The 62,960-nt window shown below is 38.3% G+C and overlaps 2 protein-coding genes across 2 annotated transcripts in view; one reads left to right on the top strand and one right to left on the bottom strand.

Annotated features, from left to right (window-relative positions):
• Positions 1-3,898: 3,898 nt before the first annotated feature.
• LOC139716780 (cystathionine gamma-lyase-like) lies at positions 3,899-34,950 on the bottom strand. The gene is made up of 9 exons (XM_071628313.1): positions 34,611-34,950; positions 24,577-24,658; positions 22,371-22,576; positions 19,287-19,418; positions 15,991-16,126; positions 12,698-12,850; positions 10,603-10,777; positions 9,406-9,544; positions 3,899-4,091 (listed from the first exon to the last, which is right to left on the bottom strand). Exons 1-9 carry the CDS (start codon positions 34,803-34,805, stop codon positions 4,080-4,082), a joined length of 1,230 nt encoding a protein of 409 aa, XP_071484414.1. The 5' UTR covers positions 34,806-34,950; the 3' UTR covers positions 3,899-4,079.
• A 19,217-nt stretch (positions 34,951-54,167) lies between these two features.
• The window catches only part of LOC139716819 (uncharacterized), an 18,510-nt gene continuing 9,717 nt past the window's right edge, over positions 54,168-62,960 (top strand). The window contains exons 1-7 of the mRNA XM_071628351.1: positions 54,168-54,177; positions 55,981-56,204; positions 58,173-58,280; positions 59,410-59,661; positions 61,028-61,114; positions 61,564-61,662; positions 62,263-62,367. Coding sequence (XP_071484452.1) covers positions 54,168-54,177; positions 55,981-56,204; positions 58,173-58,280; positions 59,410-59,661; positions 61,028-61,114; positions 61,564-61,662; positions 62,263-62,367 — 885 coding nt within the window. The remainder of the gene's footprint in view (positions 54,178-55,980; positions 56,205-58,172; positions 58,281-59,409; positions 59,662-61,027; positions 61,115-61,563; positions 61,663-62,262; positions 62,368-62,960) is intronic.

Here is a 62,960-nt window from a genome sequence, read left to right as displayed (position 1 = left end):
ACAAAATAAAAATGGTGTCAGAAGGTTTAATTTGATAGAATGAACTAAAATGCCATTTAGATAAATATAATGAGGGAAATGATGCAGACAAACATTATCAACGGTACTCTTGAAATTTTACATTGGTTTATAATAATTGTACGGACAAGCACAAATGATTGATGCACAGGACAGAGTGGATTGGTGAGAATTGGATGTGTGAGTTTATAAACTGGCACATCAAATCATAAGAGATCCATGGAATGGCCTGTGCATCATTCCTTCTATGAAATGGGCCTGTGAATTCATGAAATGCAACATTTTTCCCATCGTGCGTCCAGTACACCTACAACACCGTGCAAGGCATGAGCCATGCGTTCAGATTTTACCGGACTCATGGCTCAGTGTGGATCAGTAAAAACCAAACTTGATAATTGACCAATCAGATTGCAGAGATTCTATAAAGCCCATTTTATAATAGTATTTGACCACATCTTTCATCACACAGTGACAAAGGGATGTGGTGGATCACTGCAAATGTGTTCATATGTAAAAACACATCATCTATACAGATATACAGTATCTTTGCATGATATTCATAGACTCACTGAAATTTGTACAAACTCTGAGATAAGATTTCAAGGTATGATAAACTCTTCATAGAAGGCGAATCTCTGCAGTTATCAATGATAAGATTGTCGTAGTATAGCTTTTGAGAGATAAATTAACCTAACACCTTGTGTTCCTTGACTGCATTATACTTGCATTGTACACTCAACATCCTTGGAACATGAAAAGCTATAAGTTACAATGTACAGTGAGTACCACACACAAAGACTTTAATAGAATTAAAGTACAGGTGGATTGGGGTTCCTCTCATCTGCATGTATCAGGCACAGAAGCAGTGCACATTTGTCACCAATATATTTAAAGAAAAGCTGCTCTCTACAGGCAAACTATTGCCAGTATTCCAGCCACACTCGATCTTGGTACAGCTCTTGACTTCAACAAAGTACACGTACTAAACCAAATGGTAGATCACACACCCCTGTCAGGGCATTGCAGCTTGTGTGTGTGTGTGTGTCTGTGTGTATGCGTTTGTTTGTTTATATTTTATCACAGTCTGACCAGAATTATCCAGCCATCTCTTCTTTGGATTTCTCCATATCCGGACATATTCATGCAGTAAAGAAGGGGGGAGGTGTGTGTGTGTGTGTGTGTGTGTGGGGGGGGGGGGGGGGGGGGGAGTGATTTCAAACTCAATTCAAACTCTGACAAAACTCACACAATTTCTGTAATTTTCCCTATAGATATATATTATGAATTTTACACTAAAATGTTTCAATTTCTGTAAAAAACAGACTGTAAGTTTAGATAGGCTAGATATTGCATAAGATTAATACCACTGTTGTAGTCAGTGTGGTTGTGGTGTATGCTACCTACCTAGCTACATGTACCACTGGGTTGGCAGCTACGTGTACATAAACATTGTTTCTCCCAATTCCAGCCAAATTATCTGGATCGGTGCCGGTCCCGACGTGGCCGGATAACAGAAGTCAGACAGCATTTCCACGATATCCTTCCTTTGCCCCAAGTCATCCACACCTCTGAGAAAAAAGCATCTCTCAGATTGTAAATAAGATTGGCCAACTGCATGATAAATATCCTGAAAGACTGCTATACAAGAACGATGAAGCTTGATCAATAAATATGAGCAGTTTCTGTTCCACTTAGAGTATTGGTGACCATGAAATTTGAAAACATTCCTTTAAAATTTCTTGACACTGATAAAGAATGGTTCAAACACATTTATACTGACATGGATAGAATAAAACCGTTACTAAGTAAACATAGCCAGCAGTCATTATGCAATTACAAACAGAAAAGCTTGCACAAATGCAAGTAAATGAAGCAATGTGTTATAATCACATATTTCCCCATTTACAAAAATGTGTTATTTCAGATACTCGACAATTACAGCACTCTAATTTCCGTCTAAAACACTAATTTCGTAATTACGGTATGTGTTTTATCACAATATCTCGACAAAGATTGGGAAATGCAAATAGAAACGGTTGTAATGGGAGACTGCTTCTCACCCCAAAATAATAGCCTTCAACCAAAGTAGCAGCCCCTGCTTCAGACATAAGATTGGCTCTCCAGTATCTTCATTTCATTATGAATTTCATCCCCATCCCACATTATACATGTGCCAAAATGGATTAAAATACTTAGATAAACTACAATAAAACCTGACAAAACAATACCTAAAGAACTAAACTGACGGTACCAGCATAATTGTGCAATTCAATGAAATCTATCAAAGTGCATACTACTATGTAATGTACTGGAATGCATATAACACTCTAATTTTCTTCTTGCACACACTGCATATTATTTCATAACATTACAGCAAAGTATTTCTCATTGAGCTCATTGTGCAAGGAGAGTCAGTATAAGTTTCCAACCAACTGACAAGATTGGAAATAGTCTCAAATTCTTCCCAAAAGTCTTTCAGTTTGATATCCATTATCTCTTCTAAAATCAGTTTTCATTAGACTTCTCATAGCTGATCTCAATAGATTTAGCAGCTGACTGGTCAATTAATGGATCACTATTTAAAACTGAATGGCCCTCTTAAAACATCACATGTTTAATCCCCCCCCCCCCAGTTTCCACAAAGAAAAAACAAACACACAAAAAAGGTTCCCCCTCCCCAAGAAAAAAACAACAACACACATAATAAATGTCTACAAAGAGGTTGATACCTTAGATTGTGATGTCACTTCAACCCAGAGAAGCCAGAGATTGGTTACCATTACCTAAGAAAGTCATGCCCTAGCGATTGATATTGGTCTCTTTCAGTCTATAGAGGGAATGCCACCTTAAAATGATTATCCTGAATATATCACTTCCCTCTGTATGACAAAGAGACTGAAGGCTGAATGTGTTAGTCTTAATACAAATAAGTTTAGTTTTTTTTTTTAGGTTTAGTTTCAGTTTATTCAAACCAAATCAAACATAACAAAAGTACAAGACATATAACTGCAATTCAATAGAGCATCTCTTGGATATATGGCAGTTGACTTTTACATGGTAGAGATAATAACAAATCGAAAGTTTGTGTAGGGCCTACCCATCCAAAAGACATTCTCTGACCCAAGAATGCTGTGGTGGCATTAAAGGGTAAATGGGACAAGAAAATTCCAATATTTTTCCCTGATGAAGTATCAAATTTCCATGATAATTATTTCAACTCTTTTCCAGTTTCACATCCACTTTTCATATATCAGAGTCTTTAATACTGACTACTTTCGATTTTTGGGCCAATCAAAATTCCCTGACTTTTCCCTGATTTGAGGCATTTTTATCAAATTCCCGGACTTTTTTCTGACTGGAAAAACAGTACAATAATTTTCCCTGATTTCCCTGATATCCCTGATGGGCTGGGAACCCTGAACAGGGTGCTTTGGAGTATTTCCAGACCTATTGGGATTTATGTGGGAAAATTGCACAGCTCCTAATAAGATCTCAAAATACTGCACATACTCTTTGAAATACAACTGTATAAATTCTCTTTATATTTTTGCCCTTTGATTCTAATGTACTGTGTTCATTCCAAGTCCACTCTAATTCTTCACAATTTTGAATATGATCATTCACACCTAGGTATATCAAAGCTCAAAACATGTGTAGTACCATGTGAATTCACAGTTCTATGCAGAGTCTATAACCCCTCCCCATCATCATAGATTACCAGATACAGTACATTGTATCTCATACATTAGAAATGCAGATCTTGAAAAGACCAACAAGATAATGTGTTCAAAATTGGAGATAGAGAGAAGAAATCGAACAATATTAAAGATCAGTATGTGTAATGCTTTAAAGAAAAGTACTTCAAGCTTTATTTCTTTTCAAATTTAAGAGTCATGTCTGTACTATGAAACAAGGGTTATTTTAATAGAAATTTATTACACTCCTTTTAATTCTATGTTGAAAATGAAACAGAAGAAGACTCAATCAGCACGGCATCTGTAGGCATCTTCTAGGCGAGACCACATCCTCACAGCTCGTGGTTTTGATCTGATATCCATCTCCTATTCGGGGACCTGTGGTTTAAAGGAATTAGAGGTAGTAAGGTAGAGCAGATGGAATCAACAACTCAACTAATAACACTGGGAGAATCCATAAAGAAAATATTATGAAAAACACAAGCGCAAGTTTTCTGAACACTGAGTTCATTCTGGAGGTTAAAGTATATAAAAAAGCACAGAAGGTGAAAAAGGGTTTGAAGAATGTTCCTCTTTCCTCAGATCCCTCTTTGGACAATCAAAAAAAAAATAGAGAAGTACTCTGAGAGCGCAGACCTCCACCAAGCATGCAGCTCATTTCCACCACTAATCTTGTTCTTCAGGTGTGCTGAAAGTTGCCCGATTTCCCCAATATAGAAGCCTTTTGAGAGGTCATAAACTTCCAGCTGCACGGCGCACCTCGCCATAGCAGAAACTAGGGAGTTATTCTTTCAGTTCTTCATTTACTCAGTTAAGATTGACTCCTCACTCTTTCCACTTGCAACTAGTGCACTCCTCATGTTACCAGTCACGCAGGATGGAATTTTCTTCAGGTACGCTGCGCTGTAATCCTCTCTGCTCAGCAGGTCGAAATTGTCCCAGTCGATGGCCTCGGGGTTGCGCTTGACAAATACAACGGAAGACTTGCTGCGTGATCCACTGCGAATCGACGTCACCTCCCCGACGTCCTTCAGGTCCGACAGCGCCCTGCAGAACTCGACAGTGCTTACGCTCCTCATGGACTTGATGCACGTAGATTTGAAGGAACGGTAGGTTAGCACGCTCCCCGGTGTTCTCGCAACAGCGGCAGCCACGGTGGTTGGTGTTGGTTGCTCTTTTGCCGGAGTGGCAATCGAATCTTGAAGTTCCTGTAAACATTAAAATAAAGTTGAGAAAAAGAATCATTAGATGTATTAGATAATTACCTGCTTTAATTGAACTGGAAACAGTACTATCAGTGATTTACTTCTATTAAATTGAAAAAATAAATAAATTTAAGAAAAAAATAATTAGATTTAAGAAATAATCACCTGCTATATAGACATAGTACTACATGTATTTAGTGATTGACAGCAATGTAACTTGAAAAATTATTTTACAATCAACTTGCAATAATGTATTTCGATTATTAATATTTTGTCCATTTCTCAAATCCATACATGTAGTATATTAAAAATAATAAATGTGAAAATCATGAATGAATTTAATCAAAAATGTTAACATTTCCATATCTTTAACCCTAATCAGGCTGGGGGGGGGCGGAATCCGCCCCCCCTCGATGTTTCGCGCAATATCTTCGCAACGCGATAAGCTCCCGCCGCGATATTTCATGACTTTTTTCTTTCAAGTATCGCGCAACTTTTGAGACCCAAATTGTTGCAACCCGCGCGTACCGTTTTGACGCGACGCCCATTCGAAAAAAAATTTGTCAACCCCAAAATTGCTCCAAAACGTGATTTTGTGTACAAATCCAATGCAAATTGTGTTTTTTCAATAATTCACATAAAAATTCATATCTTCACTTAGAATGGCCGAAATTAATTTATTTTAGCATAATAATGCTTCGAAAAATGTCTGGTGACAAATTTTGGCCAAAAAACAAATAAAATCAAAAGGTCAAAAAACAACGAAATACATAAGAAAATTCAAAAAACAATAAAATAAACAAGAAATTAATTTCGATACAGATTTTTTTTTATCCTATGTCTCAGAAGAATGATACAAGAAACATTTTTAAAAAGAAATTAATTGGAGCATTAATAAGTGATTTAGAGCCCAAAACTGATTTTATGCATAAATTACAATAATTAATTAATATAAAATATAAGAAAAATTTTTCGGAAAAAGCAACCATACATTTTGATAGAATATGTCGCAGCGTCGTGTGTGCTGATTTTCGGCGCGATCGCGCATTCCATAGGCGAGATCTGAAGGGGGGGGGGGGGGGGGGGAGGGGGGCGGAATCCCCCCCGATATAGCATAGCCAAAAAAGCCCAGCCTGATTAGGGTTAAAAGTACGTATAAGTTTTAAAAATTGCATGATATCTGCAATATAATTACATAATGGTTTAGGTTTAGATATATTACTAACCGTTAGAAAAGTCTCTTTCTGTCCCTCGACGTACTCGACAAACTTCTGAGCTGCCACGAGGCTTTCCATGCCGATCACGTAGTCCGGTGAAGCAGGCATAACTCCATTGAGCAGGTCCTCGATCACTGATGTCAGGACATGGATTGGTGCAACCAGCCGGACGATGAGGTCAAACTTCTTGGTCTGTGGCGGCGTCAGTCCTTCAACAATGGCCTGGTTGATTGATTCTATGTACTGTTCGTTCAGCTTGTCCAGTTCCTCTTCACATTCCTGTGTGAAAGAGTACTTCACTCCTTTCTCATGAAGGTTCTCCACGATCTGCAGAACATGTGTAATTGCTGGCGATCCACAGTTGAGGAGACGACGGCGTGCTTCTCAGTAGGTGGTCAGTAGGTGGGCTGCTGGTCCTGGTTGCGTTGCACCCAAGATGGAGAATGCACGTCCAGCTTCTATTTCTCGCTTGCTTTGAGTTGCGTATGTGGTCGAGACTTTCTCACCACTGAACAAGTGGCACAGCCTGGCAATATCCCTGGTCGCATTGTCTCCGTCATTCTTGGCCATCTTCAGGAGAACGTCATGTATTTCGTTGGACACCATCACACCATTCCCCTGCACCAGACGCATGAACAGTCCAGCTGACGTAGCCTTCCCAATGATGAGGGAGTTCGCGTCATTCCGTGCACTTGCCACTGCATGGAGAGGGTCCGTGGTTCCCACTTGAATGGCCTGGGACTTCCCAGTCGAGGGAGGCCCTACGAAGACAATGTACATGCTGGTGTTCGTCGACATCCCGCTGTATTTGATCGTTGATCTTTCCGAGATGAGGTACACTGTTGTGGCCAAGATGCTGTCAACTAAGTACCCCTCACAGGTACTAATTGCCAGTGCGTGATCTCTGAAGTAGCCCCTTACGCCGATGGGAAACATACTACCGTAGTCAAAAGGTGATGCTCGTAGTCTTGAATGAAGGTTAGCCCACGTCTTACAATTCTGAGTGGCCACCACGGTCATGCGAGACATGATGGTACACTTAGAAGAGAAATTTCACGAAAATATCAAGATTAAACTGTGCCCAACTATGAAACAAATGATTACACCTATCCTCATTACTCCTATTTATACCCTTACTTCTAAGAAGTTCAATGAAAAGTTGTATAGCTCTGATCTCACGGTCAACAACGTGGCCTTTTGTTCGAGGATTACTGTAGAACGGTAAGCAAAGGTAAATTACCAAATAACCAATGTCTTCTGTACTTCAAGACTACCACGCGACTTATAATGGCGATTCGCCATCATGTCATGTAACACATAAAGCTTTTGTTTCTTTTTGTATCTTTAGTACATCAGAAAGTGTCAGAAGTTACCGGCAAGTGAAAATACTTGCACAAATCACTGTCAATCAAAACTACGGTGTGCTCTACGTAAATCAAGAGCGCAATTTTTGTTCACGAATTTTGTTTCGAACTGTCCCGAATGTCCATTTACTTAAAAGGTAGATGTGTATGATTTGTATACAATGTACTATCTTTGCTATCTGTTTGAATACATTGTATCAGTTCTGTATCTACATGTTACCCTGCAAGAAACACCTTTTATAGCATTTTTTTCAGTCTGTGTCCTGGGTTTGTTGTTAGCCTAGTACATCTTTTTTGGTCGAAATTTGATAATAGTACTAATAATTGAAATGAGAATTCATTATATTAACCTAAATTTCAGTGATGCCCACAGAGATTGTTTCTCTATAACTGTGAAAACAGTATACCTATTACAGGAATGTTATTGAGGTTTGTTGAAAAAATCTGAAATCAAAATCTACAGGTGATTTTGATACATGGAAAAAGCAAAATGTGCATAGACTTGAGGGAAAAAAAATCTGAAATCAGATTTAAATCTACAGAATATCATGCCTGCTATTAGTGTATGGTCATAATTCAAAACCTGGAAACGATTCTGTATAGCAAAAAGAAGACGCGCGTCATTTAGATATATGATCTCTATGGAGACTCCAGTTAACACCCCCCCCCATGCATGCATATACATAAAATTATAAATAGGAGTAGAAATCATATCACTTTTGCTTTGTAATAAGTTCAGCAGGTGTTGCTGATGCCATTCAATCCTTTCCAGTTCACATCGTAGGTCGTTGGCTCGTTGATAGCTATTTAGGGGGCAGGCAGTGACGTCATGCTATGCGTCCTTGGACATCGTTGGTTCGTTGGACATCGTTGTATACAATATATTATACATCGTTGGCTCGTTGGCAGCTAACTCAATCATTTCCAGCTCACATCGTAGGTTGTTGGCTTGTGGGCAGCTAATTAGGGGGCAGGCAGTGATGTCATAGATGCGTCCTTGGTCATCGTTGGTTCGTTGGTTCATTGGACATCATTGGTTCGTTGGTTCATTGGCAGCTAACTCAATCCTTTCCAGCTCACTTCGTAGGTCGTTGGCACGCGGGCAGATATCTTGGGGCAGTGATGTCATAGATGCGTCCTTGGACATTGTTGGTTCGTTGGCAGATAATCATTCCTTTCCAGTTCACATCATAGGTCGTTGGCTCCTGGGCAGCTATTTACGGGGCAGACAGTGAAGTCATAGATGCATCGTTGGACATCGTTGGTTCGTTGGCAGCTATTCAATCCTTTCCACTTCACATCGTAGGTCGTTGGCTCACTTTTATAACATGCTCTCGTCGTGCCTGGTATTCTGCAGTTGTTCCCAATTTAGTATGAATCATGCAGAGTTGGCATAGCAGCATGTGGCATTATTCTCTTTATATGTGTGTGTGTGGTGGACAATTTCACTACATTGGCCCATATACCTTGCAAGGAGTGAAGTGGGAGGTGGATCTCTCTTGAATGTGGGGCCTCTACTGTATGTCTTTAACAAAAAATAAAGTGATTTGACTCTGTATAGTACTAAAGGGAATGGAATGATTACTCAAAATACTGCTCAGTTGTGATTGCTAGGAAATCTGCTTTAGTACTTTATGGGGCTGATTAAAGCTAAAAGAAAGAAAAAAATGTCAAAAAAGAGGAAGGAAAAAACAAAGAACACATTTTCAAGCAGTGAACGGAGGTCACTGAACATCACACGACAAGGAAATTAAGTTTGCTTTAAAAGAAAAAATTATTATCTATCTGTTTACATAATATATACGAAGACATACTCTGTATCATGTACCAATGGGCTAACAGTGTATTTCACTGGCTACTGGTTATTGGACTCTACCAGGTCGGTATCAGGTGCCTTTATACTCACCGCAAGCTTGAGAGCCTGTTCCAAGTCCTGGATGAGATCCTCGACGTCCTCCAAACCCACAGAGAGTCGGATGAGACTGTTGTCGATGCCCAGCTCCTTGCGCTGCTCAGGAGGCACAGATGCATGCGTCATGACACCACTGTGAATGACATGGGAACACCACGGAAACATGCTTGATAAACCTCATTGTTGGAAAAATCAGAGATGTACATCAATAGTATTTCTTGCTATAAAATCAGAAACACTTTCATCATGAAACTTTTGCAAATTGTCGTCTAAGACAAAAAATTATGAGTACGGGTATATTACAGGGATTTTTGTTAATTTTTCACATACATCTTAATATCAGCGCCTCACAAAATTTGCATTTACGTAAGCGTCATGTACCTGATAATTTTTTATTCTACAGTATTTTTTTCTTATAATTTAAACTGACTGCTGTAAAATCCAATAGGCAGACTGCAGAGAGTGCAGTTTACCAGTGTTGTCACGTGTGAGTCTTCTATGTGCATGAAATTACAAGTTAACTACTTACTACAAAAACAGGAACACCTGTGTAATAATGCATTTCCTGGTGGTGATAACAAACAGCAACAATGAAGCTAAACAAGTAGAAAAATATATAACAATTTGCTCCTAAAAAACCCAGAAAATTAGCTAACAACCTAAAGGGTGAAAACTTTGTGGAACTTGTAAACCACTACACTCAGCAGACTTTATGCAGTAAACTTCATGCACTTTCTAAAGCTATGATGAGTTTTATCCTATTGTTTCCTGAAGAGAAGTTTCTTTTCCATTTCATTTCATTTCAATCATTTATTGTCCATATCATGGATATTTGTTTTGTTGACATGCTTTTTACAAAAAAAAAATATACAATACAATTTCATAAACAACATTTATGGCATATAAGACATGAAAATGCATCTTTTTGCCAACATTTTAAACATATTCAGTGCATGTCAGTCTTAAGCCTAGCAGTTACTGGGACGACGTGTTATGGATGGCTCTGCGTATGGCAAGCCAAATATCTCATAAATTGAAAAACTCAGTTCAACCACTGATAAACTTATCTTTTTCAGCAACAAACTAAAGTTTATTGGTTGATAAACAAAGTTTTTGATTTTGGGGACATCTGGCTTGCCATATACCAGGAGTTTGGAGATAACGCCGACACGCCTCTCACGCTATACTTACGGCAGCTCGGCCAGACTCTCATAACCCCCGAGGCTCTCAGCCAATGTGAAGACTTTAAGGCTCTTGAGGAAGACCTTGGAGTTTTCGAGGTCGCCCTTGAGGTAGAACGTCACCATGCCTCCAAAGCCCTTCATTTGCCTCTTAAAGACCTCATACTGTGGATGACTGGGAAGACCTGGGGATGGGTCGAAGGTCCAGATGGACAATTTTGTCTTAAAGCCATTATTTACCATTTGCAGATGAAACAAAAACCCAGCTTTAGTGCTTCAAAATAGTTCTAAAATGTGAGTTAGGGATAAAAACAATCAATGTTAAAATTTGAATCAGTACACAAATGTTTAGTATAATTGTTAAATATACAAAATGTGAACAATAGTTACAATAAAAGTGTTTCTAGACTAAAATGTCTACAGTTATGGTTCATTAGTGATATCTCTTTATATTTTAGGCTTTATTGCAAAAATTTTATATGTTAGGATGTTTTGTGATATAACTGACCTACACATATTAATAAAATGTGATATCTCAAACATTTTTAAAATCACTGCTCCCAATGGTTAACAGTACCTTGAAACTTCCAGAAAAAAAAAGAATCTACAAATCTGAAGCAAACTGCATCCAGACTGACTGGAATATAATTGAGAATGGTCATAACAAATTTTTATGACCTACCAGTGATCAATCTTAAATGTGTACAAAAGAACATAGTCAAACTTCTAGCAATGAGCAATGTGGGTTACGTCAACACAGCTTTTAAAATGGACAACCTTTTTTCTTCGTTTTTAATTCAGTGCATATTGTCAGGTAAAGTTAACATTTATCCTCGAAAGTGATAAAAAGACAAAGATCAGATTAGTAAATGGAATTGACAGCATCCAACTTTATAATTATTCTTTGAGACTGATTGTCAAACCAATGGGACTAATTGGGCACTCTGTGAGTGTTGGACACGATTGGCCTGTTGTGCCAAGTTTATAATCGACCAACCTCAACATTATGTGACCATTATTTTCAACACATGAGATAAGATCTTATCTCAACGTAACATGACTATTACATTCAACATGTGACATGAAGTCTTTCTACAATTCTACAATTGATGTCCAAGCACAGACATCACATCTCCCCCAAGTTTGCTTTTTAACCTGTTGAGGACGAGTCCCCGAGTGTACTCGGGCAAGGGTCTATGGGAAATACGCGTTGTAGCAAAATCAGCCCGTCCTCAAGTTTTGTTTACTTGACCGACTGAAAGTACACGTGTAGCACCACATCTTAGAGATTTCTAAAAGCAAGTCCAATCATCAGTAGAAATAACATCGATTGGTGGAAATAAGCATTGCTTTGCAATATAGGATTGCATTTAGGCAAGTGCCAAATATCCATGTTTTGATAAGCACATGTTGGTCATTGCAAACCAACACATAACTGTCTATAAGGCCCAGAAATGTGGTACATGTATCAATATGTGCAGAAATGTCAAAGAAAAAAATAATGAAAGATTACTGGCAACAACAACAAAAAAAAGGCACAGCCATTGCAAGGTAGAGGAAGACATTCCCAAACAGCGGAAGGGCCTGCCCTTATAGAGTTAACCAAATGAGGATGAACTGATTTCGCAACAAAAAAAAAACAACACATTTCCCATAGGCACCTGCCCCAATATACTCGGAACTAACTGTAAAAGTGGATATATTCATGTGAGTAATTTTCAGCGCTGGGCCAGGCAAGATGAATTTCAAATGTTTTTAATTCCACAGAATCAAGACATATAATAGTGGTAGGTATAGCAAGCAAAAGTATTTGCATGATTTTATTTTTGCACTAGCTTCTGGTACCACGAAATGTGTGAAAATTTCAGCACTGCAAAAATATTTACTTCTACAGTAAGTCTTTAATGGGTTAATATCAATAATGGTATTACCCATTGTCTGATGACTTTGAGGATGACTTTGAGTCCACAGGAAGCAACACCAAGTTCACATCTAACCAGATATCTTTTGTATATTGAAGGAAGGATTGGTCTCGCAACATCTCAGGAAATTGCTGGTGAGAACACCCAATCCTGTCTGAAACCCATTCTGCTGATTAGACCCACCTGGATATATGACCTTTCTGACCCGAGGATTGCTCTCCAGGGCCTTTGCAACGGCAAGGCCATTCTTGTAGTGCTGCTTCATTCTGACGTGAAGCGTCTTCAGACCACGGTTGACCAGGAAACAGTCAAATGGTGATGGTACACTGCCACCGGCTGTGAGCGATTCAGACACAAAATTTACAACAGTTTAGACGAAAAACGATTGAACACTCCCAAGGCATAACTAGTATCACAAGATGACACTTTCCTGTTTGCAGTTCCATTCCACATCATGCTTATGTCACCTTTAACAAACAAACAAAAAATTCTTTAAACATCTTTTATTGCACTCAAGTAATTTCTGATTCTCCAATCTTTCATTGTCACTGTGATGAAAACACAGTGCAACGCCTTGTTTACCAGAATGCCTGTATTACAAGTTTCTAGAGGTCTATAACACTGTGAATGAATATTGAAACAGGTGCAGATAGAGAGATACCCCCCTACAAAACAACTGACAGATAGTTCTCTTATTAAAAGAGAGCTTTGTTTTAATACCCCGAAGAGGCCCTAGAGATATTATCTTAGAAGATGTCGGCCATAGTGCAAGAGGATTACCTCAAATCTGGCTCTGCAGGCTGCTCACTTCTTGATTAAAGGGATGGTACAGTATTGGTGGAGATGAGAATTGGGCTTACAACTTTTTGCGAGATACCAAGAAAACACTTATGATATAGTACAGAGCATACCATTTTAAGAGGAATTCAAAGTTTATTTGATGAAAATCGGGTTTGGAATGACTGAAACATCCAAAAACAAGGTAAAACAAAGCGATCGTAATAAAATGTGGGTCCCACACTTTATTAGAATCGCTCTTTTTTGGATATCTCGGCCATTTCAAAACCAATTTTCATCAAATAAACGTTGAATTCCTCATAGAATTACATGCTCTTTCATATTTCAAAAGAGGTTTCTCATTATCTCACCAAGAAATGTTAGAAACCTGAAATTAGGTCTCAACCAAAACTATACAATCCCTTTAAAGTCAAATTCTCCTGCCCAGTGTACAAGACGTACTCTTAACTTTAAAATGGCCCTATATTTATGCCAATTCTGTACACTGTATCAATACTGATTTAAAGGGGACCCGATCCCAGCAGAATCTCTGTCAGAGGTAAAATGACAAACACAGAAAGGAAACATACATACACATGGACCACTTACACACAAAAACACACTGTGCGCCCACAAGAGTTATATGGGGGGCCAGGGACTAGTGTAACAACTTTTCACTCAGATTTACTACACTGGCTCACTTTTATTGGACATTAAAGCAGTATTCACCAGCTCTGTCCCAGCCTTTAGTTCCCTATCTGCTCTTGCATGACTTTCACGTGATCCTCCTTATCCTCTTGTGTTTTGTTTGTCTCGTTTGGTCTGATAGTTTCGTTCCAGTTTTGTGTTTTATATGCTTCTTTTCCAAAGTTGAAATGTTCAGTTTTATTGTACTGTTTGTTCACATTGTGTTCTGTTCCTTGTTTTCAGGTCAGACCATTCAATCCCTGTCCACCCCCCCCCCCCTTTCAATCAATTCTGCACTGTTTTTATTTTTTCAGCTTCTTTCATTTCACTCTGTATTTTCTCCATGTAGACCGATTCGGGTTCGTTGAGGGCAGCAGACAATTTGTGGCACTGGGCGCAGCCATAAGCTCAAATTGCGGTGTCCCAGCTTACCCCCCCTCCTCTCCCCCATCCCCCGGACAACATATTTATCGCGCACTTGTAACAAAGGTTCGCGCATTATTAAAGCAAGCATTCGCGCACTCAGTACGAGATGCCTATTGGCTAAAACAACCATGCATCAGTTTTTCATTCTGTGCGCGTGCTTATGTAGGGAGAGGGGTGGGGGAGTGGGGGGGGGGGGGGGGGGGTCGGCTGAGACGCCACACTAATGGCGCTGCCCATGCCAATAATACACATAGTGCATCACAGAATCGGTCAATATCTATAATTCTGTCTTATGTTCAGGATGTTGCATCTCAGTTCATCTATATCCTCTACAGGTTGCCCATCCATGACCTCTATAGAGACCATTAACCCATTGAGGACGAGTCCCGAGTATACTCGGGCAGGTGTCTATGGGAAATGCGTGTTGTACCAAAATCACACCGTCCTCAACGGGTTAAGCTGGTATTTCAGTACCTTGTCTTTTGTGTTTGCTTGCTCCATAGCTTTCATACCCCCATCATGCCTGATTGGCTTCCTATAGCTAGCTGCTCCTGACACCCCACCTGCCTCTTTTGTTCTCACTACTCTGCATCCCTGGCCCCTGCTAGTTGGTGCATGTTGTCTTGTCGTGTGTCTGTGTTTCATATAATATATATTTGCTTTCTGTGTCTGTCATTTTGCCTCTGACATAGTTACTGCTAACATTGAAAGCTCAGGCCCCCTTTTTGGCTCAAGTTTACTGCACTGCCTGGCTGTCATTAAAGCAATAAACGATAGCACATTTCCCATGCTGGCTACTAGTAAATGGAATATCTGTGAACACCCAGTGACAGAATAGATGATATGTAATCATTTCTACATAATGATACAAGGAATCAAACATACAGTATGTATTTCTCTGACATTAGGAGCCCTAAGAATTTCCCGTCACAAATACAAACAATTGAACAGTGATACAAAAGGTCTGTAGTGGTATTCAGGTCACACAGGCAGGGTGCTACATAAGCACTTGCCCGATTGCCCGCAGCAAGTGAAAATTAAAGTCGGGCAAGTGTTCTGGAACAATGGCAGAAAACACTTTCCCGAATTGGGCAAGAAAAAGCATTAAAGCCGCATCTTTTCTTTTTATACTTTTCCCCCTACAAACCCATGAAGTCAATCAGACAAATGCTCACAGATGATAACTGTTTAGTGATGCAACACACTAAAACTAATTTCAGCAACTTTCCAACACTTACATGAAGAAACCCCGATGCAAAGCAACACCACCATCCAATCAAACTCAAGCTTGTCAATCTAATGTGTTTAAGCATGTGAATGAATGTGTACTGTTTATTCAAATGATTGTGACTTTTAAGCCCTTGACTTACAAGTGATTTTCTTCATCATTTTCTTATATTTCTGGACTTTCTATGGGGCAAGTATTGAAAGTAAAATTCATGTTTGGGCAAGTGTTTAGTAACAATTCGAAAATCTTCTTGCATGACCGGGCAAGTGGTGAAAAAAAAGTTATGTAGCACCTTGCAGAGGAACAGACCGACTGCTCACTAAACATCAGTGATTCTACTTGACTCTACAAATCTCACCATACAGCTGGAAATGGAGTTTCTTGAAGATGTCTTCATCGTTGCAGGCAACCAATCCCATGACGACATCTGAGTGGCCATTCATGTACTTGGTGGCAGAGTACAGGACAATGTCCGCCCCGTGGTCCAAAGGCCTCTGAAGTTGACAATCAGGAGGATAAAAACAAGAAACTGTCAATAGCTGTATACACCATGTCGCATAGATATTTGAGTTTTTTCGAAAATTTTGACCAACTACCAGAGTTGACCAATATTTGCAAAATTAAAGAAATACACAAAAAATGCCATTTGTAACACGAATGTAATGCAAATTGCTTCCAAGGTGAAAGAATTGCAACTGATTAGCTCTTTGATGAGGAATGATACGTATTTCTCATTCCCATGCAGTGAATCTACAAATGTTATAATTCAATCAAATGCAAAATTACCTAACAAATCCAAATTTGCAATTTGTGATGTTCACAAAATACACAGCATCTAAAGTAAGAAGCAGGTTTACCATTGCATTTGTAATACAGTGATTACAGATGATAACTTACAAAGAGATAGAGACCTTGCAACAAGCTATCATCATTTCACATCTACAGAGCTTCTTGGAAATGGGGAAACCTATGTGGATGTTGCAGGATGCTGGCCGTTCCACACAGGCAGCAACGCAAGTGGCCATTGCCGTGTTGCAGTCTTTTTTCAAACTAGATGTGCTTTGTTTGGCAATAGGCTCATGTGTCTGGAATCTAATTTTCAAAGATTAGAAATGATCTCATTCCCCTGGTCCCCTTTATTGTATCACCACAACCTTCCTGTTGGACGAAGGCACATCGCCGCCTCTGAGTGGACTCGCTAATTTACAACTACCGGTAGATCGAGTTTGGATTGATTACTGAATTCTAAAAGCTTGGTCAGGTAAGCTTTCAAGTAGTGCAGGCCTCGAAATAGGATTTTTGGAGGGGCAAGGCCATTTAGAAAAGGGCACTTTTTCCAAGAGGCCAGGGCACTTAGGTCTGTCAGAGGGGCACCACGGTCACATTGGAAAGGGCATGTTGGGTGTTTATACGTGATGTGAATGCCCCATAGAGCTGTATGCTATCGACCGTGCTGCTACACTCCAGCAGTGCACGCACGCATAAGATCTCTTCGCAGCAGACGACGTGAGGCAGTAGGCCATACGCAATACGATGTAGGTTCTGTAATACAGTACGTTCTCAACACGTACGCCGCGCTCGCTTTGGAGCACTTCCGGCGCCATTTTGCTTTGAGCATGCGGGCGGGCATGAATGCAGAGCGAGAGAGATGGCAATGCTCGCAGCCGTCCGACAGGCCTGGCATTTTTTAGCATGGCTTGCGACCACTTGCTCCGGCCCGCCGCTGCCTAGATTAGTAACGCTATGGCCGCTGCGCTGTGGAGGCAGTCGGGACGGTAAAAGCCGGTCGGGCGTACATGTACGTAGACTATTACACGTCGTCTCGTATCTCGGAAAGATACTATGAGTTTGAATCAGATATATTAGGACGCGAGTGAACTGAAGGTATGATATTTGAGATCAGGAAAGTTGTTCAAGCTTATTAAAGTGTAGACTTTGAGAAAGGGCATATTATACATCATAAATAATAACTTCATTCTAAAAGGGCACCACGGCCACAAGAAAAAGGGCACATTTTTTTTGGCCGTAACTTTGATCAAGGAAACAAGGAAAAGTAGAACTTACGCGGTGCGTAATGTATGTCCCCGCCGGAAGTAGCATTTTGTAGCAAAATGTGCAATATAGGTAAAAAATCAAGGTCAAAGGTCAAAGAAGTCAAAGGTCAAAATTCTGTGTAAAAGTTTTGAAGCCCTCACCTAGTGCCATCACATAAAGCAAACGGAATCGAAATCGGGTTAGAAATGGCGAAGGAGTAGCATTTTATAGCCAATGTACAATACAGGTCAAAAATCAAGGTCAAAGGTCAAAGAAGGCAAAGGTCAAAATTCTGTGTAGAAGTTTTGAAGCCCTCACCTAGTGCCATCACATAAAGCAAACGGAATCGAAATCGGGTTAGAAATGGCGAAGGAGTAGCATTTTGTAGCAAAATGTACAATACAGGTCAAAAATCAAGGTCAAAGGTCAAAGAAGGCAAAGGTCAAAATTCTGTGTAGAAGTTTTGAAGCCCTCACCTAGTGCCATCACATAAAGCAAACGGAATCGAAATCGGGTTAGAAATGGCGAAGGAGTAGCATTTTGTAGCAAAATGTACAATATAGGTCAAAAATCAAGGTCAAAGGTCAAAGAAGTCAAAGGTCAAAATTCTGTGTAGAAGTTTTGAAGCCCTCACCTAGTGCCATCGCATAAAGCAAACGGAATCGAAATCGGGTTAGAAATGGCGAAGGAGTAGCATTTTGTAGCAAAATGTACAATATAGGTCAAAAATCAAGGTCAAAGGTCAAAGAAGGCGAAGGTCAAAATTCTGTGTAGAAGTTTTGAAGCCCTCACCTAGTGCCATCACATAAAGCAAACGGAATCGAAATCGGGTTAGAAATGGCGAAGGAGTAGCATTTTGTAGCAAAATGTACAATATAGGTCAAAAATCAAGGTCAAAGGTCAAAGAAGGCAAAGGTCAAAATTCTGTGTAGAAGTTTTGAAGCCCTCACCTAGTGCCATCACATAAAGCAAACGGAATCGAAATCGGGTTAGAAATGGCGAAGGAGTAGCATTTTGTAGCAAAATGTACAATAAAGGTCAAAAATCAAGGTCAAAGGTCAAAGAAGTCAAAGGTCAAAATTCTGTGTAGAAGTTTTGAAGCCCTCACCTAGTGCCATCATATAAAGCAAACGGAATCGAAATCGGGTTAGAAATGGCGAAGGAGTAGCATTTTGTAGCAAAATGTACAATATAGGTCAAAGTTCAAGGTCAAAGGTCACGACTGAAATTCTGTGTAGAAGTTTCAAAGCTCCCATGTAGTGCTATCATATAAAGCAAACAGAATCAAAATTGGCTCATAAATGACAGAGAAGTAGCAAATTGAAGATTTTGATCACACACGGACGCACACACGGACACACGGACGGACACACAGACGGACGGACGGACGGACGGACACACACACGTACGGAGCCCGTTTCATAGTCCCCTGCTCGAACTCGTTCGGCGGGGACAAAAAAGGCATTGCGGCCAACGAGAGGGGCACCGACGGCCATGGCCGTCGGTGGCAGTCGGTTAATTCGAGGCCTGTAGTGCCTGGGCACACTATGGGTTAACGAATGCTACACGGAACACTCGCGTGTCAGTATGCTATGTGCATAGAGTGGAAAGCAAACCTACCTGGAAGTAGGATGAACTGAATGTGTTGTCAGTCACCACGGCAACTCCCGGCTGTCGGTGGGCGATGTCACTGACCGCCTTGATGTCCACCACCTTCAAGGTTGGATTAGTCGGTGTCTCCAGCCAAACAATCTGTACAGGAAAAGTAAAAGTACACACAACCATTGCTTTGATAACAATACTGTTGTAATATGTGTTTTTTCCCACAATTAATGGTAGGAATTTGCGATGAATAGTTCATTTACCATGAAGTTATTGGATGAAATACACTTTCATCGAAAAGTGACATTTTAGCACAGACCGAGCGTTTGGAGCATTATTTGTATTTATAACGGCTAACAACCTTCAAATATCACAGAAATGTAGATTTACAACAGTCTTGTCATTCTGGTGGAATATATCATGTTCTGTGCTATTTGGGAAGGAATGCAAAAGGGAAGGGCCATCTTAGGAGCATACATTGGTAAATTAAACAATGGGGAGAATATTCATACACTTTTTTTATATTTATGAGGACGAGCGGTAATGCAAATGACACTGCTGACTTCAGCTACATATTTGAGCAAAAATAAGATACTGCACAGTGTTTCTCTACCAAACCTTTCCTGATTCAGATATTGTAATGTTAGCCCTCCAGAAGATTCTGAAAAATGTACTCTTTTATACAGTGGACTCCCATTATAATGACATCCTCAGCATCAGCAGTTTTCTTTCATTATATCAAAATTTCGTTATAAGCAAACAAATAAACAATAAATAAAAATAGATTGGATTAATGTTGAAGCCTGAATTTTAACTCCATTGTACCAAGAATTTCATTAAACCGTGTTCGTTATAACGGGAGTGCACTGTATACAGTGAAACCCCGTTATAACGAGGTCCGTGGGACCGGCGATATTACCTCGTTATAACCGGTACCTCGTTATATCCGTACGCATCAAAAACAAAGAAAAACATAGGCACGACATCATATACATGTACCCATCAATGAAATTGAAGAACATCCTTTGCGTTGTTATTACACAATTATGGATCATTATTATTGAGAGAATAAAGGGAAATTATTTGTGAATTAGACGAAAAATTAGGGGCTGAAATGAGTTAAATCTTTATTGTAATAACCTTGTTTGTGAAGTTTTTCTAAGCACCAGCGCAAATAGAGTAACATACAGGCCTTGTTTACCGTAACTTGGGAGATATTTTTACGCTGTTGGTGCCCAGCGGGAATGCGATGATTTCATGAATCATTTCGGCTGTAATCTTATACAATGTATGATCGTTGCGCCCGAAGGGATTAAAAATGCGTTCTTTATTTTCTTCCGAAAATCTCTTCACGTTTTGTACATCCGTTCTTGAAAAATACGCGACAGGACTAAATGTGGAAGGTTGTGATCCTTTTTACGCAAATTCTGTACCTGGTAGACCATTCTGAAAAAAAGAAAAATCTTCATTGTGAAATGCAGTGGTAAAATTGTGATAATTAACAAACCCAGACCTATTCAAACTAATAAATGCGTTTGTTTCTTTTTCTGATTTTAACATGCGTCATTCAACTTTTTTTACGCTACTGTCACTTGGCGAGATTGCGATGATTTCAGAGTAACGTACATGCGTTGTTTACCGTTAACTTGCGAGGTATTTTACGCTGTTGGTGCCCAGCAGGAATTCGATAATTTCATGAATCATTTCGGCTGCAATTTTATACAATGTATGATCGTTGCGCCCGAAGGGATTTATAATGCGTTCTCTATGTTCTTCCGAAAATCTCTTCGTGTTTTGTACATAGATTCCGTTCTTGAACTGTTAAATGAGTTTGTTTCTTTTTCCGAACACCGATTAAGTAGGTTAACATGCGTCATTCAACTATCTTTTACGCTATACTGTCACCCGGCGATATCGCGATGGTTTCACTGATTATTTCGGCTTCAATCATACACACTCATATTTAAATTATCATTTGTTAAATGATAATGAACAAATCCAGATCTGTTCAAACTAATAAATGCGTTTGTTTCTTTTTCTAAACACCGATTAAGTAGGTTAACATGCGTTATTCAACTATTTTTACGCTACTGTCACCCGGCGGGATCGCGATAATTTCAATAATTATTTCGGCTTTAATCATGCACATTCATATTCAAATTATCATTTGTTAAATGATAATGAACAAATTCAGATCTTTTCAAACTAATAAATGCGTTTGCTTCTTTTTCTGAACACCGATTAAGTAGGTTAACATGCGTTATTCAACAATTTTTACGCTACTGTCACCCGGCGGGATCGCGATGATTTCATTAATTATTTCGGCGTTAATCATCCGCACTCATATTTGCTAACCAGCAAAAGGACTGGAAGTCGGAACTAAAAATGGAAAGGATATAATGATGAGATAAACACGCATTCCAATTGTCCATTTTTGGCTACAAGTGTCGCTACATGAAAAGTTTTGGGATGAGTTATCCTTTTTTTTTTCCTCGTTGCGCTGTAGTCTGACCTAACATCACGCACGCGTATCTCGCGAAAAAGAAAATCGAATGATTATCTTCAATAATTCAGTAGGAACATCGGCAGGCATTCCTGTGTCTTATTGCGTGGTTTAGAAGGAAATATGGAAGGAACTGTTCTCTGCAAAACGGGGAAAAGACGTAGATAGCGTGAATTTGGTTTTCAATGTTTCGTTTGTTGCGTGTTTGAAAGCGACAATTTAGTCGAGAAATGGAACCTCGTTATATCCGATCAAATTGCTTATGTTTTTCTTTGTCATGGTGCACCGAAATTGTCCTCGTTATAACTGGAATCTCGTTATAACCGAACTCGTTATAACCGATTCGTTCTGCCATAGGTTTACACGCAAAGGAAAACGGGACCGACGCGATCACCTCGTTATAAGCGGTTCCTCGTTATAACCGAACTCGTTATAACGGGGTTTCACTGTATCTATTTTTAGAGGGGGCAGTAGGGCTAGTGGTATCATTCCTTTACTTGTTTGTGAATATTTATTTTCTATGTTTCTATAAAAAGTTTTACTCAAAATTTTGAAAACTCGTCAAGAATAAATACAGCTGATTATGCACTTTCTCTCACCTTTGTGTTTGGCCGCATAGCTGCTGCTACCCGCTCAGGGTACCGGGCATCGACAAACGTGGTCTCGACGCCAAACTTTGAGAGGATTTTCTGGAAGTAGCGGTTGGTGCCTCCGTAGATGTCGTCCATACTGATGAGGTGGTCACCAGCTTGCATCAGGTGACAGATCCCCATGGTAGCACCGAGGCCAGAGCTGAAGGCTAATGCTGTATGGGTCACAGGAAGAAGAAGAAAGAGAGGGGGAAAAAAAGACCTTACGCGTAAATGCTTAAACTACAGCAACAACACAATTACTTATATAAGATGATGGATAACAGTACTGATAATAGTAATATTGCTTTACAAAATTTTAACAAATAACTCTTGTGGCTTTCCTCTTCAATTTAATACAAATAGGAAGGTAGAGAACAGCAAACCATTCTTCTTAATTTGATGCTAAATAGGAACAATTAATGTTGCAGAAAAATGTATGATATGCAAATTGACTTTAAATACAGTGCTTGTATTTTTTTAAATAAGCTTATAATGAGCATTACATGCATTAAAGGACAAGTTCACCTTCATAAACATAAGGATTGAGAGAATGTAGCAATATTAGTAGAACACATCATTGAAAGTTTGAGGAAAATCGGACAATCCGTTCAAAAGTTATGCATTTTTGAAGTTTTTGTGCAGTAACCGCTGGATGAGAAGACTACTGCAATGTGTGAATAACTTAGATGTCACATGCGTACAACAATATACGGAAAATATAAAGAGAATTTCACAAAATTTCATCTTTTGAAAAAAGTACACATTCCCCCGACTCGTTATCGACAAATGTTATGGGTAATATTATTCCCCCTGCCTTTAGAAAGAGGCAAGTCAAGTGCTTCTTTTATTATGCGAAAAAAGTGAAAATATGTTGAATTTTCTTTACATTTTCTTTACTGTTGTACGCATATGACTCACAAGCTGTAGTAGTCTCCTCATCCAGCGGTTCCAACACAAAAATTTTAAAAATTCATAACTTTTGCATCGATTGTCCAATTTTCCTCAAACTTTCACTGATGTGTTCTACTAATATTGTTGCATTCTCTCAATCCTTATGTTTATGAAGGTGAACTTGTCCTTTAAAGTTAGTACCCACAATAATACATCAAATATATCACCACAAAACAGGAACTAGCACTACATACTATACTACCAAATCCTATATCCCTCATACAAACAAATTTATAGTGTTGACACCTACATGTATATCACTGCTATTTCACACCATTGTGTATGATTTCTATACAAATTGTATTTGCATTTGCTTCGGTTACGAGCAAAATTTTTTATCTTCTTCTGGTATGCTGTAAGAGTTTGGCACTTTAAAGTGCAGAACTGATAAAATCAAATGATAAAAATTTTTCACATACAAAAACAGCAACACATGCAGTATAGAAAGATAAAACATGATGATTGGTGTGGCAAATACACAAGAAATAAAAAAGAACTTTACATACAGGGTGAACTTATAACGATACTGAAGTACTGATATAGACTATGACAGTATTCAGAGTATCTACTCTAAGCCCTCTACCCTTTTCTCTTGTGGAGATTATTACTTGTTGCACCTTTCCTGCACAAAAGAATATTCTGCCCTGATTTAATTGTCTTGTATGTTACATTTAATGTTGGTAACACTAATGATGAGTATCATCACTCCTTGACAGCACTTGATAATAGTGAGTAAACTGATATTTGCAAAATTAGCTCATAAAAGTATTTCCTCCAATAATACAAATGCAGTGTACTCATAATTGTAATAGAAGACATCACAGTTTTGTTTTTTTTTCCGAAGAAGGATGATACTTATTCCCTTTCTATCGCAATGACTCTCAAACATGAATTACAGTACAACCTGTAAAACAAGAAATTTTGCACGCATGAAACTTGCGCAAATTTCAGGAGCCAAGACTTGCGAAAGTAAAGTGCATGCAAAAAAGTTTGTTTGTTTGTTTGTTTGTTTTTTTGGTGTTTTTTTTTAATGTGTTGAGTGCTGGTGGAAAAACCTACAGTTGTACAAGTTTCATGCCATACTTATGCAACTTTTTAAAGGCTATGCCTCCTTAGAGTGCAGTCACCCAAGCATGTAGTGTTCCAAACACATGATGAATGTTGACACTGAAAAATCTAGTTCGGTCAAGAACAGACAGGTGGGCGGAGTCAGTTTTATTACCATGTTTGGCTCCCTCGATGGCGGCAACACACGACTCCAGGCAGGTCCGTGTTGGGTTTCCCCCGCGGCTGTACTCGTATCCCTGTGATAAAGACAATTGGGGGAAGTCATGTTGAAATCATCTTACTGCCAGGAGGAAATACTAGTAATGTTTTCCAGCTATAACACATGCCAACTCAAACAAGCTTTAAATCTGTTTGTTAAAACCATGGACTCGTATGTTAAAACAGATGTGTCAAACAAAAGCAATGCCTGCATTAGAGTAGAGGAATTTGACAACAAATGTCCGTACACAGTGACATGATAACATTTTGTCTCGGATGACACAATTTGTACATGTGTACATATACACTACGCTGTATAAGAGCTATCATTTTTGCACACAGATACATGTTTTCACAAATGAGGTCACGGATATTTTTGCACAAGGTCGTTTTCGCAATTTGACAATGAGGCTCTCCAAAATGCACTTACAGTGTACACCTGTCCATTCACAATAATTTCGCATGTTCTTAACCCATTGAGGAGGGGCTTATTTTGCTACAACACGCATTTCATAGACACCTGCCCGAGTATACTTGGGACTCGTCCTCAACGGGTTAACTTCACGGTCCAAGAGTGATTTGCAGATTTGGGCAAGTCCAAGATAACACGCGCGTTACGTATGGGACATTCAGAGACTTTTATGACCTGAAAAATAGTGTTAATGGCTTTTGATCATATTAAACTTTATCATGGTGATTGATATCTATGAGAAGTATAAACATGCAAAAAATGGAGAAAAATGACCTTCACAATTATATTCTAGAAGAGAAAATATGTGCCGTTACGTATGGGACCAGAAAAATTTTGTTTTTTTGAACATTTTTTTCAACCTCAAAACTCTCTGAAAGTATTTCATTCTACAACTTGTAACTCACTGTGATGAGAGTCACAACACTCAAGATTGTCACAGGTAAGTTTCGTGTCATTAGGCAAAAAGCTCTAATTACAGGTTCTAATTAAAGACAGACATGACGTGTTACGTATGGGACAGTTACGTATGGGACAGTTTGTCCCCCATTCATTTAGTGTGTGAAGAACCATGTTTATGGGTATTTTGCATAATTATTGAAGTAAAATTAGTTAAAACTACTCAAATACTGATCCAGATTGTCAAGGAAACAATATTCCCCAAATATTCACCATCCTAATCATATTCAATCATATTTTTATATTTTTATGACCAACCTGAGTATGCATGCCCTTTGTCCCCCATTCGTTTAGTGTGTGGAGAGACATGTTTATGGGCATTTTGCAAAATAATTTTGCAAAATACCCATAAACAAATTCTTGCATAATTATTGAAATGGAATCAGTTGAAACTACTAAAATATTGATCCAGATTGACAAGGGAACAATATTCCCCAAATATTTACCATCATAATCATATTTAATCATATTCTATATTTCTATGACCAACCTGAGTATGTACAAGTGTATGCCCTATTTTTATCAAGATAGTTACTACTGAAAAATTGAATAGTTTAAAGTGTTTACTTCCATTGATGAAGGGCAGTTTGCCATTTCCTTTCAATAAAAAACTTGACACAAGAAATATTAATTTTTATAGATAAGCAATACCTGCTGCGTGGAACCCCAGTGATCGAGTAGATATATGATGTCTGTCTAGCAGTCAGGTCATTGATTCGAGTCACACCTCAGTATGTATACCCATTAATTTTTTCGTGGCTATTATTGAAACCTGAAGAAGGACAATTTGTGTATCACTTGCAATAATAAAAAAATCATTTTACTTTATTTTTTTTAAATATTTATATCACAACCATTTCAAATTGGATCTCCATCACTAAACTTTGAATTCCTCTAGTCTTAGGATTGTATGCTCTTTAGTAATTCATATAATTGGTTTCCAATCATCTCATTAAATGTTGAAAACTGAATCCCCATTTCTACAAAAAACTATACCATCCCTTTAATGCTGATTTTTCATTGTGTATTTTGCCATTTTCCCCTCCCCCTTTCTGAAAATTGTTCAGTCAAGTACATGTATTGTTTAAAGTGTCTATAACTCAAAAAGTAGCTACAATGTTGGGATGCTTTCTTCAGGATGATTGACCATTTGTGTACTGAGAGACCTTCCCAGCTAGCTACATGCATTCACATGCATTATGTATGAGGATGTCCCATACGTAACGCATTTGTCCCATACGTAACATTATTTCATTGCCTAATAAAAAATATTCCTTTTACTGTTTTTTCTTTTTTCTATGGTATTTAATTTCTCTAAACAATAAATTAGAACTTTCCAAAAGGGCATTAATATAACCTTAGCAATTTCAGAAAAAACCTAAAAAAATGACCTCAATTTGTTACGTATGGGACATCTCATGATAGGACACAAGCTAATTTGCATAATCATTTGCATAATCCCTAAATTTTCATACCAAGTTAAACTATTTGATGAACTTCTTATGTCCACATATTAATCAAATATCATTTGATTTCCTTTGAATTAATATGAATTTTTATAAATGTCCCATACGTAACGCTGTGTTTCACATTTATGCAAATGAAGCCCTTGAAATTTGCATAAATTTACGTAATATAATTATTTCCTCCATGGAAATCAAAACTTCAACTCATAAGCTTCAAAATGATACCAAACATGTCAATATTGAGCAAAGATGAAATTTTGCCTTCTGAGGGGACCTTATCTTGGACTTGCCCTTTTCATGAAAATGATAGCTTTTTTACTGTGAAATGTCCTACATGTAGATATAATACAATACAACAAGCAAAATCTCTCTCTCCCTCTGGAAAAAATAAAATCAACATCAAATTAGAGATAGTGTATGAATACCCTGTATATTCAATATTTTTAGTAGAAGTTTATCCAAGTGACGAAGTACATAACTTTACAGTTGAGATAATGGTTTTTCTTTTGCTAGGAAAGCAGAACAGAATAAGGCATTGCATGTACAGTATGAGTATACCAGACTCAAATCCAGACAAATTTTTAAACTTAATTGTTTATCTAATACTAACAATAACCTGTAGCTTTTGTGTACATACTGTACATCAATGATATGTTTTTCTAGAAACTATATAATATTCTTTTTTTAACACAAATTTTTCTGAGCAGGGGATAGAGTTGGTTCTTAACAGATTCACTTGAACACGGTGACTGCTTAAACCCGTTGAGGATGGGCTGATTTTGCTGCAACACACACTTCCTGTAGACACTTGACGAGTACATGTACATGTACTGACATGTACTGTACAATGTACAGCATACTCGGGACTTGTCCTCAACGGGTTAAATGTCTCGTTATGATCTCAAATTATTAACTGACGGTAACTCAAATAGACAGAGATAGAAAGACTGAACTGAGCTGTAAGATAGACTGTACATGCAACACTGAGATTTTCATGTAGAACTTTGTGATCAAAGTACAACTGTCAATAACACTGGAAAGTTACTGTCAGACCAGGTACAATTGCAGGAAACCCTTCAGCTGCCTACGAGTTAGGGACACTGAGTTCACAGATACTGGTGCTCAGTTAGGAAGTAATCCAATTCAAAGTACAGGAAGAGTTTTACATCCACCTGCCACTTTGTCATCTTGTAGTGCTCACCGTCGGGTTGGTCACACACACGCTCTGTTTCATGATACGATGTAACAGTGTGTGTAATCATTGCTTTTTATTTTGGGATTATACTACATGTATACAAATCATATTCATCAGTAATTAAATGGGAGGTGATAAAATGACAATTGCAATGACTACCTACAATGTACGAACTAAACATTCTTATTTTTAATATCTACATGTACTCGTTAGAAAAAAATACCACAGAGAAAAGGTTACAGAAGCAGCTCAAGAAACAGTATGTAGTCTTGAAAGGAAACTTAGATATGGGCAAGTCCAAGATAACACGCACGTTACGTATGGGACATTCAGAGACTTTTATGACCTGAAAAATAGTGTTAATGGCCTTTGATCATATTGAACTTCATCATGGTGATTGATATCTGGGAGAAGTATAATCTTGTAAAAAATTGAGAAAAATGACCTTGACAATTATATTCTAGAAGAGAAAATATGTGCCGTTACGTATGGGACCAGAAAAACTTTGTTTTTTTGAACATTTTTTTCAACCTCAAAACTCTCTGAAAGTATATCATTCTACAACTTGTAACTCACTGTGATGAAAGTCACAACACTCAAGATTATCACAGGTAAGTTTCATGTCATTAGGCAAAAAGCTCTAATTACAGGTTCTAATTAAAGACAGACATGACGTGTTACGTATGGGACAGTTACGTATGGGACACTTTGTCCCCCATTCATTTGATAGTATGTGAAGAACCATGTTTATGGTATTTTGCATAATCATTGAAGTAGAATCAGTTGAAACTACTTAAATACTGATCCAGATTGTCAAGGAAACAATATTCCCCAAATACTGGTATTCACCATCATAATCATATTCAATCATATTTTTATATTTTTATGACCAACCTGGGTATGCATGCCCTTTGTCCCCCATTCATTAAGTGTGTGGAGAAGCATGTTTATGGGTATTTTGCAAATTTGCAAAATACCCATAAACAAATTTTTGCATTTAATAATTATTGAGGTGGAATCGGTTGAAATTACTCAAATACTGTACTGATCCAGATAGACAAGGGAACAATATTCCCCAGATATTTACCATCATAATCACATTCAATCATATTCTATATTTTTTATGACCAACCTGACTATGTATGCCCTATTCTTATCAGGATAGTTACTACTGAAAAATTGAATACCTGGTAGTTTAAAGGGGATGGCTAGTAACCGATCAGTGGGAATCAGTGGGAATGCTGAGGGATGATTGTTCCAATCCCTGTGGGATTCATTTAAGAGTACATATATCTACTGTTGTGTGAAAACTATTTGCTTCAGAATGGTCTCATATTCAAGTAATGTGCAGATTAATACCCCGTCACTGACCAGGCACACTAACCTGGAAACATTAAACTGCACATTACTTGAATATGAGACCATTCTGAAGCAAAGAATTTTCACACAATAGATATATAATGTACTCTCAAATGAATCCCACAAGGATTGGAACAATCATCCTCCAGCATTCCCACTGATTCCCACTGATCAGTTACTAGCCATCCCCTTTAAAGTGTTTACTTCCATTGATGAAGGGCAGTTTGGCATTTAGTTTCAATAAAAAACAACTTGACACAAGAAATATTAAGTTTAATAAATAAGCAATACCTGCTGCGTGGAACCCCAGTGATCGAGTAGATACATTGTATATGATGTCTGTCTAGCAGTCAGGTCATTGATTCGAGTCACACCTCAGTATGTATACCCATGAATTTTGTTGTGGCTACTACTGAAAACTGAATAAGGACAATTTGGGTATCACTTGCAATAAAAAAAAAATCATTTTACAATTTATTTTTGTTCTATATATATCACAACCATTTCAAATTGGATCTCCATCACATAAACTTTGAATTCGTCTAGTCTTAGGATTTTATGCTCCTAAGTAATTCATATAATTGGTTTCCAATCATCTCTTTAAATGTTGAAAACTGAATCCCCATTTCTACAAAAAACTATACCATCCCTTTAACGCTGATTTTTCATTGTGTATTTTGCCATTTTCCCCTCCCCCTTTCTGAAAATTGTTCAGTCAAGTTCATGTATTGTTTCAAGTGTCTATAACTCAAAAAGTAGCTACAATGTTGGGATGCTTTCTTCAGGATGATTGACCATTTGTGTACTGAGAGACCTTCCCAGCTAGCTACATGCATTCACATGCAATATGTATGAGGATGTCCCATACGTAACGCATTTGTCCCATAGGTAACATTATTTCAATGCCTAATAACAAATATTTCTTTTACTTTTTTTTCTTTTTTCTCTGGTATTTAATTTCTCTAAACAATAAATTAGAACTTTCCAAAAGGGCATTAAAATAACCTTAGCAATTTCAGAATAAACCTAAAAAAATGACCTCATTTAGTTACGTATGGGACATCTCATGATAGGACACAAGCTAATTTGCATAATTATTTGCATAATCCCTAAATTTTCATACCAAGTTAAACTATGTGATGAACTTCTTATGTCCACATATTAATCTAATATTATTTGCTTTCCTTTGAATTAATATGAATTTTTATAAATGTCCCATACGTAACGCTGTGTTTCACATATATGCAAATGAAGCCCTTGAAATTTGCATAAATTTACATGATATCATTTTTTCCTCCACGGAAATCAAAACTTCAACTCATAAACTTCAAAATGATACCAAACATGTCAATATTGAGCAAAGATGAAATTTTGCCTTCTTAGGGGACCTTATCTTGGACTTGCCCATATATAAATTTTGTCTATTTCAAGCATTTTCATGACATGTACAAAATTACGTATTCTTCACATTGAAATAGTATACTCACGACAGTTTGCTTAAAACTTGCCCCCCCCCCCCCCCCCCCCCCATGAAATTTGATATGCAGCAAAGAGTGTACCTGTGTTTGAACTTTGGAATCTGTTTGACTGTAATCAATCAGAACTGGAATACAGTGCAGCCATGTCACCTGAGGACAAGAGTGTGTACACACTACACAGTATCAGGAAGTCCTCCAATCAGAGCAAAGAGACACGTCCCCACCCTGCTCCCACCTCCTCCAGTGTACACTGATTTCCAGTGACCGAATCCTATTGCTTACAGTACCAAGATACTGAGTACTGTATCCAAAAGGAGATAGTGCACCAAGGAAGGCAGCCACAATATGTTATTCTAGTCTGCCAAATTTGGGCAACAGTTCAATGCATGGGAAGCATGACTTCAGGATCTCTTTTTTAATGATAAGGAATTAAGAAAGTTTCCAGTTAAAACAACCCAAGAGCTCACTGTCAGGACTACATTGTACAACAGTTCCACTATTCCAAGGGGAAATGAACATTAAAGAAATAATAATCAGCAATATGATAGGAAGAAAATATAATTAGAAATGAGAATCACCACTTCCCACTTGATCTCTCTGTTCATGATCCCCTACATATTAGGAATTGAGCCATAATCCATGGAAGCACAGATTGTAAAAACCCTGCATTCTGCAGATTCATCACATGTTACACATTGTTTGCACAGAACACACACACACGGTCCTCATATTATTGGACAGTCACTATTCTTCATACTTGCCCATTCAGATTTATAAGTGAATACCAAAGTCCAGAGTGATTCAGTAGTCCATGTGTATTGCCACTGCCCCTCTAATTTCTAAAGTATTTTGTACATGAATTTATGACAGAAATAAAGCAATAAATAAAATGTAAACTTTAACTTGTCCCAATACTACAGTACATATGTATTTGAATATAAAGATTTACATTTTGTCAAATCAACAATACAGCTCGGCTAGAACTGAATGCATCCTGACTGAAATACTGCCTTTTACTGAAGCCTGATACAATTTTTGGGTTGTTTTTTTTAGGCATGATGAAACTGTCTGACCCAGAACAGCATAAAGTCTCTGATCAATATTTTTATCATTTAACAGTTTTTGAAAGGCTACTTGCATGCTTTAAAAAGCAGGATTTTTAACAATTGACAATGTACACTGTAGCACTGTTCAGCAGCATGTCCAGCATGTTGCATTTGATTTCACTGTCAAAGTGTTGTTTTTGATGGTGATCAAGGAACAAATTACCAATGTGCATTGTACAAAGTTGGATATCAATCGACATCCTACAATGTGCATAATACACATTGTAGTTGATACATTGCAATTAATGTTTTAAAAATAATGATAATAATACTGCAGCTCTTTCATACATGGGGGTACAAATGTATGACAGTGATTTGCAAGCATACATACAACATGTACAATGTATACTTAACGTATGAAGATTATCTCCCATTCCTTTCTTGTTTTGGACCACACTCGCCCTACCCCTCCCCACCCACCATTTCACAATCAAGTCAATTTTACGCTGACACAATTGTACTAATAGACTTCATTATCTGCAGCTACACATGTACTGTACTTTGCGACCCACACGATAGCATTGTACAATATATCTATTAGAATGCAATATTGATCACTCCAATACTGCTTTTTGCTTATCACATAGCCTTCCTACTTTCAAAGACCCATTGTTTGACTAACGGTGATATCTACAATAACTGGTGGTTTGAACACTCAAACGCATTGGAATGTTAATGATAATATAATTAGCCTAGTCAGCTTTAATGTACAATTCAAAACAAAAAACAAAAAACAAAAAACAAAAAAACACACGCTATGCATACTTAATCCCAGGGAACATCTACTCCAAAAGTATTCATTGGACTTTACCTGTGTTTGGTACTGTTCAAGTGGTACCTGATACACTGTAATTAACCCGTTGAGGACGGTTTGATTTTGCTACAACATGCATTTCCCATAGACACCTGCCTGAGTACATGTACAGTACTTGGAACACATCCTCAACGGGTTAATAATCATCATCATCATCATCATCATCTGGTACAGGAAGAAGGCGTTGGCCTGTAATTCCCGATCACTGCTTCTTGTTTGGCCTGTACTTAACTGAGTACGACAAAGTACGACATCGAAGAAATGATACATGTCTATAAACAAGATGGACTGTAATTGCTTCCTGAGCTGCTGGTTTTTCTTTTGCATCATAATAGGAGATTTGCTCCCTCTTTGTAAAGATAATGGAAAACTGCAAAGATAAAATTCTGCATTTGTAACAAAGTACAATGTCAGTGATGTAGTTGTTCAATACTTATACAGTGCATGGTGCCTTGTTGCTCATATTATGTGCTCATTTTTGCAGCCATGCAACAATCAATGTACATTTATACATTGTACATTTGAACAGATAAATAGACTATCCACTTTTTCAGTCATAAAAGAACAAATCTGGCAACTCAGGCTTCATAAGCTGTTCTTATCAAGCTCTAAGTCTAGATTGACATAACTAACGTTAATCCCTAGAAGTATTATGTATTTTCTATGAGCTAAAAGATTGAAATACAGATTTTTATATTTAATTACCAAGAAGTTTCAACACAAGAAGCTCCTTGATATTACCTGAAAGGAGCAGGGAAATCACAGCAAAAACAAACGTCAAATTAACTTTGAAAAGTTTCATGGTTATATACATGTATATAGCCTAGTTTCATGAATACTTCAACGTTTATGTCTAAACAGACCTAGGTCTATATAATTTTACATTGTATGATATCAAGTTACTTGGTCTTGGACTTTGAATTGTACATTGCCAAGGGATGAAGTGTAATGTATTCTGAGGTTTCACCTTTCACTGTGACATGTGTCACACTCACAGTGATTGTGATTTGTGATTTTTTTTAAAAAGGACCAAAAAATAAACCTCCACTGAAAGTGCACTGAAAGTGAAATTACAAGTTCCTAATGTTTCAACATCTCCTCTTCTTTTTTTAATGTACCATACAAGTATCAAAGGCAGGGACTTCCTGATCCTGGCTTAAATTTTCTTTAATAATGTACATTAAAATGTACGTAGACCTAACACTGAGTAACAGGTATATGTCTACAAAATTACAATTACCCCGACCAGATCATGATGCTGTGCGAGCTTATGTACTTGGCACTACTCAGTATTCATTATGCATTACGACTCAAACGAGTATTTAATTAGTCTAAAACGTTACAGTACGTGACGTAATTATTTTTTTTGGAGCAAATTGCCCACCCGGCAGAGAGCTCCACAATCTAAAACAACAACAACAGTACGTGACAGTAGTACTCTAGGAGCTCTACGTCTACGTGGTTTCTCTCGACCTCGTCTGAGCTTAGCATGCAGTACCGGTACGGTACCCAGTTCCCACTCCATCTGGAAGCGGTGACTAACAAACTTATATGTTTTATGCGCTGAGAGGGTTGGGCTGGATATCGTTTAACAGTCTACATCTATGCTAATGAGAAGTTCAGACTTTTAACTGGATAACTTACCCCCGGCATAACTCCTGGCGAATCCTGCTTGAACGTGGTCGAGAGGGATATCGGCGGGACGACGGCTCGAGAGTTCCACTGCTCGGGCTCCTGTCCGGCGTGGATAGCGGCAGTGCCGAAGCCAGGAAACGGCACGAAGTTATCCACGTCGTTTGATCCATTTTCCTCGGAGGTTCTTTGTCGCTTTGATGCCATGGTTTCTCACTTTTCAGGAATGTGACAAAGGATGTGATAAATTCAGTTATGTTAGTCCCGACTTGTAGCTCTGCGTTAGTCCACACCAGGAAGAAATTAAAACCCGGTTAGTTGCAGTATTTTGTTGAGATCTGAGGCTAGTGTGGTGGAGATATTCACGTGTACAATCTCTGCCGTGCCTAAGTGCCGGTGAGCTAGCTGATTGATCGGCATGCATGCAGCAAATGTGTGGTGCGAGCACGCGCCGTTACGGGTGTGATGTGTATGTACCATATGGTCAAAGATTGTATAGCACACAAGAAGTCTCGCGGCCGCTCGCTCAGTCTCAAGGTCCTATGATGGTGCAAAACCGATCAGTAGCGCGGTCCCTTGCTTGCGCAGTCGAGTCCCTTACTCCAGTCTTCTGCTCATACTGCTGGCCTTGAATGTCTCATGGATGTGCGAACGAAGATCGTTTTTGTTTCTGCGTTTGTCTGTTTGTTTGTTTTTTCAATAAAGCTGTGTATTTCAAAATCATGAATGAATTACATTTAAAGGCATTATTTACCATTTGCAGATGAAACAAGAACCCAACTTTGTTGTTTATTTTATTTATTATTTATATTTATTTTTTCCCCGCCTAGAGCACTCTACAGAGTGAATTTGGCGCCATAATATAAATCACACCAATTATTATAATTATTAATTATTATTGCATCAAAATAGTTCTTAAAGGTGAGTGAGATAGAAAGGGATAAAAAACAATTCAACCAATTCAACATCTACCAGAGGACACTGTTCCCGATTCACTATCCCCCACACCAATACTACAGCGTATGCCAACTCATTCTTCCCACGCACCATCCGGGACTGGAACAGCCTGCCTGTTGATCCTGCCACATACCCATCCCTCATCGCCTTCAAAACTGCGCTGAGGGAACTCTGTAGGATGTAACTCTTCATCCAGTGATTTTTACTCGCACCTGTAAATATTTTTCACCTGATTTCAAATTTCTGTTGCCCCGGTGCGGCGTATGCGCATGTTCTCGCAGTGCGTTCATCCTCGACCATTTGAGGGCAGCACTTTATCGGAAGAAGAAGAAGAAGAAGAAATTTGAATCAGTATTATAATAGACCTAATCACTGATATAAGTATTGTTAAATATACAAAATGTCAACAATAGTTATGATAAAAATGTGCCTATAGACTAAATCGTCTATAAACAGTCATGGTTTAATGAGAAAAACAGTGATAGCTCCTTAAAATTATTTCAGGCGAAATTTGTATATGGTGGGATGTTTTGTGTTACAACTAACCTATTAACCACACAGGGGCTATGCATCAAAATGAATGTGATATCTTGAACACTTTTTAAATCACTGCTACCAATAGTAAACAGTACTTTTAATTTATTTGTTTCTCCATCTTAATCACCATAATAAGGAGGATAATAATACAGCTGTAGTCGCTCAAGCCTCTCTGTCTTCAGTTTAGAATTTAGACCCCAAATCTGCTATCATTCGTCGTTTAACCATCGCAGTTATAGGATTCGGAGTAGATGATATCTGAACTGCTGGGCATTTCAGTGTTATGATTGCCCTTGGGCAGATTTTTTTTTCCTCATATGGAAAAATATTTCCGTGATGGTATGGGAAAATAGACAGGCATAAAATACCCAAGCAATCGTTCAAAAACATCTAAAAAAATAAACATCCTGAAAGTTTCTGTACGTATCTATGGATATTGCAGGCCTACTTGCGGGGACAATACTTGTGCAGGCTCGGCACATTTTCGTGATGAATTTAGTCTCTGCTATCTGTAACTACCTTATGCATAGACTAAGAAGAACATTGCAACTTGTCCTATCAAAAAAAAAAAAATGTTTTGAATGTTTCAATCTTGGGGATTTGATTGATATTTCGGGGATAACAATTAAGCCATGTGCTCTCTAAAAAAAAAATCGAGTGAAAATTTTCACTCTAAAAAGAGTGAATACAAAAAAGAGTGAATTTCGAGTGAAATTGGAGTGAATTTTGAGTGAAAATGCTCATTTTCACTCATTTTGGAGTGACGTCAGGGATAACTCCAAAATCTCCGAGTGATCCCTGACGTCACTCCAAAATGAGTGAAAATGAGCATTTTCACTCAAAATTCACTCCAATTTCACTCGAAATTCACTCTTTTTTGTATTCACTCTTTTTAGAGTGAAAATTTTCACTCGATTTTTTTAGAGAGTAACTTTTTCTAGACAAAATGTTAATGTATTTTAGGCTACTCGGGTAGCACTAGTGGTTATTTGACGCAAAAGCTATTCATATACCATTGTCTTGTTTGCTTATTGGCGAAATTCCAACGTAATAGGCAAGCCAAATGTCAAAATCTATAAAAAAGTCATTTCTTCGATTCCTTCAAATACAAGTGTGTTTATTTTTTTTTTTAAATACTGCGGCTATAGATGGGTTCAAATGATGACATGCATGCTTCATCCTGACGAAGGGAAAGGAAGCCATCAATATTATCCCCATAGTATACCTACTCATACAGTCATGCATGACATTAAAGTTTTACGAATTTGAAAGCGTATCACGAATACTTACTTTTAGTGTAATCTGCAACATGGAGATTTTATGGCCACAATGTTACAGCTCCGAATTCCCAGCAGGAGTAACTATAGGTGTTACCGAAAAAAAAAATCCCAATTTTGATTCCTTATAGTTCGAAAATTATGTCAGATAACTCTGTCATTGATAAGAGTATGATAATAGTGGAACAGTCTATACAATTTAGTTGGAGGTGATTTTGAACATGAAAGCATGAATCAGTTTCATTAAATCCGTGATTAGTTTTAAAGCTAAGGTCAAATTTGAACCCTCAGTGTATAAAGATTTAACTTTACACGGAAACCAAAGATGTGTATTTGGGTGTGTGCTTACAATGACCCTGAACAATAAACATGATTGAATACCTCGAATACTGCCTTTTCAGAACTCTGCTGACTAGGCTTCTCCCCGTCTGGACTCTTGCTCCAACACATACCTCCCTGAGTGATAACGATTTGTCAATAGTTCATAATAGACTGCCCTGGGCACTGCTATAGTCTGAATTCATGGTAAAGTGCAAAATGCATGCGCATGAAAAAAAAAGTAAACATATGTTTCATGTGCTTGCATATATACACTACATTTCAGGATGAATAAAGACTAGCTGTGATAGTGGAATTTCTCATGAATATTACCGTATTGTGATAGAGCATTCATACCCTGGCCATTGTTCAGGACCATTGTCCGGGTATACTGCTAACCACACATTCCCATACACACCAATTGACCCCTGTGCAAAGTCAAAGTTTTGTACAGAGCGTTGAAAATAGAGCAAAGTCTTAACCCAAACTTAAAAAAGAAATCATGAATTTAATGAAAAGTGAACTATGCTTTCATTTTTAAATTAAAGTTGAAAAGTTGAATTAATTGAAGTTTCTGCTCACTCAAGGCTAGTTAGATGAGAAGGCTACTAGCTTGTGATGTCACATGAGTACAACGATATAAAGAAAGAATAAAGAAAATTCAACATATTTTCACTTTTCTCGCATAACAAAAGAACACTTGACTTCCATCTTTTAGAAGGCAGGGAGAATAATATTACCCATAACATAATTATGTCAGTAACAAGTCGAAGAAATGTGCACTTTATTCAAAAAGTAAAGTTTTGTGAAGTTCTCTTTTTATTTTCTTTATAATGGTTGTACGCACATGACATCATACACTGTAGTAGTCTTCTCATCCAGCAGTGACTACGCAGATACTTTAAAAATTCATAACTTTTGAACGGATTGTCCGATTTTCCCCAAACTTTCACTGATGTGTTCTACTAATTGTCAGGGTATACTGCTAACCACACATTCCCATACACACCAATTGACCCCTGTGCAAAGTCAAAGTTTTGTACAGAGCGTTGAAAATAGAGCAAAGTCTTAACCCAAACTTAAAAAAGAAATCATGAATTTAATGAAAAGTGAACAATGCTTTCATTTTTAAATTACCTCTAACAAAATTGTGCTCATATCATCGTCAGTGTTTTTGATATGTAGTTTTTGAACTATTAAAGGACAGGTTCACCTTCATAGACATGTGGGTTGAGTGAATGCAGCAATATTAGTAGCGCACATCATTGAGAGTTTGAGGAAAATCGGACAATCCGTTCAAAAGTTCTGAATATTTGAAGTTTCTGCTCACTCAAGGCTAGATGAGAAGGCTACTAGGCTATAGCTTGTGATGTCACATGAGTATAACGATATAAAGAAAGAATAAAGAAAATTCAACATATTTTCACTTTTCTCGCATAACAAAAGAACACTTGACTTCCCTCTTTTATAAGGCAGGGAGAATAATATTACCCATAACATAATTATGTCAGTAACAAGTCGAAGAAATGTGCACTTTATTCAAAAAGTAAAGTTTTGTGAAGTTCTCTTTTTACTTTCTTTATATGGTTGTACGCATATGACATCATACACTGTAGTAGTCTTCTCATCCAGCAGTGACTACGCAGATACTTTAAAAATTCATAACTTTTGAACGGATTGTCCGATTTTCCCCAAACTTTCACTGATGTGTTCTTCTGATATTGCTGCATTCACTCAATCCACATGTAAATAAAGGTGGACTTGTCCTTTAAGGATCAAAAGTGGGAAATGTTTTTTGCAACACAGTACATTATCAACATCGACCACACGATGGAGCACAGCTCCATGAGTTGACCACACTGTTTGGAACATCACTGTAGTCAGTCAATAGTTACAACCAAGGAGCCTCCCTGGTACACAGCATCATCGCACACGACAGATGTCAAAGACCGCCCTCTTTCGAAGAAAAAAAAACAATTATGTTAGGCGGTACAATTAAATGTATTGCTTTGGGACTTGACCCTGTTGGTGTTCATTTCGCCACCGATGGAAAGTGAGTAAATTAATAAGTAATAGAAATATGGATAGGTGGATGTATTGATAAAAGATAGATAGATAGATAGATAGATAGATAGATAGATAGATAGATAGATGGATAGAGAGATGGAAATTACTAAAGATAGATGAATAGATAGATTCAGAGAAAGAAAGAAATGAATGAATATTTATGAAGAGTTTTATCGCAAAAACGAGCTAACTCTTGTTAAGTTGAGATATCTGCGATTAAACCTGATAAAAACAAAGAAAATCATGGGAAAATACAAAATATTCTTAAACATATCTTTTAGAATATTCCTCGTTTTGTTACAAGTGAGGTTTAATGACTGGAAAGGTTTAATTTTGCTTTATGATGATGAAGTTATACATGTACTGTGAAATGTTTAAAGACGGCACTAAGTTGTCTCATATGAACATGTGAATTTCTAAACATTCAACATTGATAGAGTGATTCTATTACTTGGATTGGTGCAATTATTTGTTTCTATAAATATTTTTCTACTGTAAATCAATTCTTTTCATACATATTATGTTTAACTCTATTTCTTATTATGCTTAAAACTCTGTTGCACATCTTGACATCTCATATTCAAATGAAAATCGTTCAACACATCCGTACATATACCGTACAGGAGTATTACAGAGTTCGATCCAAGATGTACGAATAATGTTACCCAAGATGGCCAAAAACAAAAAACAAACAAACAAACAGACTTACATGGACTTTGATTTTGTAGCGCTTTTGAACGATGATATTCTTTTATATGAAAACCGGTTCTCATGGCATTAATTTCATCAAAACATCAACAAAGACTCACGTGAGTTCGCACACAAATCAAAACACAAAGCTAAATTTTTTCCATAAATTGATATACACATGAAATTTTACTTCATGTCAAACACGTCAAGTCGTTATAGATCTTGAACATAATTTAGCAATGTGGACTATAATCTAAACAAGTTTAGAGACGCTGAGTTGCAGATTCACGAGTTGCAGATTCACAGATTCATTTTGTGATATAGTTTACCGAATAGACCGCCTGGTTTGATTTGCTTAAAAAGAAACATGAAGCCTAAAGAAGCGTTGAATTTTTTTATCTCCTCTGTTCAGTTAAATTCTTGCAAGACACAGAGACCTAACAACATCCATGCAATCGTAATCACTATGCACTAGGGGGAAATTCTGGCACTTTTTCAATACCGAACCTATTGTTGTTACTTCTGTAGGTACATTCTTAGCATTTCAGCTAAAATTGATACGTTATGTATTTATACATTCGCACTATCACTATACAACTATCACAGTGTCCTATCATCGTTTTCTTTCTCTTGTTTAATGTTTGTGTATAATGATCAGTATCCACGGTATCCAAATAGTCGAAATGATTCGTTGCAGTGACTTTTACTGAGGAGTCCTTGCCGCGATCGCCTAGTATAGAGCTGCAATCAACAGATTTCTAGTCGGTTATCCTATTTATTATCTCCATGGTCAGTCCCGCCGATTCATCAGGGGCGGATGCAGTTGTCCTGGCAACACGATGCCGCATTGATCGTGTGAGAATCAGAGAAAGCACTGATGATAACCAACTTTGTGAGCGTGCGTGTGTGTGTGTCTGTGTGTGTGTCTGTGTGTCTGTGTGTATCCATAATAGGATTTCCGTCGGTACACACAAGCAAAGCATAATCGATTGCTCGTTATAATCATTGCTTTTGCACATGATATATTTGGCATATACATTGTAGTACGTCAGCCAAACAGCCGATGACCAATAATTAAGAGGACTTCATGCGACTGCAAACAGGCAAAGTGCGTGCTTTGATTTCAAAAGCGCGCAATTCTCTCTGCATGGCTTGTTTGTTCTTGTGTAAGGTGTGTTTTTTTCTGTTCTATAAATACACCTTTCTCCCTTTCGACAACTCCCCTCGCCTTTTTGTTTACTGTTCACTTCATTTATTTCATTTCCAACAAAAAATGCAATCACAATAAGACACTTGAATACAAACAACACAATTTAACGGTACAACACTGAAATCATTGTAATAAGCATGATAAAGGAAATTACTGTGAGCTGAAGTGCAATATGTTGTGACTTTTATGACAAAACGCTGAATCAAAATTGCTGAAATAAGGGACTGTTGGAAACAGGGTTTTAAGTTTATCAGTGTTTATAGTCTCCTCGTGTACGATACCAAATTGTTGAGCTATAACACAACTATGTGAAAATTGCCTTAAAAGATGTAAGGATAAAAAGAAACACACTGCACTCGCTGTTTTTCTCTCCCTTTCTCTCTCTCTCCCTCTTTATCCCATTTTCTTATCAACATCTGCATATTTCTTGCACTCATAGTATGTGATATATACATATAACCATTTCATAATTCAGTGGTCGGAATTGATATTTTGAGAAATTTGAAATGCGTCATACTTTTTATCAATTCATACTTTCAATCAAAGAATATGAGAGTATTACAATGAAACCAGAAAGAAACGTCTTATCAACATTGGATATTTTAGCAGCCCCTTGCATTTTTACCGCGCAGTCTGTTAAATCAGGGAGGTTAAACTAACCTCCCTGGTTAAATGCACAAGCATTGTATACTATACTGAAACATGACATGCGTTCTAGCTGGATCACCGGTGCAATCTTTAAAAGATACTCTGGAATAAAACAACGAGAGAAGAAAACAAGAAGATGAAGGAGGAGGAGGAGAAGAAGGAGGAGGAGGAAGAAGAGGAGGAGGAGGAGGAAGAAGAAGAGAAGGAGGTGGAGGAAGAGGAAGAAGAAGAGGAGGAGGAGGAAGAAGAAGAGAAGGAGGAGGAAGAGGAGGAGGAGGAAGAAGAAGAAGAGAAGGAGGAGGAGGAGAAGGAGAAGGAGGAGGAAGAAGAGGAGGAGGAGGAGGAAGAAGAGGAGGAAGAAGAGGAGGAGGAAGAAGAGGAGGAGGAGGAAGAAGAAGAGAAGGAGGAGGAGGAGAAGGAGAGGAGGAGGAAGAAGAGGAGGAGGAGGAAGAAGAGGAGGAAGAAGGAGGAGGAGGAGGAGGAGGAGAAGGAGGAGGAGGAGAAGGAGGAGGAGGAGGAAGAAGAAGAGGAGGAGGAGGAAGAAGAGGAGGAGGAGGAAGAAGAAGAGGAGGAGGAGGAGGAGGAGAAGAGGAGGAGGAGGAAGAAGAAGGCAGTAGAGGAGAAGATGTGCAGAGGAGAAGGGAAGGAGGAACAGAGGAAGAGGATAAGAGGAGGAAGTGGAGGTGGAGGAGGAGAAGAAGAGAAGGAGGAGGAGGAGGAGAAGAAGAGAAGGAGGAGGAGGAGGAAGAAGAGGAGGAAGAGGAAAAGAAGAGGAGGAGGAGGAGGAGAAGAAGAAGAGAAGGAGGAGGAGGAGGAAGAAGAGGAGGAGGAGAAGAAGAGGGGGGAGGAGAAGAAGAAGAGAAGGAGGAGGAGGAGGAAGAAGAGGAGGAGGAGAAGAAGAAGAGGAGGAGGAGGAGGAGAAGAAGAAGAGAAGGAGGAGGAAGAAGAGGAGGAGGAAATAGATATCAGCTACAGCTACTGAAGCCTGAAGAGTCTGAAAAGATTACCTGCAATCCGGATAAACGTAGAATCTCCTGATCATCGAGTAGACCCTATCATACTCTGGTGAAAGAGAGTCCTTACGATTCATGGCTACACTGAGAGTAACTATTTTGGCTTAACGTTTTAGACAGACTGTTGAAACCTTACAAACTCGAGCGCATGCACTAATGTTCGTAATAAACTTCTGTGGTAAGATGGAATTCGAAAACTAAATACCAAGGGAGTTAGGTCATGATACCTCCAGAAGTGGCCGGAAGTCATGGAAGTCACCTGTTAGCAAGTACCCCATAAAGAATTTAAACCTTTGACATTAAATGTCTACCCTCTTCTCTATAACCGCATTGTAAGTGAGCATTAAAGGGGAAATCCAGTTCAAATATAAGTTAATCTGATAAGAAAGAGTAAATATTACAAGTACAACTGTATAATTTTGATAGAAATCGGATGAAAAATAAGGAAGTTATGACATTTTGAAGTTTCGCTAATTTTTCAGGAAACAGTTCTTGAAGGGTCAATATGAATATGCAAAATGTCAAAGTGAACATGTCATTCCCTCACAACTTGCCATACAGTCTGTACATAAAATTTCGAAATTTCCAGTTTTTCATTCAAACGCTATTATGCCCGAGGCTCAAATCCTCTAACTGATCTAACTGATCACTCTTCTGCAGTTATTCAGCCAGGAATTACATCATCATGTTTCAGACTTCAATGACAGAAACATTGAATATTCGTCATTTTTTTTTTACACGATCAATAAAAACTGTGAGGTTATGACATGGTTAGCTCACTCATATTCATATCCACGGTACAAGAACTGTTTTGCAAAAATTAGCAAAACTTCAAAATGTCATAACTTCCTTATTTTTCAACCGATTTCAGTCACATCTTTTACCGTTTAACTCATAAGATTTTACTCTTTTTTACAATACTAACTTACATTTGGACTGGATTTCCCCTTTAAAAGATATTAACTTGTAAAATCTCACCACGCTCTAATCTTTTTGGGTATAAGAACATGAGTCTGTTTTGTTACATTAATGGTCTGCATGTGCACGTGTGTATCTGAAACTGCTTCCTCCCGGTCACAGTAAAGTTCACTTTTGCATCTTTTTGGTGATCAAATAACACACAGTATAATTTTGTATGTGTAATATATGTGTGTGCGTGTATACAGAGAGAGGGGGAGGCAGGGGGGGGGGGGGGAGAGAAATATTCAATCGAAGACACACGTTGGCATCACCTTTGACAGCACGTTTTATTTCACTAAAACTTGTAAGAGATACTAATGTGCTCAAAATATGTGAATAGTGACATCATTCCATGTGAAGGCAAAGTCTGCCTAAGGGTGTCGGGTGGACTACGTGATAAATTGTCAAAGCATTGAATTGCAAGCTACGGTTGAATACTCCCTCCTTGCCAGTAAACTCGTAAGTCCATCAAAGCTACCTCCTTCAGTGAGAATGGAATGATTTCATACAAGGTTTGTAGACTTTGTAGATAATGGTTGTACGACAATCTGATGAACACATGTTCCGTTGAAAATCTCTCATCTCAAAATATCCTGCTCCCATCCGATTCCTGATCAAACCATGACGATTCTATCTCTCCTCATTCTCTCTCTCCCTCCCTCTTTCTCATATATATATATATATATATATATATATATATATATATATATATATATATATATAATGTGATTATATGTATGTATGCATTCTATATTTGTGTGTGTGTGTATATACGTATAATGTTACATTGTATTAGCTTACCTATTGTATGTCTTCAAACGACTGGTGTTTGAAATGGCAGTTATATTATAATCTTTGTCATGTAAATCAGTATGAAAACATATCAATCACTCATGTGTAACCATCGCTCAATTTCTGCGGTGTCAAAGACACACACAAAAAAAAGAAGAAGATTATATATTATAATGGCGCGCGTGTGGCGATATGCCTCGGGCAGCCACAATTGCCGTCATGGCAACTGCTAATGTCATATCCCTCAAAATAATAACCATGACTAAAACAACTACGGTCTGTCCGCTAGGATCTGTCCGTTGTCGGATCAGAGTCCGCAAGGTCAGCGTTAAAACGGTAGTAACTCTGAAACCGTTGCAAATCATCAACTTGATTCATGAATTCCAAATTGGATTTGGAGTAGCCAACGCAAACATTGAGGCGGAGGAGTCGACAAGCCATAGAAAGAGCAGATATGATAGCATGCCTCTTACGACGTGGTTAAGGGTGTCCTTACGGAGTTCTCAAAAGGGGATTAACTACGCTTGACAGCGCACAGTATTGGATCCTATCCTACGTTTTCTCTATCCATCTTTTCTTTTTGGGTTAGAACACCTTTTATTGGCGCTGTGGTTTACGTAACACAAAAAATAGGAATAGCGTGGAAACAGGATTTATCGCCACAGTGTGCGAAATGCACGCAATGAGCTGTGAGATGAATAAACAGAGAGAGGAGACCACGTACCAGTCCGTAACTTTGGGCTGTCTCTTGCCTACGTCATGATCGTGACGGACCCTTTATCGTGTTTCTTTGTTTTATATCGCTGTGGATATCTCGCTAATTAGTTGATCACACGCAAGATGTAATCAGGGTACGACACCTCGACGTCCATACGACAAATACGACGGTGTATCGCTGAGAGATCGTTTGCCTTGGGGTGTGTCGTCTGCATGCGGGACACCGCGTATTGCCCCTAGGCGGGTGTACATGGCGTCTCGTTCGCATAGTAACTGACTCTACAACACGGATTATCCCAACGCGTTGTATACTCGTGGCGGCAGGAAATCGCTGGAACACCTGCCTCTGAAATAGGGGCAAGGTGGGAGATGAAATGGGTGAGTTGCTTTGTATGTATCTAAATAATGATAGGGAAGAAATGAGTCTGGATCAAAATTTAAAGTTCATGGAGTATTGTTCCGCTGTGCTGAGAGCTTCCCGCAGGTGGCTGGGACAGGAAACTAGCACAACGTGTTGTTAAACACTCGGCACATGCTTAGTATAATTATAAACACTATTTCTAGGAGATTCGTTTCAGGTGGTAATAGTTGGTTTTGATTTTATTATATTAGTTTTATTGCAGATCACCCATATGACGAAAGCCATCATGAACTTTACACAAATATATATTTTTTGATGCGTATATCGAACTTTCTTCCTCCTATTTAAGTTATACAGTATAAAGGTATTCTCATCTTTTTCTCACTAAAGTGATCATTGGAAATGCTGATGTATACAGTGTAGTAAACTGCATCGAAGAGAAAGGACGAATTATACATTTTGATGGTAAAAGGAACGGTAAGTGATAATGTTGACGTTTTTAGAAAAATATGAACATATGCATGCAGGAGTATATTAAACATTCTCTCACACGTTGTCGATATGTCACCAAAGTGCCAAATTCCCACCTGATACAATATCAGAGAGAGGTCACACCAACGAATGTGTAGGTTGTCAAGTTATCGATGCGTCAGAATCAAAGTTTTTCACAGGTGTTGTAGAAACTTTAAACTTCCATTCATTTCTGTTCCTCGCAACCAACCCCAACCCTCAACTATATATAGCATGTTCATTTATAGCACCAAACGTTGGACGACAATATTACGGGAAAGAGAAAACAGGTAGTCAAGGTAGTTTCATGTTTATTTGGTAGAGTTAGAAATGTCGACAAAGAATTACCGTGAATCAAGGTAATCCTGAAACGCAGAACAATCGAAAAAACGTGTTTTTCTTTGTTTGTGTGTTTTGGGGGTTTTGATTCTTTTGGCAGACATTTCATAATACATTAGTGATTTGGTCATTTCAACAGATCTGCGATCAAACGCTGTGACATTATGACAGTAGCTTGCATGAGCATGTATACCGAACAGAACCTTTAATTCATTATGCAAGAACGCAACTGAGTGCGTAGCTTTGACCTTCGTATGCACGGATGAGAGCAAGTTATTATTTTTCTCTCGCTCTGTCTAATTCATATACTATTAGACGGAAAAAAAATAATCATGCCGGAAATATTTTGAAAGATTGTGGGGAGTGATGAAAATTCCAAAGCAGCGACGAATCATAATACATTACAATCCGACCAGAAACTGCATTATAGAAAACATGTCATGCGGAATACAAGTTATATGCCAGTGTAATAATTGTATTCAGTGTGTGGATGCTTGTAGTCATGGAGTTGCTACATCGAGGACAAACCATTTTGTAATACCGATCTTTTATTTTATTTTGTTTATTCTTCTTTTCATGAAGTTTTTGGTTTAACATTTTTTGTTGGCCACGTCTCAGACGATCATAGTATAATAGTCAATACAGTTGTGGTGAATTCATATACATGTATGCACAATATTTGAATCAAATTAACAAGTATAGTGGATAGCCTCCTTGCCAATAGTCTCTTGTTTATGAACTTCCGTGTCAATTTGAAATGCAATGAATTCTGTCAAGAAGTCAGTGCATTATTCTAAACTCTTACACGTGTAATTGCTACTATCAAAATAGTTTCGTCCAGGAAATGACAGGGAAATTCAACAATAAACCTGGACAAGTTAGCAAAGATAGGGGGAAAAGTGCTAAAAGAACACAATAGATTGGTTAAAGTAATAGTTGTTATAATTATATTTTTAATCATCATAATCATCATTTTTGTTGCTATTACCACCATCATAAGTCCAATGCGACTGCTGGTACTATCACTTTAGCTATGATATGATTAGTTATTTTTAAATCGTCGAGACTTGCCAATTCCTTGGTGTGTATAGGATGATACACTAGTCATATTTTCTCTTTAATTGTTCGGTTGCAATCCACCACGTCACGAACATGCTGTAATATCAATGATGAATGTGAGTGCAGCTCGTGTGACCTATATAGACTGTGCACATAACATACGCTATAGACAGTATGCTTACAAATTACTCTGGTATACAGTTCGTGTACGTTTGATATCGGCAGAAGTAATGAAACGGAGTTATCGATTGCGACCGAAACGCCTTCAGAACCGCAAATAGTTCATGTATTGAGTAAGCCATTATGATTACGGTCCGCTATATAAAAAAGAACAAATGTATTGATCCTCTGCTACGTCGTCACATCCCGATAGCAAAGGAGATTACGTAACTGCTCCTTCAATTGCGAAGTGCCAAGATGGAATCTATGCAAGTGATTTCATATTGACAATCACCCACTTTTATTAACTAATCTCAGTGTTTGGCAACACGTGAATGAGCTATCGCATAGCTAGAGAAAGAGAGAGCAAGATTTTTAATTTTGTCTTGACATATCATAATCAAAATGCATATCATTTCCAGTCCACGACTTTCTTTAAACGTGTTTAAACATTCTATCCAAGAATGTCCACCATGGACGGGACTCGAGTTCTAAATCTCTGTAGAAAGAGAAACGCTCACCTTCACCTTCAAATTGCCTTTTACTGCATTTGAAGAGTAAAATCTAGCCAAAAGAATAATATATGGTCTCAGGACAACCAGAATCAACAAGGAAAGAGAAGAGATCTCAGGGGCGTCACCAGCTTTTTTTCAAGGGGGGTGCGTTTTGACACTAAATGTTTACGAGATTTTTTGGACAGACATTTGGAATATAGGAAGCTCTCAATTCCTAGACTTTTACTGTTTTTTTAGGGAAACCAAGCGGGGAAAGGGCACCGGCGCGCCGGTAGGTAGGATTTCATCTTTTTTTTTTTTTTTTTTTTTTTTTTTTGGGGGGGGGGGGGGGGGGTTAGTATGCGAGGGAGCGAGCAAGGGTGGGGGGGATGGGGAGGGTGTGGAAGCGCCGGAGAGGGTTGTACCCCTTATAAATGGCTTATGGAATGACGGTGTGAAACGACAAATTACTGGCAGCGATATCAGGGGAATGGCATCACGACTATATGCGAGCGAGCGGAGCGAGCGAGCTTGAAAATTTTGACATTTTACAGTCCAAAAACTGCCGTTTGTAGCCATATTTTATTGCTTTGTAAATTAAGGGGGCGCACCGGGGGCAACTACTGGCAATTACTGGCAGCAACATCGGGTGAATGGCATAATAATTAAATGCGAGCGAGCAAAGAGAGCGAGCTTGGAAATTTTGACATTTCACAGTCCAAAAACTGCCATTTGGAGCCATAATTTTTCGCTTTGGAGATAAAGGAGGGGTGGGGGCGCAACGGCCAGAACTGCCGGTAATTACTGGCAGCAACATCAGAAGAATTGCATAACAATTAAATGCGAGCGAGCGAGCGAGCGAACTTGAAAATTTTGACATTTTACAGTCCAAAAACTGCCGTTTGTAGCCATATTTTTTTGCTTTGGAAATTAGGGGGAGGGGGCGCACCGGGCGCAACTGCTGGCAATTACTGGCAGCAACATCAGGTGAATGGCATAACAATTAAATGCGAGCGAGCGAAGAGAGCGAGCTTGAAAACTTTGACATTTTACAGTCCAAAAACTGCCTTTTGTAGCCGTATTTTTTTGCTTTGGAAATTAAGGGGGGCGCACCGGGCGCATCTTACTGCTGGCAATTACTGGCAGCAACATCAGGTGAATGGCATAACAATTAAATGCGAGCGAGCGAAGAGAGTGAGCTTGAAAATTTGACATTTTACAGTCCCAAAACTGCCATTTGGAGCCATATTTTTTCGCTTTGGAAATAAAGGAGGTGGGGGGGGGGGCGCACCGGGCGCAACTGCCGGCAATTACTGGTAGCAACATCAGGAGAATTGCGTATAACAATTAAATGCGAGCGAGCTTGAAAATTTTGACATTTTACAGTAAAAAACAAACAAACTGCCGTTTGTAGCTATATTTCTTCGCTTTAGAATTTAAGGGGGCGCATCGGGCGCAACTGCTGGCAAATACTGGCAGCAATATCAGGAGAGCATAATGATTACATTCGAGCGAGCGGAACGAGCGAGCTTGAAAATATTACATTTTACAGTCCAAAAACTGCCGTTCTTTTCTTAGCCATATTTTTTCGCTTTGGAAATTAAGGGAAGAGGGGCACCGGGCGGAACTGCTGGCAATTACTGGCAGCAACATCAGGTGAATTGCGTAACGATTAAATGCGAGCGAGGGAGGGGGGGGGGGACGCACGGTGCGCCCGGTGCGCCCGGTGCGCCCCTCTCCCTGGATCCGCCACTGGTAGTCAAGGGTGTGGGTTTATGTTCATGACTGGGGGAGGTATGACCAGCGAGGTGGCGTCGAAGTGACCAAGCAGGGAAAGGATGTCCAAAATCTGCACTTTAGAGCATCCCCTAAACTAATTGTGCGTGTTTGTTTTTGTGTGTGTCTTATGTACATGGAAAAGTTAGGAATTAGCCCAGGTCAAGTCTTTTTATTGGCAATGCAAGACATTTTTACATAGACTAGTATGTAAAGCAACACTGCAAAATCAATGATCTAGCTTTGATATAACGAAGCGTATAAGGTACAAAGGTGTACATTCTACATCACATTGCGCAACATTGTAGCGACTCTTCGTTCGGATGTACTGAGTACACTGCGCACATCCTGCTTATATGCAGAATGCCAACCAGGAATCACGCTGAATCACAATCTTTTGTCGGGTCCGGTCTTTTTGAACAATGTTTCACACTATATACCTATCTAATTATGGTTAAAAGAAATCATAGAAAAATATCTTATTTCTTGATCACCCTTTCATTCAAAAGCAGTTTACTAACACTTGAATTACTGCTTTTGGGTGAAATAATTGGACAGATTTCTTGAATTCTAACAAAAAAGCAAGAAAATCTTTTCATCGCGGGAATTATGATTATGTAGGATGGGGCAAACGTGTATAAGTGCTCCGTTTCGTACGGATGTACAGTACTGTCGATAAATAGTAAACACTGTAGAATACTAATAGATATGTACAAAATCAGTGCTGCCAGAACCAGGGGTGCGAATAAATTTGTGTGTGTGTGTGTGTGTGTGTCCCTGGTGCAGAATATTAAAAAAAAAAAAATAGAAAAGAGTAATTATTTAGCGTCCGGCGTTGAGATCGCTCGCAGACTGCTTTTTTTTTTTTTTTTTTTTTAAGGATCTGAAGGGGGGTGCGTTCGCACCCAACGCACCCCCCCTGGTGACGCCCATGGATCTTAAGGAATGCCATGTTTTCACGAAAAAAATAAAAATTGGTCACAATCGTACATCACTAATCATTACGCTGATATCTTAAATAGATGAAGTATATAATGATGTTATCGCTTCGCAAGTTTTTCGCCGTCCAATACAGATGACATGCATCGGCATTACATTATATTAAATCCTGTTTGGCTTTTCATTAAGGTAGCGCGTGATCTAATTGGGAAGAAATAATAAACACCACTATACTATTCAGAATTGTGTTTCAATCACAAAGTAGACCTCTTGCCGCACTTTCGTTTTTTTCTCTCTCATGTTGATCGCGGTGATCCAATCCTTTTTTTTTTCTTTTAATTCCAAGACGGCAAAAGTTTATGTGTACATGGATGGATTGATATGAATGAAGCGTGTCTGAATTTGAAGATATTTCACATCCGTTCAATTTTTCTTTGCATTTTATTTGTTCACAAATCAATTAAACATAGGGGGGGGGGAATTCACTCCCTCTCTGAATGGTGTTATTGCCTGTTACTGTAGCATAGTGCAGCCCAGAAAAAATAACTCGGATAATTGTGGACAGAGCACTGTCGAAAATAGTTTGCCCCATTATTATATCTGGGGCATCTAACTAGATTTTTGTTTTGTTTGGGAGCTCAGAGAAGAGGTCTGCCCGGAAAGACTGACCCTCTTTTTTAAAATGTATAGGATGACCGATTAATGACCCATTTCTAGACAATCTATTCTCTTCAGGATTTTCGTCAGTCTCAATTCAAAAGAAGGATGGTGGTTGAATCTATCTACAACGCCATTTAAGGAATTAGTATGAAAAAAAGGTGAATGATAGACAGATAGTACTCTAAAGATAATCAGGTGGACAGACAGATAGAAGATATATAATATTAATATCAATATATTGATAAATAGATAGATTTAGATTGCTATTGCTCATTATGGGTGGATGCATAGATACATAGACAGGTATAGATTGATAGATAGATAGATAGATAGATAGATAGATTGATAGATAGATAGATAGATTGATAGATAGATAGATTGATAGATAGATAGATTGATAGATAGATAGATAGATAGATAGATAGATAGATAGATAGATTGATAGATAGATAGATAGATAGATAGATTGATAGATAGATAGATAGATAGATAGATATATAGATAGATAGATAGATGGATAGATAGTTAGATAGATAGATGGATAGATAAATAGATAATTGAATTTGGGGTGTACTGTATTCTTCCTTTGTTTCTCTTAGTGTTTATTGATTTTTATGTGGGATGAGAGCTGTATCTAGTTTTTGATTATTTTGATATGGCATAGGTTTTACCATGAAATCCATTGAGTGCACATGAATTTGACACTTGCTTGATATTGTAATGGAGACCTTACAAACCAAGTCTTCAGTTACAGGGGAAGAAAATGAGTAGACCATATAAGCCAGACAAAGTTATGATGATTTAATTCTGAAAACAAATGCAAAGATACAATATACATGTACAGTGTATGTGCATTTTCAACAATAAAAAAAAAAGTGATGACTCTCTGTTGGAAACCTTGAAATTTCCCTGTCGTGGAACGTAGACCCCTTTACCTCCCTAACAAAACAAAACAAAACAAACAAACAAACAAACAAACAAACAAACAAACAAACAAACAAACAAACAAACAAACAAACAAAATCCAATTACACCCTGCAGTGATACCAAACAGGGGAAAAAGAATAGCTGTCACATCTGCTTATGAATACATTAGAGATGCAAGTAGAAAACGTATTGTTAACATATCGACCATACAACGAATGTAACTGCTTTTTGTCCAATTGCTGTGACCATGTAAAGATAATGTTTAGCTTGAAGGACGGAAAAGACAAACACCAATAAACGATAATCGAATAACTCTGCTCTTCATGCCTCACTGCATGAACACGCGTCTCACCGTGTTTCTATAGCAACGGACCATAGCCTATAAACTGGCGCATAGTCGCACTCGAGCGGAACCGACCACTCACGTTATACAGGAAACAACAACCGAATATTACGAAGGGACGCTATTAAACCATTCATCTGAAAGGAATCTTGTTACGTCACTGCTGTCGTTTGCCGCAGAAAAGGGGACAGGTTTTCGCATTCGTACATGCAGAAATAATTGTATGCCGGATTTGTAATGTAAGCTCACCTCTAAGTTAAAAAAAGAAAAGAAAAAGATATTGTACGCAATTTGCACCGCATGTATCATGCAGCTACAAGATTGGATGTTAGTTCGTCCCTGCATTTCGCCCTGGGGCAGACATTGGATTAATTCCAGAACTGTATACTGCATCATTTTTTTTTCAACGACAGTGACAGCTGCATTCTAAATTAGACGATGGAGAGGTCTTTATGTTAGCAATCTGAAGGACTTCAAAGTACAAATCTACCCCTCACTCAAGTTGCTTTTCCTGAATATGACAAAAATGCATATAATCATAATATGATTGGAAGCGCTTTATTTCGTTAGACTCGGATCTAAAAGAAGGTAGTTCTTGAATGTTTCAAAAGTCATGCTTAGGTGCCTACGCCAAACAGCCGTGTTAGTCGCAACTGTATACGTGCAAGTCACAGATTAAAATACAACGGTAGGTGATGACGTTATATAGCATCTTCACCATATTCCCTCATTTTGGATATGAATCCAAAAAGAAAGACTTGAACTTTTTTTCTGCAGGGGGGGGGGGGTGGGGGCTGCGTGAAAAAAAGTCTAACAATGGTGGTTGGTAGGAGGAAAGTGTTAGTTCGCCCCAATACATGATTTCATACAGTTTATAACGTATCTATGGGGCAGAAACATCTCTGGTGTTGTGAACTCATGCCGGTCTATCCGTTGCCATGGTTTCTGCACGCAGTCCCAAGCAGACAGCATTACGTAATCGCAGAGCTGATTATGAGTCCTCGCTGTGAGGTCACAAGCGAGACTGGATTTCAGCTTGCTATGATTGCTTTTTTGAAACAACTTTTCGATTGCAGGCAGATAAAATGGTGAAAACAATAAAAACACCTAAGACAGAACCGGTAGATGTTGGCCGTCTAAAAAGAGAAGAAACTGAGTCTTTTTGAAAGAAATTTTCCTTCTCATGTTTCATTTTATGATGTCAAACAATGATGGTATAAATACCTGAATACTGGTCCCTCTGATTTCATCAAGTAAATATATAAAGGCTTCCGTTAATGGACTAAATCAGATGTTACAAACAGGGATAGAAATAGATTAAGTATACTAACTGAAGAGCTAATTAGCTGTGGTTGATTTGGGGGAGTCCCTTTACAAAAACAGCTCCTCATGAGTTTTTGGTGTTTTTTTTTAATTTAGAGTGACCACATTATTACTTGTTTCTCCGTAGATTCAGCAAAGTATATAACAATGTATTTTTTGCCATGCACGATACCATTAATTATCATTGACAGTGAAGTCATTTTTGCTTTAATCAAGACCATTCATGCTGGAAAGAACACATTGTCCCACACTGTGAACACATTGTGAACACAGTGTAAAATCATATCTTTACACTTCACAAAATTCGAGCGTTTTAACAATGAAGTGAACACATTGCGATCACCAATTTAAAGTGTGAAACAGAACATTACTGTGCGAACTCTCTGTGAAAAACCACACCACAGTGTGAAATCTTGTTTACACTGTGAAATTCGAGCTTTTTCACACAGTCGACTATGTGAACACATTGTGAACACACTGTGAGACACTGCGCTCTTTCCAGCAGGGATAAAGTCATAGAGAGGGTAGAACGGTTATTGTCCCCCTTCCCCTGGATATATATATATATATATATATATATATATATATTTTTTTTTTTTTTTTTTTGGGGGGGGGGAATCATCAATCCTCGATATTTGAAGCTCAATTATCTAATTTTTCCTCTTTTTTGTTAGCATTTTTAATAGACTTTGTGCCTGCAAACCTGTTCAAATGATAGCATTTTTTAGATAGAAGACTTTTCAGATATTGCACCAAAAGTGTGCACCAGGTCGCTGAATTTCAGTTAAAACTCCCTCGTGTGGGACACCCTCAGAGCCCCCCCCCCCCCCCTTCCCATCCATTCCACCTCCATAGACTTAGTACGCCGTGAAGACGCATACGCATTTCAAGAGGTGACAAATACATGTAGGGGCCTACTATTACGATTTAAACATCCACCGTGTTCCGAAATACTCGCTTATCTAACTCTTTTGGATTGAAAAAAATGCAGTTATTCCATTAAAGTATGCATCCGACCGTTGAATTTCCATTCTATAGATAATAATTATGCAATAGCCTCGATCCATACACTTAGTATAATGTTCACAGTGAATACGCATACGCGGATTAAAGAGGAGACAGATACTGCTATTTACAGTCATTCATATAATTATTGTCACAATATATCCATTTCTCTTACTCGTTGGATTAAAAGTATGCAGTCGTTATTGCAATGCTAAAAGCCATCCTGAGGAAGCCTAGGCAGCTTTGAATGGCTCCTATAAGGGACTATCTGTTTAATTGTCACCTGTAATTTCCTCCCCAGCTGCGGAGCCAGAAAACGAGAAAGAGGGAGTGACGCCCGAATCATCTCCGAAGGCGGGCGATGGGCAGCCGACAGGGGACGATGATGGATCGAAAGCAGCCGAAAATACGAAGTCAGGCAACGAGTGCAGCGAATGCGGCAAGCCAGCTAAATTCTACAGCATCTACCAAAAGGAAAGAACTGTTTTCTGTTCCTCCGAGTGTCATGCCAAAAGAAACGGAAGGGTGAGTTAAAGGGGCACTACTCTCTAAAAAAAAAAAATCGAGGGAAAATATTCACTCTTGAAGGAGTGAATACAAAAAAGAGTGAATTTAGAGTGAAATTGGAGTGAATTTTGAGTGAAAATGTTCATTTTCACTAGTTTTAGAGTGACCTCAGGGATCACTCCAATATCTTCGCGTGATCCCTGAGGTAACTCCAAAATGAGTGAAAATGAACAGTTTCACTCAAAATTCACTCCAATTTCACTCTAAATTCACTCTTTTTTTTATTCACTCCTTCAAGAGTGAATATTTTCACTCGATTTTTTTTTTTAGAGAGTAAAGACGATTTTCATAATTTCACATCATATTGTACATAAATGGACAGCTCCATGTATAGATTCGTGGAATTTATTGTGGTCCTTGAGTAGAGAAACCAATAAACTGAAAATCTTAAAGCAAATCACACTGAACAATGTTGATGACATCAGAGCCTCACATATTTCAGAAATGTAGCAGAGTAATTTCATTACAATACCGCTTGCTCGACACGTTCACCTGTGAAGAATCTATGCATGCCTTCTTCTTTTGTTCTGCTTCCTTGAGCCCCAACTCATGCATTCTCATGGTGACTCCGCCATGTCATCATCCTTGTCATTGCAATTTGTCATAAATTTTGAAGACATTCTCATTCCTCATCCCAATCACTATAAATTCTGAAACTCTAACTTAGTTTAACTGATTTATAGTTGTTCAAATGTGAAAGTCTGAAAATAATGCAGCGGTTCCCTTTAATTGACAACATGGAACAAGTATGTCAAGACTACAAACGCGTTAACAGTTGCAATCTGAGCATGTGCAGATAAAGGTCATTGCAGAGCTTCTTTCAAAATTGACTTAATGTAACAGAGGTATTATGAACGGATATGAGGTCTTCATGAAAACTGTTATTTTGTACAACATAAACGTGCCCACTAGGTACACGGAATGTACATAGGGAAATGCGAATATGATTTAGCGTATTCATGTAGCAATTACATGCAGATTTATACTTCTTTTCATCTTCTCTTCTAAATTAAAACATCAATCCATGTTTTGAAAAGTCTGGTTAAGATGCCATGGCAGACCATTGCTATAACTGTGAACTGACTTGTTCATTATTGCATTTGACCCATACACCATCCTACTCACAGACTCACGACCATGCAAATATCAGAGTTAACGTCAGAACATACTTGCTATAAATGTTTCAGCAATTCACTTATCGGGATTACAATCAACAGTAACGCAAATGACGGCATTGCTCGCACAGAATTCAAAGTGTACTAGAAATATCCAATCACTCAGTAACTGAGCTGTGAAGATCAATGATCCATGAGCGTCGTAGTTGGGACTAACTATACCACACGCAGCTATGGTTGGAAATTGATTATGAATAGCCAATGATTGTATTGTCGATGAGCGCCGAAATATCAACGTAGAAGCCTTTCATTGTATATTTTGTGCTCATTGACCTTCAAGCGTAATTATTTATGAATGAAACTAACTACCGGCATATTACACTGTATAATGAGAGGAATATCGTTAACCTAAGTGCCTCATCAATCATGAAAGATTCTAGAATATTCAAGATCGACAGATTGATATGTTCACATTATGTCGTCACAGAGACAGCGAGCTCGCTGCTCAATATGCGTGAAATCAGCTGCAATATTGTTGAACATTTATCTAGTGACATGCGGATATTATGTGCGCATAAAACGCGAGTTTCTCAGTATCCCGTACTAACTCTCGCAAGAAACCACAGCGCAAACACATCGTCATGATCGTAATATTATTTGGCATGCTTTATCGATATTATTCATAATATTCAATCAACCATTATTCTTGTCAACACTCCATAATTTGCCGATGTTATTCGATCGTCGATATATTCACTGAAGTAGTTATTACAGCATCCACCACAATATCTTGTTTTCTACGCCTTCGCAGGAGACAACTCCAAACCTGATGCTCGTTCAGCTTGATGACAACGAGGACGGCAAGGGGGAGGATGGGGAGAAGTCGGGCCAGCACAGCAGCGAAGTGGTCGAAGAGGAGGTAAGAATTCTACGGCTAGTTTATCATCTCTCATAGAATGCATTTGAGAGTATTATATAATTTCCCACTTACTGCAGGACTGTTTGAGGTATGATTTTGGGACGCACTCAGAATGGTAAAGGAAGCATGTATTGGTTAAGGGTAGTGGTTCTTCCATGAGCAAACAACATTTCTGGATTTCGAAAAGTTGCTAAAAGTTACTTGTTGGGCGCCGATGATCGTTCATTGATTTATGATTAATGGTTACAGGAAAAACTGAAATATTCAATCGCAAACAACCCAAAGAACAGTGCACGAAGACTTCACGATTTACCTCTGTAATACATCCCGAATATTTCGTCTAAAATAAAGTCGCAAACGCAATCATGAAACGAAAAAAAAAAAATAGCCGCCATCGACTGATACAGATCTTTCTGATGAGCATTGTCCTCTATAGCGTGGCGAAAAGCTTTCAGAAATACATGAGATTGTGCCACAGTTTCCTCTTTTGTGAAAGCTTTTTAATAGCATTAAATTGTCATTGGCTTGTTGTCTTGAAATGAAATGAAGTATGATAAACTATGCCTACAAGGTCATGAAATGTATTATATGATGTGATTAGTAAATTTCCGGCGTAACTAGATATTTTTGGACTTGCTATCCTGCAGTCTTCTAACCAACGCATGCTTCATTGTGTTAGATGCCCAATGCATGCCAACCAAGATGACCGTCTGGCACTCAACTGATCGACATGTATTGCTTGATTTTTGTCTCGTGTCACACGAACAACATTCATTTCTTTCAGTTCTATATGTCCATCATTGTGATCATGCAATCTCTACACACATTAAAATCACCCTATATGAATAACAAGGCTGTGCCAGAGGGTTTTCTTTTCCATAAATGGAGTTTAATGAAGCCATTTGGGTCACGTAATGTTTTAACTGAGGAGCAGAATAGAATTTCTTTACGATTAAAAGGGATATAAAAAAATACCTCGTTTTGAGATATTGGTGTGTACAATGCATCATGTTATGTCAGAAACTTACAGCATTGTAATGTTCAGGACTCCTACACACATGGGCAGAAGTAATATTGCATAGACATGGCTATTGTAATTCTAGAATTGTCATAATCTGATTCCATGAAGATTGATGAAGACATCTTTGAGGCGTGCCAAGGCGGTCTAGCCAACAACAAAATCCTGCATAAATTACTGGAGGGCGGTGCCAACGTGAATCAGAAAGACGCCAACGACCAACCTCTGCTCCTCTGCGCAGCGGCAAATGGTGACGTCACTACGCTCAACCTCCTGCTACAGAAAGGTGCAGACATCAACCAACGCGGGAAAGGAAAGACCACGCCCCTTATGATAGCTGCCGAAACGGGAGCTAAAGAAAAGGTAACCTGACATGTAGATTTTAAAAGGAAAAAAGAAAAGAAAAGAAAAGTACGAATGAACGAATACCGAGTGAAAGGACGAAATGGCGGAAAGAAGAGTAGTAACAGGCAAACAAACGAATGAACAAATAACCAAAAACACAGAGACTCCCTATATAATCCATGGATAGAAGCCCCTATGATCCCTGTATAGTCCCTGTATAGTCCCTGCATATGGTCCCTGTAGTCCCTATATAGAATTCTAAGCCCATCAGAACGTTTTGTTTTCTGTTTTTCTTTTTGCACTTTCATTGCAACCATTTTTATTCGACCCTATTATCATTCTGCATTATCATCATCATCATCATCACCACCACCACCATTATGTTGCAATTTCAACCTCTTCGTGTTTATTATATATGAAATCAGTAAGTATCCCACCGAAATAAATGGGCATTTTCTTCGTATATAGATAAGCTTTCTCAGTTTGTCAAAAGGCATTTGACGTATATGGGGATTCTGATGATAAATGATGGAAAAGACAACAAAAAATGGCAGAGTTTGTTGATCATCGACCAAAAAATGTTAATAATTGATGATGTAGGTATGCGCTCATTCCCTAGAATTAACCAACCGAATTATAGTCTGAAGGAGAAAACGCTACAACGAACAGCGAGGAGATAAAAATATCATAATGGACTGCCCATAGGCCCTGTTCGAATGTAAAGATTTATGTTGATTATGTCATCTCAATCGTAGATACACGCGTACCTGTTCGATTGTGGTTCTTTTGTCTGCTGATCGAATATTTGCGGCGGAGTTATTCGAGCTGAATGAAATATGTATCGATTTGCCCTCACTTTCGTGTCAAGCAGACAACGTGTTTTGGCCATAATGAGATGTAAGCAATGCCATGCATTTGATACAGAGACTATCGTTAGGTTTGTATAAACCTTCGTGTTTTTAATCTAGAGACTAATGGGAACCGAAGTCTTTTATCAATCACTTTCGCTATTGTTATAAATCAGTCTATAATTTAAAGGAGACACGCTTACCGCAAGCACAAGTGATTTCTACTTCATATTGGGTTTTTGAGAAGAAATGCCTTGAGTTTCAATGGCACAGGATTTATGCGAATGTATACCTCATTACAGTATATCACTGGCTTATTTCCGTGATGTAGATTATCATCACCTTCGTTGTACAGAATGTTTCGCTACTGAAAGAAATTTCCAATTTGACAAATTCATCCATTATTTCAAACTTTTCACTGGTTTATTGCTTGCAGATATTACACACCACGTAGTAACTCAGTTGAAAAAATAACATAATATCTTGAAGGTAATGGGTCAATTACCTAATTGATTACCAAATTATCCAATCAACAGGTGACATTCTTGCTGAGTAAAGACGCGGACACTACTCTGACGGATGAAGACGGGAAGACAGCCCTCCATCGCACGGAGAGAATCAGGGTGAGTGCCGATTGCCAACGATCCGCGTCCACCGCTCCGTCATACTCCAGATGATAATTTTAAAAGTGTTATTAGCTTGATTCTGCTTGTATTCAATTTTTCATGAATTGGATCTATCGAGTTGAAGATGTTGAAAATATGGATTAAATACGAACCAAGTATATATTCATGATATTTTCAGTATAATTATCTTTATCGCTCGGATGAGAAAAAGAGAAAGAGTGAAAGAGAGCAATCCAAGAAAGTTCGACATTTCGCACTGGGCATTTAACAAACGTCTAGATCAATTTCCAGGCTACAGAGCAAATTTTAGTTAAAGACATAAATTCATTTGGTATTACCGTTTCTACAAGAAAAAAAAATGAATCGAAGGATGATCAGAGATCACAATAGTTGCCTTCACATTCATAACTGTGGTAAATGAAACACCCATTGATGCTTGCATCCAGGTCACAAAATGTGCCGAACTTCTGATCGAGAAGAACCCCGAACTTCTCCAAGCTGTCGACAACTGTCAACAGACGGTACTCCACCAGGCCGCTGGAGAGGTAAAGTGCCTGTTCCCTCATCTCGTGTATACGGACCGGGAATTAATTACTCATATATAGTGCACTGTGCATTATACCATAATTATGGTTGCACAGTAATCGACATTGACACCTGTTTCACTAAATGACCATGTATAAAAAACGTAAATTGTATGTTATACATACGTGGATGCTGTATAGACTGAAATAGTTATCTTTTCTCCATGAAGTGAACGATACATTAAGGGCTCGGAGTTTCTGAGGTGCATGGACCTGATAACTTTAAATAATCCACTTGAAGCTAAGTTTCCCGACACAATAGGGTTATATCCTCCGGTAGGATAGCAGCCGCTCATTCACAGCGAAAAGAGGGTGGAGTTACGTGCAACATTCAAATATTACTCTACGTATAATAGACGATAACGTTTTCTTATCATAGGATTGTTATAGAAATAAGAGTCAATCTGCAGAAAGATGTATTTGATAACATCTGCGGGAATAGTGATCTATAATTCGTCGACATTTTGCAAAAGTTAGTCTTTGCATCCAGATAATATGTTTCTGCTTCATCTTCTGTTTGTAATAATTCCAATGTGATGTGCGCATGCGTCTCTTTTGTAGGGCAACAAGGCACTGGTGGACTATTTGCTTGAGAAAGGAGCTGACGTCACAGCTACGGATAACCTGAAGCGCTCCGCTCTGCACTGGTCCGTCATTCAGGGCATGGTACGTTGTTGTCATGGTTACTTGCCACCGTCAAGGTCTCAGTAAGGCATTCAGTATGAAAGATAATGCCTGCCCCATTAAACGCGTACGCATTCATGCATAGGTAATAGTACACACACGCAGATAAGCCGGAACGGCGACTCAACAACGGTTTGTGTCACACATGACATACTTTATTGTTTAATAAAGTCTGAGTAGCTGCTACCATTGTTCGTCATTTTTTTCCCTGTAAATTGAATAAAGTAACCGCTTTATTCAACTGAAAAAATCGCAGTCAATTACAACAACAACAACAACAACAAATGCTTACACAACAAAACAATTTAGCACATGCATAAAAATTGGGGGTGCTATACGCAATACCCAAATGTATTTTAGTCCTGTCAAAGGGAAAAAAAAGGAAGAATCCGGATTACGAAGCCATTACTCATGACTCCTTCAGTTTCATGAAATTAGTATTCATTACACATTTCGAGAAGTTTTCGATGTCACTTGGCGATTTTGCAGTTTAGAGTTCTGGGCCCTGTTTTATGAAGAATTAAAATTGATTATATAGTTGATTTCAACTGTAAGTCTATGGCAGGCTGTGTGGT

The sequence above is a fragment of the Diadema antillarum genome, unplaced genomic scaffold (assembly GCF_040938485.1).
Source record: "Diadema antillarum isolate AM-2024a unplaced genomic scaffold, OU_Dant_1.0 scf00000070, whole genome shotgun sequence".
In the NCBI taxonomy this organism is placed as follows: domain Eukaryota; kingdom Metazoa; phylum Echinodermata; class Echinoidea; order Diadematoida; family Diadematidae; genus Diadema; species Diadema antillarum.
Note: the sequence above shows the minus strand (reverse complement) of the source record. Positions and strands in the feature narration are given on the sequence as shown.

Excerpts from the sequence above, each read along its gene's own strand:
- LOC139716780 (XM_071628313.1), bottom strand. The coding sequence starts at position 34,805 with ATGGCATCAAAGCGACAAAGAACCTCCGAGGAAAATGGATCAAACGAC. Across the intron at positions 24,659-34,610 it reads CGCCAGGAGTTATGCCGGGG|GGATACGAGTACAGCCGCGG; the intron begins GTAAGTTATCCA and ends TCTTTATCACAG. Across the intron at positions 16,127-19,286 it reads TCAGTTCATCCTACTTCCAG|AGGCCTTTGGACCACGGGGC; the intron begins GTAGGTTTGCTT and ends TGTCAACTTCAG.